General features: G+C 54.6%; 1 protein-coding gene across 27 annotated transcripts; it reads right to left on the bottom strand.

Annotated features, from left to right (window-relative positions):
- Positions 1 to 9866: 9866 nt before the first annotated feature.
- On the bottom strand, positions 9867 to 70033 carry TNK2 (tyrosine kinase non receptor 2). Of its 27 annotated transcripts, none has more exons than XM_030809036.1 (18): positions 69712 to 70033; positions 62090 to 62270; positions 60487 to 60557; positions 58322 to 58540; positions 56573 to 56725; positions 55474 to 55751; positions 53389 to 53515; positions 52824 to 52970; positions 52631 to 52725; positions 47376 to 47570; positions 44122 to 44213; positions 43535 to 43579; positions 41431 to 42830; positions 41239 to 41334; positions 40959 to 41086; positions 27809 to 27882; positions 14345 to 14396; positions 9867 to 10287 (listed from the first exon to the last, which is right to left on the bottom strand). In XM_030809036.1, exons 2-18 carry the CDS (start codon positions 62250 to 62252, stop codon positions 9882 to 9884), a joined length of 3741 nt encoding a protein of 1246 aa, XP_030664896.1. In that variant the 5' UTR covers positions 62253 to 62270; positions 69712 to 70033; the 3' UTR covers positions 9867 to 9881. The 27 variants fall into 27 exon arrangements, with proteins under 27 accessions (XP_030664896.1, XP_030664895.1, XP_030664885.1 ...); XM_030809035.1 differs by lacking the exon at positions 69712 to 70033 and adding an exon at positions 69565 to 69629; XM_030809025.1 differs by lacking the exon at positions 69712 to 70033 and adding an exon at positions 68889 to 69102.
- Positions 70034 to 70041: the final 8 nt, after the last annotated feature.

The raw sequence follows: 70041 nt of genomic DNA, 5'->3' as shown, positions 1-70041 counted from the left end.
GCACAGTAGGTTTGCCTCACCGCCGAGGAACCCCGTGCTTAGGAAACGCCGGTCTCTCATGAGAGGCTGCGAAGCAAAGCTGCCCAACCTTTCCCGGAGTAGATGTTGTCTTTGTTACACTGGACAGCGAGCAAATCTCCCTTCTGCCCCAGAGGGAGACACTGGCCCTGTGCGCCAAGACTTTCACTATATACACGTCCTTGACAAGAGAGTCCAGAACAAAAGGCCGTCGGCGCATCTGCTCCTGAGACTTGCAGAAATGTGGGAAACCAGTGAAAAATTGTCTCCGACATCCGAAACCCAGAGGAAACCCAGGCCAACGGGCGCAGGTTGCTGGCTTTTTCCACTTCTGTAGGTTTCACCTCAGGTGCCATCTACCCCCATTCCCCAGGTCTCCGTGGCCAGCACAGTGCCCGAAATGAAACTGCTCATAAATAATTGAAAAATTCACACCTCAAATTGTACCCTACTATGTCAATCATGTTGGAACAAATTAGCATTTCTGAAACAAGAGTTATAGCAGAAGTGACTGCGATGTTCTGACGTTTATAGGTGTTGGCACGGATACTGTTCGGTCATAACCCCAGGAGGTAGTTACTGGCAGCCATTCTGAGAAGGGAGTGCTGAGGACCCCCGTCAATAAGGGGCTGTGGCCAAGGAAAGGGGCCCTGTGAGACCTCATACAGAGTCCACCGTTCGCATACGGCGCGGCTGAACTCTCCTGGCTTCCCAGAGATTCCAGAAGGAAAGGATGCCTCCCACAGCCCCCACCAGCCAGCTCAGGGGCAGACGGCCTAGTGGGGCCCTTGCCCAGCCACCCACCTGTCTATTAGCTAAAAAAGTGTAAACACAGAAATCACCCTTCCTGTACTACTCTTTTTCTCCTTCCCTCTTTTTAAAATCCTGTTTTTGCTTTTGTTCATTGACAGCAGCCTAAAAAGTGTTCTTCCTCATATATGGGAGTTAATTCTTTTTGTTTTTTTGAAACGGAGTCTCACTCTGTCACCCAGGCTGGAGTGCAGTGGTGCGATCTCAACTCACTGCAACCTCCGCCTCCTGGGTTCAAGCAATTCTCCTGCCTCAGCCTCCTGAGTAGCTGGGATTACAGGCATGTGCCACCATGCCCAGCCAATTTTTGTATTTTCTGTAGAGACGGGGTTTCGCCATGTTGGCCAGGATGGTCTCAATCTCTTGACCTCATGATCCTCCCACCTCGGCCTCCCAAAATGCTGGGATTACAGGCGTGAGCCACCGCACCCAGCCTAATTTTTGTATTTCTGGTAGAGACGGAGTTTCACCGTCTGGTCTGGTCTGGTCTGAAACTTTTGACCTCAAGTGATCCACCAGCGTTGGCCTCCCAAAATGCTGGGATTATAGGCGTGAGCCACCGCACCCGGCCTGACATGGTGAAAGTCTTAAGATTCTACATCTACTCCTTAAAATTTACTTCTAGGAATTCACTCAAAGGAAATAGCCAGCCAAGTATACAAACATGTTTGCACATGGTAGCACTTGGAAACTACCTGCTGGCTTACAACTGGAGTTTGGTTACTATAGTGCATTAGTGCAATGGAATATAAAATATTCTTTAAAATGATCTTGTGGAAGGCCAGGAGTGGCAGCTCACGCCTGTAATCCCAGCATTTTGGGAGGCCAAGGCAGGTGGATGAATTGAGCCCAGGAGTTTGAGACCAGCCAGGCCAACAGGATAAAACCCTGTCTCTACTAAAAATACAAAAATTAGCCGGATGTGGTGGATGTGCCTGTAATCCTAGCTACTCGAGAGGCTGAGGTGGGAGGATCTCTGGAGCCCCAGAGGCAGAGGTTGTAGTGAGTGGGGATGGCACCACTGCACTCCAGCCTGGACGACAGAGCGCGACCCTGTCTCAAAAAATAATAATAATAATAAACAGTAAATAAATAAAATTCAAAGCTGATCTTGTGGAAGAATACAGTTGACTGCTGAACAGTTCAGGGGTTAAAGGGCACCAACCCCCGTGCAGCTGAAAATCCATAGATAACCTTTGACTCCCCAAAAACTGAACTACTAACAGTCTACTGTTGACCAGAAACTTTGCTGATGACATAAACAGTTAATTAACACATAATCGGTCTATGTATTATACCCTATGTTCTTACAGTAAAGTAAGCTAGAGAAGAGGAGCTGTTGTTAGGAAAATCATAAGAAAGAGAGAATATATTTGTTATTCATTACGTGGAAGTGGATCATCACGAAGGTCTTCGTTCTCGTCGACTTCACGCTGAGCCGGCTGAGGAGGAGGAAGGGGGTCAGGGGTTGGTCCTGCCATCTCAGGAATGGCAGAGGTGGAAGAAAATCTGTGTGTAAGTGGCCTGCCCCGTTCAAACCCATGTTGTTCAAAGATCTACTGTACATAGCAATCGGGGGAAGGGTGATAAAACAGTGTGAAGTGACACGTTTATCAAATGGCTTATGCAATATGATCCCAACTTTTTTTAAAAGCTACATAACATGAAGAAAAGCCCAGAATGAAATGTACTAAAGTGCAGCATTGGCATTCTCTGAGTGGTAGGATTAGGGGTAACTTTCATTTTGTTCATTTTGCTTGTCGATCTTTTCAACACTAAGTATTATTTTATAATACAAAAGTCTTGTGAGTTTTTTAAATGAAGCTCTATCTTCCCAACTGAGTTTTTCTCAGGTTAGTATTAACAGAAGCCTGACTTGCTTGAGAAGACGGCCGCTACTGGTAAAGGGACAAGAGGAATACAGGGAGGAAGGAGGCAGGAAGGAGCGGGGCCTGCAGAGAACCCCAGGCTGAAAGGAGCCACCGGGGCCAACCGGCTTGAAGCCTTCCCTGGACTTGTGCCAGGCACCGGGCACTGCAAAAAGCTATGTGTCTGCATGTGTAAAGAACTGCATTACGAATCTTTTTCCTTTTTTGAGACAGTGTCTTGCTCTGTTGGCCAGGCTGGAATGCAGTGGTGCGATCACGGCTCACTCAACCACCGGGCTCAAGTGATCCTCCCACCTCAGCCTCCTAAGTAGCTGGGACCACAGGTATGTGCCATCATGCCTAGCTAATTAAAAAAAAATATTGTGTAGAGACAGAATCTTACTATGTTACCCAGGCTGGTCTTGAGCTCCTGACCTCAAGCAATCCGCCTGCCTTGGCCTCCCAAAGTGCTGGGATTACAGGCATGAGCCACCACGCCCCAGGCGGAAATGTATTTTTATGTGAGTTATAGTTAAAAAAAAAAAGTTGTGCAATAAGACTCTACAGTAGCCCCCGCCAAGCCCTACTGTAGCCCCCACCACGCCTACAGTAGCCCCCGCCAAGCCCTACAGTAGCCCCCGCCAAGCCCTACGTAGCCCCCACCACGACCTACAGTAGCCCCCACAAAGCCCTACAGTAGCCCCCGCCAAGCCCTACAGTAGCCCTCTGCCAAGCCCTACAGTAGCCCCCGCCAAGCCCTACTGTAGCCCCCGCCAAACCCTACCGTAGCCCCTGCCAAGCCCTGCCCAGCCCTGGCTGAGCCCTTCTAGTAATAGGGAACTTGAGAACTCGCCAACTTTATGATGTTTCTTGACAATATAAAGTGTTAGGCATTTTTATTATTATTATATTTAACAAGCGTTGGTTCCTCATCATGCCCAGCCAGCTCCCCTCACCCGCTCTCTGGGGCAGCAGCTCAGATGTTGGGAGGCAGCCACCATGTCACCCCCAAGTCCAGGCTTGCCTCCTCCTCCCATCCCCAGCTCCTTCACCGCCCTCCCCCAGGAAGTTCTGAGCCACTTCCTTTTCTAAGGGCATCCTCCTCACACCCAGGCCACCTGGTCCATTAAAATATGATTCCCACCCTAGGACCGAGGCACCAAGCCAGGCCATTTTGCTCGTTTATTAACCCACAGGTTCATTTGAAGATCATTAAGTAAGCACTGGCCGTGTTCTTGGCATAGTGCTGGGTGCAGGGGAGTCACCCAAAGAACAAAAAAGGCCGAGCCCCCTGCCTCGGGGAGCCCCCCATTGGGTGGGGTGAGGCAAGTTGGCCCAGGTCATCTTTGTCACAATGAAGCTGTGCTCCCCATGAGGGCCGGCTGCGGTCTGACGGGACTGATACTCGTTCTGGTCGTGAGCCGAGAGAAGCCAGCCAGCCTCAACTGCACAGCCACCGCCTGCCACCTGCCCTCCAGCTCCTCTGGGCCGGCTCCCAGTCAGGGCATGTTTCTCCAGCAGGCAGCCTGGGGAGGTGTCGACCTCTGACCCCCGGCTGGCCCCCGTCCAGGCTTCAAGGACTCCTGAGGGCCAGCGGCCAGAATGACCACCCGAGAGAACGGACTTGCTAACTGTCGAACTCTGTCAGCACCTTTCACACCGCACACCTCGTTTGTCATGCCCTTGTGTCATTGTTATTCTTAAAGTCACCATTCATTAAGCATCTCCTGTGTTTGGCCTCTTAATATATTAGCTCTCTCTCTTTTTCAAAATCTACTACAAACTATAGTAATCAAAACAGCATGGTACTGTTATCAAAACAGACACATTTACCAATGGAACAGAATAGAGAATCCAGAAATAAATACACACATTTATGGTCAATTGATTTTCGACAAAGATGCCAAACACACACTGAGGAAAGGGCAGCCTCCTCAATAAACACTGCTGGGAAAAAGATATCCACGTGCAGAAGAATAAATTAGGCCCTCATCTCACACCATATACAAAAGTAAGCTAGAAATGGATTAAAGACTTAAGTGTAAGACCCGAAACTGTAAAACTACTAGAAGAAAACATAGAAAACTGCATGACATTGGTCTGGGCCATTAAATTTTTGGATAAGACTCCAAAAGCACAGGCCACAAAGGCAAAAATAGACAAATGGGATTATATCAACTAAAAAGCTGCTGCACAGCAGAGGAAACGATCAACAGAGTGAAGCGGCAGCTGACAGAATGGGGGGAATTATTTGCAAACCATACTTCTGATAAGAGATTAATTTCCAAAATACATAAGGAATGCAAACAACTCTATAGCAAGAAGACAAGTAATTCAATTTTAAAACGTGTAAGGGACTTGAACGGACATTTTTCAAAAGAAGACATACAAAGGCCAACAGGTGTATGAAAAAATGCCCCATATCACTAATTCTCAGGGAAATGCAAATTAAAACCACAATGAGACATCACCTCACTCCTGTTAGAATGGTTTTCACAAAAAGACGAAAGATAGTAAGTGTTGGGGAGGATGTGGGGAGAAGGGAACCCTTGTACACAGCTGGGAATGTGAATTAGTACAGCCATTATGGCAAAGTTGGAGGTTCCTCAAAAAATTAAAAATAGAACTACCATAGGGTCCAGCAATTCCACTACATGGTGGATGTCCAGAGTATATAAAAGCAGTGGTCGGCTGGGTGCAGTGGCTCACACCCGGAATCCCAGCCCTTTGAGAGGACAAGGCAGGAGGATTGCTTGAGCCCAGGACTTTGAGACCAGCCTAGGCAACATAGCAAGACCCTGTCTCTACGAAAAATTTTAAAAATTAGCCAGGTGTGGTAGTTCATGCCTGTGGTCCCAGCTACTCGGGAGGCTGAGGTGGGAGGATCACTTGAGCCCAGGAGTTTGAGGCGGCAGTGAGCTATGATCACACCATTGCATTTCTGCGTAGGTGACAGACAAGATTCTGTCTCTAAAAATAAAACAGGCCGGGCGTGGTGGCTCACACCTGTAATCCCAGCAGTTTGCGAGGCCGAGGCAGGCAGATCATGAGGTCGGGAGATCAAGACCATCCTGGCTAACACAGTGATACCCCGTCTCTACTAAAAATACAAAAAAATTAGCCAGGCGTGGTGGCGGGCGCCTGTAGTCCCAGTTACTCGGGAGGCTGAGGCAGGAGAATGGCGTGAACCCGGGAGGCGGAGCTTGCAGTGAGCCGAGATTGCACCGCTGCACTCCAGCCTGGGCGACAGAGCGAGACTCCGTCTCAAAACAAACAAACAACAACAACAAAAAAACACATCGATTTGTTCAGCAGCAATAGAAAAATAATAAACTAAAATCAGTATGTCAAAGAGATGTCTGCACTCCAGTGTTCGCTGCAGCAATATTCACAATAGCCGAGATATGGAATCAACCTGTCTATCAACGAATAAATGGATAAAGAGAACATGGTATAGATAGATGATGGAATACTATGTACCTTTTAAAAAGAAGGAAATTCTGTTTTGTGACAACATGGATAACACTGGCCGACATTACGTGAAGTAGAATAAGCACCCACAGAAGATAAATAATGCATGTTCTCAGTTATACGCGGAACGTTAAAAAGTCACACTCGGTAGGAACAGAGTCAAAAGGTGGAAGCTGGAGATGGAGGGATTGGTGAGACGTTGGTCAGAGGACACAAAACTTCCGTTAAACTGGAAGGATCAGTTCTAAAGGTCTACTGCACACCACGGTGACTATGGTGAATGTATCGTGCACTCGAAGATGGCTGATGGGATAGATTCAAAGTGTTCTCACCACACACGATCATACATTTGTAAGGTGACGCATGTGTTCACTAGCCTGATTTAGTCGTTTTACATATATCAAAACACCACGTTGGCCGGCGTGGTGGCTCACGCCTATAATCCCAACACTTTAGGAGGTGGAGGTGGAGGTGGGAGGACTGCTTGAAGCCAAGAGTTCAAGACCAGCCTGGGTAACATGGTGAGGCCTTGTGTCTACCACACACACACAAAAAAAGTTAAAAATTTTTGAGAAAACCCTCCATGTTGTACACAGAAATACAGACCATCTCTGTCAATTAAAAATAATTTTAAAAAAATTACAGCAGGTAAATAGATATACAAATAATCTCTACTCATTGAATATTTATTTATTTATTTATGTTTGTGACAGAGTCTCACTCTGTCACCCAGGCTGGAGTGCAATGGCACAATCTTGGCTCACTGCAACCTTCGCCTCCCAGGTTCAAGCGATTCTCCTACCTCAGCCTCCTGAGTAGCTGGGATTACAGGCATGCGTCACCATGCCCAGCTAATTTTTGTATTTTTAGTAAAGACGGGTTTTCACCATGTTGGTCAGGCTGGTCTTGAACTCCTGACCTCAGGTGATCCACCCGCTTCGGCCTCCCAAAGTGCTGGGATTACAGATATCAGCCACTGTGCCTGGCCTGAATCTTTAAAAAGTAGATGTTAACATCCTGTTTTACAGATGAGAAAATTAAACTGAAAGGTTCATTTTTTGTTGAAACAATGACTATTAAGTGCTTGTCTGTGCCAGGGGTGGAGCTAGAAGCAGAGATAAAGGCTGTGGGGAGGAAGGCTGGTGTCTCTGCTCTCATCAGCCTGGTCTGGAAGCAGATGATAAACAGAAAGGCCGGCAAATGATTATAATCGCAATAAGCGTTATGAAGGCAAAGCAGAGACACGCTAGGGACATACAGCAGGATACCGACTCTGGCTGGCAGTGAGAGGCTGGCAGAGGGATGTCTGACCAGGGGCCAGTGGAGGAGGGTGAGGTTAGCCAGGGAGAGGCTGGCACAACTGCTGTGGGCCGAGGGATGGCATGTGCTAAGGCCCTGAGGTAGAGAGACACTTTGCCCATCCAAGGATCTGAAAGAAGTCCAGGAGGATTAGGGCAGAGGGAGTGGGATGAGTGAGCTGGGCTTACACAGCGAGGCAGGAGGTAGGTTCTTCAGGTTTCCAAGCTCTGTGAGCATCAGAATCTCCTGAGGAAGCTGATTTCAGTGCAGGCTCTGGGGCCGGCTGTGCGTTCCCTGGAGCCTCAGCCTGTGAGTCTGCCCTGGGACCTGTTTCCCCAAGTGGTGCCGAGGCGAGTGACCAGATGCGGACATTTCAAGGTTGTTATTGGCCATCTGAAGGATCTGGGACTTCCCCCTTTTTTTTTTTTTGAGACGGAATCTTGCTCTGTGGCCCAGGCTGGAATGCAGTGGCATGATCTCAGCTCACTGCAGCCTCCACCTCCCGGATTCAAGCAATTCTCTGTCTCAGCCTTCCGAGTAGCTGGGATTACAGGCACATGCCACCACACCCAGCTAATTTTTTGTGTGTTTAGTAGAGACAGGGTTTCGCCATGTTGGCCAGGCTGGTCTTGAACTCCTGACCTCATGATCCACCTGCCTCGACCTCCCAAAGTGCTGGGATTACAGGTGTGAGCCACCATGCCCGGCTGAATCTGGGACTTTTTCTAAGAAAGCAGAAGCCATTGCAACCAAAACCATTCAGCAGACAGGATTTGAACCCAGCTCGGTCTGATTCCAAAACCAGAAGGACGCCATGTCTTCCTTAAAGGAAGAAGGCACATCAGACCGTCTGTCAAGTGGGTCCACCGAGGGTCAGAGGAAGAGCCTCCAGACGAGGGAACGGTGTCAGCAAAGCCAGAGCCCACATGGGACGAGGCGGCCCCAGAGCCGATGGCCTGAGCAGAGCCAGTCATGTGTGTTACGGGTTTACGCCTTAGCAGAGGCCTCACAGCCTCCCTCCCCATGTGCGTCTCCATCTGAATCTCATTTTCACTTTGCAATACCACTGTGAGAAGAAACTGCTGGGAGGTCCTTCCCCTTTCCCAGATGGATACACTGAGGCTTGTGCAGGTGACACTATTTACCCGATCACCTATGTAAAGTCAGAAAACGTGCCGGGGGTGCTGGGGCCCGGGAGGAGGCCGAGCTGGACTCGCCACTGGGCAGCCAAGGAGGCCGGGTGGTCCTGGCACACAGAGAGGTTATGGGGCAGCATGGCCCCTGCTGTCATCGACCACCTGGAGGCTGGAGGACTTGGCCTTTGGATTTGGATAGAGGAGCCCTCTGTCATGGGTGCTGTTCGGTTCGGGGAGGTCACGGAGGTCCCCAAATGGGGACGGTCTCACTGCCGTGCCGCCTTTGCTGGCTCCTCCCCACCCTGCGACTCAGTTTCCTCGTCTGTGAAATGAGGTTGAGCTGGTCGGTCGCTACCCCGTTCAGCTCTGACGCTGTGGGACTCTCAGTCTGCCTGGGTCCCTGATTCTGGAGGATGCTGGCACAATGAGTGTTTTGGGGCTGGGACCGAGGTGATCGGTGCCAAGAGGAACAAGGAAGTAAGGGGATGTTTCAAATACAGTTTCATTCCGGGCTGCTCTGGGAACTGGGTGGGGAACAGGCCCTGACGGCATCCAGGGACAGGGCCGGGACGTGTGGGGGTTGGGGGGGTGCAAGGAGTGTCAGGCCTGTCCCAGCTCTGTCTACCAGCAGAAGAATGGGCAGCTGTGAGCTCAGGTGCGCCAGGCGGGGGAGACGGAATCGGCCGCCATGGATGTCCCGGCAGAAGTGGAGGCCGAGGAGGTCCTCTAGAAAGGGATCTCGCCTTTCTCCACAGGCCCACAAGGAGCCCCTCTCTCCTTTCACACCTGGGACGGGCCAGCAGGACCAGAGCAGTGGCCATTGAAAGTAACATCCAAACAGGAAGACAAGGCCCAGGAGGCTCTGAGTCCAGGTTCCCAGAGCTTTCCTGCCGCCACCCAGAACCCCGGCAGGGCCCTCACTGGCGGCTGGCCCTTCCTCCCCAGGAGCCAGAGCTCAGAACAGAGGCTCTCCCAGGGTTGGCCTCCACCAGGGCTGCAGCAGAGCCTCGGCCATCTCTCAGCCCTCCTGGACAGGGAAACCCCTCTCCTCCGGCTGGTTCTCCTGGGGTCAGCCTGCACGGCAGCCTGCTTCCTCCCACCTCCTGTTCCCCACACCGTCGCCACCACCGCCCTCCTGCACTGGGCCCCTGTCCTGCCTGCCCGTGCCTGATCTCCTGTACCCCGATCCGTCTCTCTTCTCCTCACTTCTCTCCTCCCTCATGCACCTCTGGCCCCTGCCCATTGCTGAGATGGTTGACCCCTTTGGCCCTCAGCAAATTTAACATTCAGGAAAGATCCACATTTCATAAATCCCTGTAATTCTAGAGTTGGGAGATGCTCCATCGAAGGTTACTTTGGCCCATCCCGGCAGCCCAGGATTGAGGTCTCCACCTTGCCCCAGACACAGCCAGCCCCTCAGAAACCAATGCCTGCCAGCCAGACCCACGGGAGGACAACCAATGTGCAAACCAGAAGGCCAGTGTATTAATTTAAAATGGAAAGCAGAACTCCCAAGCTGGCTGAGCGCTTCATTTGCCAGTTGATTTGTTGTCCCCTTTGTGGGCCTGTCCGTCTTCCATGGAGGCTGGTGGAGGCTGTCCCTTTGCAAGGATCGTGTCTGGTGACAGGGCTGCTCCTTCAAGCTTCTGGATATCTGAAGACCCAAATTGGAAAGCTTGATGAGCCTAGAAACAGGATTAGGGGAGAGGAGGGTGTGAGGCTGCGTTTCCCCAAACAGAGCATTCTTGCATGAACAGCTTTCCCAAAAAAGGAAAAAAAAGACTGTGGATGACAAGCTTGCAGAAGGCTGTGCGCTCACCTGCTTCTGGAAATTCACACTGCGCATTGGCCTAGTCAAAGCTCTGAAACAAACACCACTTTACAGGAAGTTTCCCAAATTCGTCTGACCATGAAGCTGTTTTCCCCCACCCTCCCCAATACTGCCCAACGGGCAAGGCCGGGCTACTCCAGGAATGATTTCCCAGGCCTCTCTGAGGTGGGGAGCTGGGTCCCCGTGTCCAAGGCCCCTGCCCTCCCACCAGGCTTTTTCCTGGGAGCAGCCTCCCGGGATGCCCCCTTCTTGTTCTCCTTGACCGGCTTCTCGGGTACATCCTTTCTCGATCCACGTCACTAATGCTGCCTAGGCTCTGAGGGCCTGCTCCACCCTGAGGTCAGCCCAGGAGGCCTTTCTGTGCAACGGAAATACCATACCAGCAACGCAGGGACAAAAGGAACAGGTTACAGGGATTAAACACAAAAACATAAACTGTGGGTGCCCTGAACTAATAAAGGAGCAGCTGTCCCCAAGGGATTTAGATACAGCGGCGTGGACCTGGGCTGAGTTTTGGGGTGAGGTCTGGGGAGACCAGAATTGCTCCAGTTTATAGAGTGGCCAAAATCTGCAGGGTCAGGGGTGATCTGGGAGGGAGGGGTGAGGAGAGCCTTGGGAAGGAAGATGAAGCCAGATCTAGCAAAGTAGAGAATATCCAGTTAAATGTTGCTTTCATATAAACAGTAGATGATTTTTTTTAAGTATTATAATCACATACAAGATTTGGGAACCCTTATACTAAAGAAGATTTGTCATTTATGTGAAATTCAATGTGGCTGAAGGTCCTGTATTTCACCCGGTAATCCATGCAGCAGCAGGAGGGGGAGGCTCTGGTGGGGGGCAGCAGTGTGGGGGGTTGGGGGACAGACTGCCCACCTCTTGGCAACAGGCAGCAGCTGGCCATGCAGCATGGCCAGTGGCCTGGAGATCACAGTCAGAGCTCTCCAGCAGGTGGGTGCCTCGTGGAGATGGGGCATGGAGGCAGAAATCAAAGAGAAACGCCACGTCTCACACCGGGATTGACGCAGAGACAGAGGACGAAGCAGAAATGCCTTGTGGGATGTGGAGCCCAAGAAGCCACAGGCAGGACATGGGAGCCAGAGGCGGCACGAGAGCGTCACCCCCACCGAAGGATTCTCGGGGTCTCGGGAGAACTTTGCACTTGACGAGGGAGGCAAAACAGGCTTGATCCATTCTTATTTCTAGGCTCCATGGAAAGAATGACTCCAGTTGGCATTTGTGTTGTATGTTTGTATACACACACACACACACACACGTACATATGGATCTGTGTGTGATCTGGTCTATTGGTCTATGTTGGTGTTACTAGTCTAACTCTCAGAATCCTGTTGATACCTTATTGTTACCCTTGTTACCATCATAAAAGGGACCTCAGGGTCCAGTGATGTAGTGTGTAGTTATGTATGCTGCTTTAGAAACAGGAAGAAACTCAGGTCTGGGCCAGGCACAGTGGCTCACGCCTGTAATTCCAGCACTTCGGGAGGCTGAGGCAGGTGGATCGCCTGAGGTCAGGAGTTCGAGACCAGCCTGGCCAACATGGTGAAACCCTGTCTCTACTAAAAATACAAAAATTAGCTGGGTGTGATGGCAGGCACCTGTAATCCCAGCTACTCGGGAGGCTGAGGCAAGATAATCACTTGAATCCAGGAGACGGAGGTTGCAGTGAGCTGAGATCACCATTGCCCTCCAGCCTGGGTGACAGAGTAAGACTGTCTCAAAAAATAATAATAAGTAAAAATAAAAATAATAAATAAATAAAAATAAACTGAGGTCTGGAGGCGTGAAACGGCTTGTCTACAGCCACACGGCAGAGCTGAAACAAGAACCTCTGCAGTAACCACAGCTGTTTCTGCCGTTCTAACTTCTCTCTCCACATTCAAACGAGTTAACATCTGTGTGTGTAAAATGGGAACCACAGGACTCTCTCACGGGGTGGCTGCAGGATTAACTCCAACGGTACGTGATTAGAAGTGTGTCCCACAGGGGGGTGTTCAGTAAGGGCTGGTCGTTTTGACTATTATGTTTACACCTGTGTTTTTTCAGTCTGAAAAGCTGAAGGCATGACAGGATTAGAAGTGAATGAAAAGATGTATTGAGCGAACACCCGTGAAAGGAGGTCTGTCAGTCATCTGCTGCTGCCCAACAAATGATTCCAAAACCGAGTGGCTTCAAGCCACAGACCTTGAGTGTTTCACACAGCAGCTCACCGCTCTCCCCCACGCTCCCATCTCACGCAGCAGCACACGCTGCCCCCCCCCCACGCTCCCATCTCACTCAGCAGCACACGCTGCCCCCCACCACGCTCCCATCTCACGCAGCAGCTCACGGCTCCCCCCCACGCTCCCATCTCACTCAGCAGCACACAGCTCCCCCCCACGCTCCCATCTCACTCAGCAGCTCACGGCTCCCCCCCCACGCTCCCATCTCACTCAGCAGCACACAGCTCCCCCCCACGCTCCCATCTCACTCAGCAGCTCACTGCTCCCCACCACGCTCCCATCTCACTCAGCAGCACACGCTGCCCCCCACCACGCTCCCATCTCACTCAGCAGCACACGCTCCCCCCCACGCTCCCATCTCACGCAGCAGCTCACTGCTCCCCCCCCACGCTCCCATCTCACGCAGCAGCTCACGGCTCCCCCCCACGCTCCCATCTCACTCAGCAGCACACAGCTCCCCCCCACGCTCCCATCTCACTCAGCAGCTCACGGCTCCCCCCCCACGCTCCCATCTCACTCAGCAGCACACAGCTCCCCCCCACGCTCCCATCTCACTCAGCAGCACACAGCTCCCCCCACGCTCCCATCTCACTCAGCAGCTCACGGCTCCCCCCCACGCTCCCATCTCACTCAGCAGCTCACGCTCCCCCCCACGCTCCCATCTCACTCAGCAGCACACGCTCCCCCCCCACGCTCCCATCTCACTCAGCAGCACACGCTCCCCCCCACGCTCCCATCTCACGCAGCAGCTCACGGCTCCCCCCCACGCTCCCATCTCACGCAGCAGCACTGCTCCCCCCCACGCTCCCATCTCACGCAGCAGCACACGCTCCGCCCCTACGCTCCCCAAGCGGGCCAAGGAAGCTGTTCTTTATTTCTGTTTCTTGATTTCAACAGATGCAGAAAAGGAAGAGCTGTTCTTTGAAAGACAGCATGGGCAGTGCAGAGGATTTGGGGCCCAGGGAGAAGTGAGACCAAGGAAGTCACAAACAAGTAATTTTCTTTTCCATCAGCTCATGTTTGCTAAGCTGCAGCCTGTCTCATCCTCCCGGTGTCCCCAGCGGGAGCCAGCCTGGGAGGGAGGCAGGTATTGAGGAAGGCGCCACGCAGCAGGTGGCCCCTCCACGGAGTGTTTCAAGACGGCAGAAATTAGCCAGGCCAAGAAAGGAAAGGGGTCTCTGGTAGACGGAGATGAAGCAAACATCCAGTTGTCTCCCTCCTCCCCCTCGCCCTTCAGCGGGAGAGATCTGGGCCTCCAGGTGGCCCCGGCCAGCCCTGGGTGGATTGTTAGCTCATCAGTGCAGCTGGTGGGCTGGTGCTGAAGTTCTAGGCAGGTTTCTGGGCCTGACCCTGGCTCCCTGCCTTGTCGGGTTCCCATCTGGAGGGCACGAGCAGCAGCGACGCTGGCCAATCAGATCCTCAGATGTGAGTGGATACTGAAGGGTGGTAGGACCGGAATAGGTGGAGGAGGGACCCAGTGGTGGACTAAAGGGCCAGGACACACTGTCCCCTCCTCTGCCCTCATCTGCCCTCCCTGTCAGGAGCTGCTTCCTCTGTCTGCTCCCCTCCTCCTGGGGAGGAGCTGGGGCCCAGAGCCCACACACTGTGTGCAGGATTGCAGGACTGAGGCTGAGTGCCGGCGTGAGGCAGGGGTGGGAGTGTCCAAAATACCTGCAGCCGGGAAACACCTGCACGCGCTCTTTCTCCATTCTTCCTGTTCTTACTTTAAAAAAGAAAGCAATATACAAATGTTTTTTAAAATCTGACATTAGAAAATCACATATATTAATTATATTTAATTTATAATTAAATGTATATATATTTAATTTATGATTAAATGTATATATTTATATATTTAATTTATGATTAAATGTATATATATATATACTTACTTTATGATTAAATGTATATATACACATTTACTTTATGATTAAATGTATATATACATTTACTTTATGATTAAATGTATATATACATTTACTTTATGATTAAATGTATATATTTATATACATTTATGATTAAATGTATATATTTTTATATACATTTATTTATGATTAAATGTATATATTTATATATACATTTATTTATGATTAATGTATATATTTTTATATACATTAATTTATAAATAAATGTATATACAAATATATACATTAATCATAAATAAATGTATATATTTATATATACATTTAATTTATAATTAAATTTATATTTAATTTATAACTAAATTACGTATATTAGGGCTAGGTGCAGTGGCTCACGCCCATAATCCCAGCACTTTGGGAGGCTGAGGCGGGTGGATCACTTGAGGTCAGGAGTTCAAGACCAGCCTGGCCAACATGGCGAAACCCCGTCTCTACCAAACAATACAAAAATTAGCTGGCCGTGGTGGCACGTGCCTGTAATCCCAGCTACTCCAGAGGGTGAGGCAGAAGAATGGCTTGAACCTGGGAGACAGAGGTTGCAGTGAACCAAGATCACACCACTGCACTTCAGCCTGGGTGACAGAGCAAGACTCCATCTCAAAAAATAAATAAATAGGCCGGGCACGGTGGCTCACGCCTGTAATCCCAGCACTTTGGGAGGCAAAGGCAGGCGGATCATGAGGTCAGGAGTTCGAGACCAGCCTGGCCAACATGGTGAAACCCCATCTCTACTAAAAATACAAAAATTAGCTGGGCGTGGTGTCAGGCGCCTGTAATCCCAGTTACTCAGGAGGCCGAGGCAGGAGAATCGCTTGAACCTGGGAGGCAGCGGTTGCAGTGAGCCGAGATTGAGCCATTGCACTCCAGCCTGGGGGACAAGAGTGAGACTTCATCTCAAAAAAAAAAAAAAAAAAAAAAGAAAAGAAAAAGAAAAATAAATAAATAATAAAATAAAATCACATATATTAGAAAATCACATATAACCCTCCTTCTCCATAGGTAAACTTAATAATTTTTTACTCCTAATTTTCTCATCTACATATATATTTTAACATAGCTGAAACCACACTGTAGATACAATTTTGTAGTCTGTTTTATTTACTATATTAAGCATGTTTACTATTACTACGTGTCTATAATTTTAAGGGAAGAGCTTCATCAAGTAGTTATACCAGAATTTAACAAACTTTTCCCTTATTATTATTGTTTTTTAGACACAGTTTCACTCTTGTTGCCCAGGCTGGAGTGCAATGGTGCAATCTCGGCTCACTGCAACCTCCGGCTCCTGGGTTCAAGCAATTCTCCTGCCTCAGCCTCCAGAGTAGCTGCGATTACAGGCGCCCACCACCACGCCCAGCTAATTTTGTACTTTTTTGGTAGAGATGGGGTTTCTTCATGTTGGTCAGGCTGGTCTCGAACTCCCAACCTCAGGTGATCCGCCCGCCTCAGCCTCTCAAAGTGCTGGGATTACAGGCATGAGCCACCGCACCCAGCCAACTTTTCCCATGTTGTTGAATATTTAGATACGTTGTTTTTGCTTGGTTTGCTTGTTTCACTACTATAAATAGTTGCCATGGAAACTATGCATACAACTTTTCCCTCTCTTTTAGTATTTCCTTAGGATAGATTCCCAGAAGTAGTATTACTGCATCAATGTGTAGAAATCCTTGGTGGCTCTTAACACACATTACCAAATTACTTTTCAAAAATTTTGCACCTCAATTGGGCACAGTGACTCACACCTGTAATCCTAGCCCTTTGGGAGGCAGAGGTGGGCAGATTGCTTGAGCCCAGGTGTTCGAGACCAGCCTGGGGCAACATGGTGAAACCCCGTCTCTACAAAAACATTAGCCAGACATCATGGCAAGTGCCTGTAGTCCCAGCTACTCAAGAGGCTGAGGCGGGAGGATGGCTTGAGCCCAGGAGGTGGAGGTTGTAGTGAGCCATGATGGCACCACTGCACTCCAGCCTGGGTGACAGAGTGAGACCCTGTCTCGAAAAAAAAAAAAAAAAAAAAGGCACCTAGAAATGTTTGAAAGTGCCACTTTCACCAAATCTTTGCAAGCAGTGGGAAGTATTTTTAAAAATCATTTTATAGTTCAGTAGTTTAAAAACCATTCCGTGGGGCCAGGCACGGTGGCTCATGCCTATAATCTCAGCACTTCAGGAAGACAAGGCGGGCGGATCACTTAAGGTCAGGAGTTCAAGACCAACTTGGCCAACATGGTGAAACCCCATATCTACTAAAAATACAAAAATTAGCCAGGCGTGTGGCGAGCGCCTGTAATCCCAGCTACTCAGGAGGCTGAGGCAAGAGAATTGCTTGAACCCAGGAGGCAGAGGTTGCAGGGAGCCGAGATCAAGCCATCACACTCCAGCCTGGGTGGCAAGAGCAAGACTGTCTAAAAAAAAAATCATTCCATGTATTTTAATGTATTTTTTTTTACCACTTTTGAGAGTTAAATAGCTATTTTTCCTGTGTGTGTGTGTGTGTGTGTGTGTGTGTGTGTGTGTTCTCATAGTGAATTGTCTAAACAAGTCCATCCAGTTAGGATCTTAGTATTTTTCTTATCAATCTAGGTGAGTGTTTTCATTAAATACTGATACTGATAGGGACAATTTTGTCAGATTTGTTGCAAATATTTTCCTTTCCCTATAATTTGTTCCTTTTCTTTTTCTTTCTTTTTTTTTTTTTTTTTTTTGATGGAGTTTCACTCTTGTCGCCCAGGCTGGAGTGCAGTGATGATCGCTGCTCGCTGCAACTTCGCCTCCCGGGTTCAAGCGATTCTCCTGCCTTAGCCTCCCAAGCAGCTGGGACTACAGGCGCCCGCCACCACGCCCAGCTAATTTGTTGTATTTTTAGTAGAGACGGGGTTTCGTCATGTTGGGCAGGCTGGTCTCGAACTCCTGACCTCAGGTGATCCGCCTGCCTCGGCCTCTCAAAGTGCTGGGATTACAGGTGTGAGCCACTGCACTCGGCCTGTTGTTTTTCTTTATCCTCTCCTTTTAAAATGATAAAAAAACAGACTGGGCATGGTGGCTCACACCTGTAATCCCAGCACTTTGGGAGGCCGAGGCGGGCAGATCACGAGGTCAAGAGATCAAGACCATCCTGGCCAACATGGCAAAACCCTGTCTCTACTAAAAATACAAAAAATTAGCTGGGCGTGGTGGTGGGTGCCTGTAGTCCCAGCTACTTGGGAGGCTGAGGCAGGGAGGCAGAGGTTACAGTGAGCTGAGATCGCGCAACTGCACTCCAGCCTGGTGACAGAGTAAGACTCCGTCTCAAACAAACAAACAAACTAGTGGGTTTGGAGGCTGACCTGGGAAGACTGCTTGAGCCCAGGAGTTGAAGGTTACAATGAGCCAAGATCGCGGCACTGTACTCCAGCCTGGGGAACAGAGTCAGATCCTGTCTCAAAAAAAAAAAAAAAAAAAAAAAAAAGCCAAAAAAAACAGCTGGTGGGAAACAGGCAGAAAAACCAAGGGTGCACCTGCGCACAGAGTCTCTGACAAGCCTTTCCACGCACCCGGCGTCACTGGGCTGCACCCAAGCAGGGGGGTCTGCCTGGCTCGGGAGGGGTTCACAATGCCGATCAATAAATAAATTAAAAAATCATTTTATAGTTCAGTAGTTTAAAAATCATTCCATGGGGCCGGGCACGGTGGCTCACGCCTGTAATCCCAGCACTCTGGAAGGCCGAGGGGGGTGGATCACAAGGTCAGGAGCTGCAGAGCAGCTCCTGAAACCCTGTCTCTACTAAAAATAGAAAATTAGCCAGGCGTGGTGGCGCATGCCTGTAATCCCAGCTACTCGGGAGGCTGAGGCAGCAGGATGGCCTAGAACCCAGGAGGCGGAGGTTGGAACGAGCTGATATCATGCCACTGCACTCCAGCCTGGGCAACCGAGCAAGACTCTGTCTCAAAAAAAAAAAGTATTAAAAATAAAGCTAGAATTAATGAAGATCTGAAGGATGCCTTGCTTCATCAATTTCAGAAAGAAATAGAAGACCTGAAAAAGAAGCTCACAGAAGGGGAATAAATATCAGGCTGTGACGTCAGTGGGTCAGATGGAGATGACAATGAAGAGGGTAAGATTGGAGAAGATGAAGAGAAAAGGAAAAAGGGGGAAAAATAAAGTCTCCCCAGAGAAGATGGTTGAAACGCTGGTGACAGCGGTTGCGGAGAGAAAGGCACTTGAGACAAAGCTTGACGTGTAAGAAGAAACAAGGCTGCAGCTAAATTCGAGAAACAGGAAAAAAGATCTTAAAACCCAACAAGAGCATCAGTCTTTGCCAGAAAAATTCTCTGCCCTGGAGAAGAAGGTGATTGGTGGTGGTGTTGATTTGTTGGCCAAAGCCAAGGAACAAGAGAAACTTCTTGAAAAATCTCATATGGAACTGGAAGAAAGCAGGAAAACAGCAGAGCAACTTTGCAGAGAACTTGAGGGAAAGTGGTGAGAATGCTTGGAAACTGAAGGAAAATATACCAGTTTGCAAGAGGAACCACAGGGAAAGACCGAGATCTTAAAGAAAGTTTGGGCCGGATGCGGTGGCTCACGCCTGTAATCCCAGCACTGTGGGAGGCCGAGGCAGGAGGATCTTGAGGTCAAGAGCTCGAGACCAGCCTGGCCAACATGGTGAAACCCCGTCTCTACCAAAAAAGAAGGCTTGGTAGAGCTACTGGTTTATAGTGTGTTCTTTAAGAATTCTTATGTTACATATACCAATAGTTAGGGTGTTAAAATAGAATCGTATTCTCTATTTGTGTTTAGGTTATTGTAAAGTGGAAATGTAATAAGGTGAGGAGGTCGCATCACACACTTGCCCCATGAATGGAATCCATTCCATATGCTATTTCATTCACTTTCTGGAGAAAGAGGAATTTTTTTGCAGCAAAAATTTAAGGTGACTTTGTGGTAGGGGGGTGGTGCTACTTCATCCATAACGTATTTTTAAAACCATGATTATGGTTTGGGTTTTTTTTTTTTTTGCTTTGCTTCTGTTTCTTTTTAGTCTGTTTTTAATATCTTTCCCCTTCACTCTAATCTCAAGGAAAGTCCTCTTTCCTACAGAGCTGTGAATTAAAGAATGGACAGAGTTTACGTGTAAGTAAGCCAGTGTCTGCTCAATTTCCTAATGTACACATTTGTTTTCTTTTCAATTATTCCTTGTTTTTAAAAATACTAGGAGAGGCCTAGGCACAGTGGCTCATGCCTGTAATCCCAGCACTTTGGGGGGCCGAGGTGGGTGGATCACCTGAGGTCAGGAGTTCAAGACCAGCCTGAAAAGCATGGTAAAACCACGTGTCTACTACCATTACAAAATTAGCCAGGCGTGGTGGCGCACGCCTGTAATCCCAGCTACTTGGGAGGCTGAGGCAGGAGAATCGCTTGAACCCGGGAGGCAGAGGTAGTGGTGAGCCAGGATCGTGCCATTACACTCCAGCCTGGGCAACAAGAGCGAAACTCCGTCTCAACAAAAACAAAAACAAAAATCCTAGAAGAATGGAAGAAAACATAGATCTTTCTCTTTCTTTCTTTCTTTCTTTCTTTTTCTTTCTCCTTCCTTCCTCCCTCCCTCCCTTTCTCTCTCTTTCTTTCTCTCTCTTTCTTTTCTTTCTTTCTCCTTCCTTCCTTCCTCCCTCCCTCCCTATTTCTCTCTGTCTCTCTCTTTCTGTCTTTCTTTCTTTCTTGTTCTCACTTTGTCACCGAGGTTGGAGTGCAGTGGTGTGATCCCCGCTCACTGCAACTTCAACCTCCTGAGGTTCAAGCGATCCTCCTGCCTCAGACCCCAAAGTACCTGGGACTACAGGCATGCACCACCACATCGGGCCAATTTTTGTATTTTTTGTAGAGATGGGTTTTTACCATGTTGCCCAGGCTGGGAAAACATAGATTTTCTAGTGCCCTTAAACTTATGCTGTAATCTAACTAATTTAAATAATTAATAACTTCAGCAGTATTACTGCAATCAATTTCAAAAGCCATGCTTTCATTGTACCTCATGTATAAATTGTATTTGTTCAAGTTGTATATATTGATATTGTATGTATATATGTAGCATGGTTAAATAAGAATAACAATTTTTTACCTAAAAAAAAAAGAAAGAAATGGACATAGCAATAATCCTGGACCAGAGGACAGCGCTGGATCTCAGCCTAGAAGGAAGGCCCTCCTGCAGACACCCTGGCCTGTGAGGGAGCAGGGCCCAGGGTAGGGGACTCGGGAGGTCTGGCCATGCAGATCGATTATGGAAGCTGTGGACAGTGGAGAACAGTTTTGCTTTGTTATTTTGTTTTGCTTTGGCAAATGTAACTAAGACAAAAATTGTCTTTCCTTCCCTAGCCAGCTATGGGAAATTCTGTTACTAACCACTCCTCAAGAAACGAGAAAAGTGGTCAGACTCCTCCGAGCAGGTCAGTCTCTGGAGTTGGCCAACCTTTCAGTTTAGCTCTTCAAAACCCACGGCCTTCCTGCAAACCTTGGCAGTGGCCTCCAGTGGAATGTGAAGTGACCAGCAAAGTCCCACACCGGGGGCTGGTGCGTGTTTTTGAAGGAGGAATCGTATCAGAAGCTGAAGGCAGCTCACATCACAACTTGTTTGCAGGGATTTTGTTGCATCTTTCGGTGAAATTAGCAAAAGTGTGACAGCGGTTATAGAGATGTCTGCTGAGCCTGGAAGAATAGCCAGTGGGAGTTGGCCCGTCTCAGCCTCCCAAAGTGCTGGGATTACAGGCGTGAGCCACCGTGCCCGGCCCCATGGAATGATTTTTAAATAGCCAGTGGGTGATGTCCTCCCCAGTGAGGCTGTGGGACGAGACCTACCAGGCTAGGCTGCGACTAAACTGCAGAATCTAATGATGGACAGTGGCACAAAAATCATTACGCAGTTTTCGATCAAAACATCTTCCCACTGGGCAAGTATAATTTTCCCCACCAAGATCACCAAGATCAGACAAAGGGGCCGGGTGCGGTGGCTCATGAGTACTTACTGTGTGCCTGTTACTTGCCAGGCTGTGGCTATGGGAGATAAACCTGGTCTCTGGCCTCACGGAGCTTCCTGTCCAGTGGGAAATCTTTCCCCATCTGTCTGGTATCCACTCCCTCTGCCTGCCGTCTTCCTCCCTCGCCCTCTTCCTCCCCCACCCTGGGCCTCGCTCCTCTCTTGGCACCTATGGGCAGAAAAAGAGGTTGCCCAGGTCATCAGCCACACCCCTTTGGGCTCAGTTTCCATTTCCAATAGTTTGTTTGTTTGTTTGTTTTTATTTTGAGACAGAGTCGCTCTGTCGCCCAGGCTGGAGTGCAGTGGTGTGATCTCGGCTCACTGCAACCTCCGGCTCCCAGGTTCAAGCCATTCACCTGCCTCAGCCTCCCGAGTAGCTGGGACCACAGGCGCCCGCACCACGCCGGGCTAATTTTTGCATTTTTAGTAGAGACAGGGTTTCACCATGTTGGCCAGGCTGGTCTCGAACTCTTGACCTCACGATCCGCACCCGCCCCCGGCCTCTCAAAGTGCTGGGATTACAGGCGTGAGCCTCTGTGCCCAGCCCGAAAGCAAGTTTATTAAGAAAGTAGAGGAATAAAAGAATAGCTGCACCACAGATGGAGCCCTGAGGGCTGCTTTGCCCATTTTTAAGGCTCTCTCTTGATGATATGCTAAAGAAGCGGTGGATTATCCATGCCTCCCCTTGCTAGACCGTATAGGGGAACTTCCTGATGTTGCCATGGCATTTGTAAACTGTCATGGTGCTGGTGGGCATGTAGCAGTGAGGACGCCCAGAGGTCACTCTCACGGCCATCTTGGTTTTGGTGGGATGGAGCCGGTTTCTTTACTGCAATCTGTTTTCTCAGCAAGGTCTTTATGACCTGTATCTTGTGCCAACCTCCTATCTCATCCCGTGACTTAGAATGCCTTAACCATCTGGGAATGCAGCCCAGTAGGTTTCGGCCTCATGTTACCCAGTTCCCATTCGAGATGCAGTTGCTCTGGTTCACACGCCCCTGACACGAATAACAACAGCTATGGATGATCGAGTCTCTACCGCATGCCAGGCACTTAGCATTGTGACCGCTCTTTGTGGCAAAGGCTTTTGATGTCTATGATACAGAGGAGAAAACCGAGGCTCGAGAAGGGTGAGAAAGTTGTTCGCGATCCTATACCCAGGCGGGAGTGGGGTATGCCCAGGCGGTCTTGACGAAAGCCCGCGTTCCTAGCCATGACGCTGGTGAGGTGGCCACGGAGAGGAAGGGACCTCCCGTCACTCCGAGGCCCAGCTGTAGCCCTTGGAAGCCCTGAGCGTGGTGTGCGCTGAGGCTGGGCCTCCCGGGGCAGCCCCAGGCAGCGGCTGGCTGCGGCAGGGGTAGGAAGGCAGGGGTGGGAAGGCAGGGGTGGGAAGGCAGGGGTGGGAAGGGAGGGGTGGGAAGGCAGGGGTGGGAAGGGAGGGGTGGGAAGGGAAGGGTGGGAAGGCAGGGGTGGGAAGGCAGGGGTAGGAAGGGATGGGTGGGAAGGCAGGGGTGGGAAGGCAGGGGTGGGAAGGCAGGGGTGGGAAGGGATGGGTGGGAAGGCAGGGGTGGGAAGGCAGGGGTGGGAAGGGAGGGGTGGGAAGGCAGGGGTGGGAAGGGAGGGGTGGGAAGGCAGGGGTGGGGAGGGGTGGGAAGGCAGGGGTGGGAAGGGAGGGGTGGGAAGGGAAGGGTGGGAAGGCAGGGGTGGGAAGGCAGGGGTGGGAAGGGATGGGTGGGAAGGCAGGGGTGGGAAGGCAGGGGTGGGAAGGGATGGGTGGGAAGGCAGGGGTGGGAAGGGAGGGGCGGGAAGGCAGGGGCGGGAAGGGAGGGGCGGGAAGGCAGGGGCGGGAAGGCAGGGGTGCAAAGGCACACGGCGGGTCTGGGGCGCTCCCCTCCACCCTCCCTCCCTCATTCCTTCACGCAGGTTCACACTTGCAGGGCCGTCTGAAGGCTCTCTCAGCTCCTCTGGCTCCCTCCTTATTTTCTCTCACACAGTCACCTCCTCTAATGGAACCCTGGGGGGTTTAATCCCCATCTCGACGACTGCTTCGCGGAGGAGCCGGACGCACACTTGGCTGTGGATTTGTTCTCCAGCCACGCTCAGCTCCAGCCAGGACCGACGCGCTGAAGCCGCGGGGCCGGGTGCCGCCGGCAGGGGGCGCGCGCGGACAGGGAGGCCCCACCCCGGCCCGCGGAGGACGCGCTCCCCTCCCAGCGCAGCCCCGGCCTCCGAGCCTCGGTCCGCTCCGCCTGCACCTGCCAAGCCCGGCGCGCTGCAATGCCTCGCTCAAGTTCACGTTAATTCCAAGTGAAGCTCAGGGGCTCTCAGTCCTGGGTGCTCATGACAACTCCGTGGAGAGCTTTTTAAAATCTATGGGCCGCCGGGCTCGGTGGCTCACGCCTGTAATCCCAGCAATTTGGGAGGCTGAGGCAGGTGGATCACCTGAGGTCAGGAGTTCAAGACCCGCCTGGCCAACATAGCAAAACCCCCGTCTCTACTAAAAATACAAAAAGTAGCCAGGTGTGGTGGCAGGCACCTGTAATCCCAGCTACTGGGGAGGCTGAGGCAGGAGAATCACTTGAACTTGGGAGGCGCAGGTTGCAGTGGAGCTGAGATCGTGCCATTTCACTCAGCCTGGGCAACAAAGCAAGACTCCGTCTCAAAAAATAGGCCAGCCACGGTGGCTCATACCTATAATCCCAGCACTTTGGGAGGCCGAAGTGGGCAGATCACGAGGTCAGGAGTTCGAGACCAGCCTGGCCAACATAGTGAAACTACTCTATTAAAAAATACAAAAAATTAGCCAGGTGTGGTGGCAGGCGCCTGTAATCCTAGCTACTCAGGAGGCTGAGGCAGGAGAATCGCTTGAACGCGGGAGACAGAGGTTGCAGTGAGCTGAGATTGCACCATTGCACTCCAGCCCGAGCAACAGTGCGAGATTCCATCTCGAAAATAAAAATATAACTATAAATAAATAAATAAACAAACAAACCTGGCCATGACCCAGGGACCATGCAACTCTTGATCACCTACAAACACCTGGAAAGCACATGTGGCAAACATGAGTTTTGGTGACAGGAAGACCTGGGTCCAGATCTTGCTTGCTACCTGCTTACTAGCTGTGTGACCCTGGACAAACTGCTGAACTTCTCTGAACTTGGTTTTCTTAGCTAAAGAGAGAGAATATAAGACTTTTATGCTTGTCAGGAGGATTCATGCCATGTCAAGTTTTAAGCACAGGGTTCCCTCTGGTAGACCAGTCGTTCTCAGCGAGGACAGTGATGACCCCTAGTGGACAGTGTGGGAAGCTCTGGGGATGTTCTCAGTTGTCACCGAGCCAAGGGCTACTGGCGTGAAGGGCAGGGCCTCAGGGCCTCCTGCAGTGTGTGGCGCAGTGATGCGCCATGAGGAAATGTCACAGATTCTACGTGACAAAATAGTTTTTCGAACAATTTTAAGACAAACTGAATTTTCCAGGAATGCAACTACTGTGTAAGTTGAGAAAGTTTCATAACGTGTTTTGTTTGGCACTTTTTACCAACAGCTGTTCACCGACGTGGAAATCTTATCACTGGCGGCACCTGCTGCATGTGGTATCTGAGTGGCCGTGACTCGTGCGTCAGCCCTCGTGTGTCACAGCAGTCACTTACGCACAAGCATCTGACCCTTGTAACATTAGAGGAATGCTTCTCACGCACCAGCGCACACAAATGCCTGCGGAACTTGTCAAAGTGCAGACTCCTGGGACCTGAGAAACTCATGCTGAGGTCCTAGTGTAGTCACGCCTAAGTGTGTGTGCAGAGAACACATTTATTATAAACCACGCTTCTCTTATCTCTCCTTTTTTTTTTGAGTCTTGCTCTGCCACCCAGGCTGGAGTGCAGTGGCGTGATCTCGGTTCACTGCAACCTCTGCCTCCCAGGTTCAAGTGATTCTCCTGCCTCAGCCTCCCAAGTAGCTGGGACTACAGGCACCCGCCATCACACTGGGCTAATTTTTGTATTTTTAGTAGAGACGGGGTTTCATCATGTCAGCCAGGCTGGTCTCAAACTCCTGATCTCAAGTGACGTGCCCGCCTTGGGCTCCCAAAGTGCTGGTATTACAGGCATGAACCACAATGCCCAGCCTCTTGTCTCTCTTTTGTACGACACTTAGGGCATCATCTTGGGTTGAGTTCCCCAGGAAACACTCTGAGAGGGAGATTTGTGTGCCTGCAGTGAATTAGGCTGTGCTCTCGAAAACACCTGTGAGGGGCAGCTGATACGGGATTGGGCAGAGGGAGAAGTGGAGCTGTGATATAGTCATAGCAGAGGATGTAGCTGGTCCCTCAGGGCTCGGGCCTGGGGTGGCCTTCAGAGATGTCCCAAATTGATGCCAGAGTGGAGACTCGACTGGTCACTGGATGTGTGCTTCCCCTCCCACTAGGGACAAAAATGTGGCTCTCTTGGGCCTCAGCTGTGAGCTGTGAGCAGCCCACACTCCTGTAGCTAGAGGAAGGGTCTTGGTCCTGGATGACTGGTGTGGGTGGCACACCCCAAATCTGCGACCGAAAGTACGCTGATGTTTAAACACGGTATGTGGACAGATTATATTACCTTTGGAATTTCATTTCAGTATAGTAAAGGTGTTGCAAAATATTTGTCCTAGAAAGGGAACACTGAGTTTCATGAGTTTAGAGCCTCTGTACGGGGTAAATGGCAGAGGCTCCTATGACCAGAAATGACAGTTCACCAAGCTCAGCAAATACCTATTCAGTGCCTACCATGTGCCAGGCGCTGTTTTAGGCACTTGGAGATACATCGATGAACAAAGCAATGAAGGCCTGTCCTCTCTGGAGCTTACATTCCAGCAGGTGGCAAGGGGTTACGGGCTGTGATCACAGTTTTCAGTTTCAGGCCCACGTCTGCCCTCTGGATGACCCACAAGGTATCCCATAGTTGGCATCAGTCAATGGGCACCTAGTTTACAGCAAACCCACCACGACAGCTGGACAGGCACAGAGAACTCTTCTCTCTGACCAGAGGATTTGTGCTTCCAAAAGTATGGAGGAAATTCCCATTGGCTTTTTTTTCTCGTTTCGTCTTCTCTTTGGCCGCAGAGGCAGCTGCAGTCTCAGGAAGTGTGTGGTGGAGTAGGGAAGCTAAAGCCCAGGCCTTCAAGCCAGAAGGGGCGGGAGAATGAGCATGGGGTGGGGCGGCCCCAAAGCCAGAAATTGTCACAGAGATTGAAGAGAAGGAGGTGGCTCAGGGCAGGAATCCCATGAAGCTGGATCCGAGCTCCTGGGCCCATCCTCGACGGCACAGGCATGCACCGTAAACTGCACACCGAAGGCCCTGAGAACTGAACCGTGAGTAGATTTTCACCCCGGTCCCAGACTGGCCGCCGGTTTGTGCACGTGTGGGACGGATCCCAACCGCAAAATACAAAGATGAAAACTGAACTGACGTTGGAGCTGCCCTCACAGGAGGCAGACTGGAACTTGGGGTCTCAGCCTAAGTCAACTACCTGCTAAAACCAAACTATTGACAAACAAAAATGACATTCTCTGCAGGCGTTTTCAAACAAGACCCAGAATCTCATAACATCATCTTCACAAAGTCTAAGATACAATCCAAAACTACTCAACGTACAAAGAACCACAGAACTCTCACACCTCACAAGGAGAAAGACAAGCAACCGAGGCCAATCCCAACATGAGGCAGGTGTTGGAATATCACAGACGTTAAGCAGCTGTTATAACCATGCTCCAAGAAGTAAGAACAAACACTACTGAAGTGAACAAAAAGATACATCATCGTGGCAGATACATGAAATATTAAAAAGAAATATGAAAATTTTAGAACTGAAAAATACAACAACCCAAATAGAAAATTCGCCTGAGAGGCACAAGATGACAATGGGCCACAGGCCATGGACCTCCACAGGCAGCCCGGAGGCCTCCTCACGTTTGGAGGACGTGGGTGGAGGGCACTGAGACCAGCACCAAACCAAGTGGCTTCGGTCCCAGAACCCTTGATGCTGCTGCCACTGAGGCCACCCATGTCCAAATCTGCCCAGTCCTGCCTGGCTCACAGTCTGGCTGTGCCTGCATCCCCTCACCCCCACCCCTGCCCCACCACCATTATGCATTTCCTCAACTGCCTCCCCTATGAGCCCCTCCCACCCAGATGCAAGCTCCCACCGGGAAGGGACGGTGGTTTCTCTCTTACTGTCATCATGACGCTCTGCATACAACAAGAGGCACAGGAGGTCTGGCAAACGGAGGATGCACCTCCGACTTGGTCTGCAGGGAAGAAGCAAAAGTGAACAGGAAAGAAGGTCTTGCAGCTGGAAGTTCTGATGCATCGAATTCCTCACAATTTCTCAACCCCATTTCAAGATGAGGAAACTGATGCCATTGAGAGATTAAGAGGCTAGAATGGGCCGGGCATGGTGGCTCATGCCTGGAATCCCAGCACTCTGGGAGGCCGAGGCGGGTGGGTCACTTGATGTCAGGAGTTTAAGACCAGCCTGGCCAACATGGAGAAATCCCGTCTTTACTAAAAATACAAAATTAGCCGGGTGTGGTGGCACACACCTGTAATCCCAGCTACTCGGGAGGCTGAGGCAGGAGAATCGCCTGAACCCGGGAGGCAGAGGTTGCTGTGAGCTGAGATCTCACCACTGCACTCCAGCCTGGGCAACAAGAGTGAAACTCCGTCTCAAAAAATAAATAAAATAAAAGGCTAGAATGAAGTTGCACATAAGTAGCAGAGCTGGGGCCCAACCCAGGGCCTTTAGCAAGGGAAGATGGGAGAGAAAAGAAAAGAAGCACAGATAGCAGAGGCAGCTCTGGGAAGGGCCAAAGCATCAGCCTCCGCCATCGGCCTTCTCCTTCCTGGGACATAACGCCAGAGCTGGGGAGGGGCCCGATCCCCTCCTTTACAGTCTGTGAAACTCAGGACCAGGGAAATAGGGGCCTGTCGAAGGTCACACAACCAGTGGCAGAAATACCTGCTTTCCTGAACTTTCTATATTTAAGTAAAACTAAGTACAATAAGGCTTTTAGAAGCTTCATTAGGATTTCATTTTTACCAAAATATGTACAGTGTAAGAAGAAAGTTCTTGAGCCAGGTGCAGTGGTACATGCCTGTAGATCCAGTTACTCAAGAATAGCAACACTCTATCAGAAAGAAGAAAAGGAAGGGAGGAAGGAAGGAAGGAAGGAGAGATAGGGAGAAGGAAGGAAGGAAGGAAAGAAGGAAGGAAGGAAGGAAGGAAGGAGAAGGAAGGAAGGAAGGAAGGAGAGAGATAGGGAGAAGGAAGGAAGGAAAGAAGGAAGGAAGGAAGGAGAAGGAAGGAAGGAAGGGAGGGAGGAAGGAAGGGAAGGAGGAAGGGAGGAGGAAGGGAGGAGGGAGGAAGGGAGGGAGGAAGGAGGGAGGAAGGAAGGGAGGGAAGGAAGGGAGGAAGGAAGGAAGGGAGGGAGGAAGGAAGGAAGGAAGGGAGGGAGGGAGGGACGGAGGGAGGAGTGTAGAGGTGTGCTTAACAAATCTTTTGCTCAAATAGCATAATGGGCCCAGGCACAGTGGTTCACACCTGAAATCCCAGCAGTTTGGGAGGCTGAGACGGGTGGATCACTTGAGGTCAGGAGTTTGAGACCAGCCTGGCCAACATAGTGAAACCCCGTCTCTACTAAAAATACAAAAATTAGCCAGGCGTGGTGGCATGCACCTGTAATCCCAGCTACTCAGGAGGCTGAGGCAGGAGAATCGCTTGGACCTGGGAGGTAGAGGCTGCAGTGAGCCAAGACTGCACCACTGCACTCCAGCCTGGGCAAGAGAGCGAGATTCTGTATCAAAAAAAAAAAAAAAAAATAGCATAATGGCCAACTGTGATTTTTTCAAGGAATGCACCAGAGTAAATGCTAAGCACTGAGAGGGGATGATTCAATAGTAATAGACTTAGCACAATTAGGTTTTTTGGGCAATAAGAATAATAGAAGAAAAATGGGAACTACCTCTATAACCAACCAAACGGGAATGACAGAGTATTTTGGCACATGTACTCAATATTTACAAATCTATAATAAAGTGAGCATATTAAAAAACATACACACAACAGCAGAGAAGCCCCAAACTGTTCAACAGTGATTGGATTCAAGAACCAGGATGAGCTGAAGGTTCTGTCGTTCTCTCTTTTGTGTGACACTTAGGGCATCGTCTTGGGTGGAGTTCCCGGGAAACACTCTGAGAGGGAGGTTATCTGAGAGGGAGATTATCCAGAAGCTCTATAATGAGAATGTTCTTTTGGCAAAGAAGGTAAACATTTTATCTGGGGGGAAGAAGCCATTCTTTTATTTTGGCACGGGGCTGATAGTTGGAACGATAGCTTGCGTGATGTCAGGCCCCTCCATACCTGCTAACTTATTCCTGCTTTGCTCATCACTGCACCTCTGGCTCCCGGTACAGTGCCAGGTACACAATAGAAAGCAGAAAACATGTGTTGATGAATGGATGAATAACATACTTAGACATACGATATTATTTGAAATTTTAAAACTTCTATGAGGGGCAGAATTTTATTTTTCTTTTTTCCTTTTTCGACCTCAGAAGCTTCCAGGAAAAAAAAAAATCATTTTAATTAAAAAAAAAAAAATGCCTGGGTGCGGTTGTTCACGGCTGTTATCCTAGCACTTTGGGAGGCCGACGCAGGTGGATTGCTTGAACCCAGGAGTTCCAGACCAGACTGAGCAACATGGTGAAACCCTGTCTCTACAAAAAATTAGCCGGGCGTGGTGGCGGCCGCCTGTAGTCCCAGCTACTTGGGAGGCTGAGATGGGAGAATCATCTGAGCCTGGGAGGCAAAGGTTGCACTGAGCCCAGATTGTGCCACTGCACTCCAGCCTGGGCAACCGAGCAAGACCCTGTCTCAAAAACAACAACAAAACTTCTAGTAGAGAAAGGAAATAGAATTATTCCAAATGGGAAGTTATGTAACTGAGACAAAGAAAAATAAATGCACATTAGACAGAGGAAGCTGTTAGCTTTCTTGCCTGTGGACTAGGCTGTGGTTAAACAGCATCGTTATCAGGCAAGACAGAGTCCTCGTAACCCCAGGACTTCCGGCAGCCGAACCACTCCCCCAGACACAGTGCTGCCTGGGCCTGTGAAAGAAGCTCAAGCCCGCAGCGCCGCCACCTCCGACCCAGGTTAGGCCTGACACGGCTTTTCCTCTGATCAGTTCTCCTCACTCCCAAGGCCATGATGAGCCCTGAGGTTCCGAGGGAGAGCAGGTGAGCCGGGTGGGCGGCTGGCAGGCCAAGAAGGGAAGGGAGTAGGGAGGCTCCCTGCAGGCTGAGTCCTTCCAGAGCCCACCCCGGCTCAGGGATGCCCACCGCTCCAGTGCCCTCTCTGATACTGGCAGGGGAGGACATGGGTCTGGGGACCCAGTGATTTGCCGTCACAGACAGTATGTCTTCCATTAAAACAATTACTGCATTTTGGCCAGGCGCGGTGGCTCAAGCCTGGAATTCCAGCACTCTGGGAGGCCGCGGCAGGAGGACTGTTTGAGCTCAAGAGTTCAAGACCAACCTGGGCAACATAGTGAGACCTCATCTCTAAAAATAAAATAAATAAAAATGAAATAAAATAATAAAATAAAAATCCTCTGGACGTGGTGGCTCACGCCTGTAATCCCAGCACTTTGGGAGGCCGAGGCGGATGGGTCACCTGAGGTCCGGAATTTGTGAGACCAGCCTGGCCAACAGAGTGAAACCGTCTCTGCTAAAAACACAAAAATCAGCTGGGCGTGGTAGCAGGTGCCTGTAATCCCAGCTACTCGGAGGCTGAGGCAGGAGGATCGCTGGAACCTGGGAAGCAGAGATTCTGGTGGGCCGAGATCGCACCACTGCACTCCAGCCTGAGTGACAGAGTGAGACTCCATCTCTCTATATATATATTTTATTAAACATACATTTAAAAATTTTACAGAAATATTTTAAAATATATGTCCAGAACATAAGTCCTTTCTTTAAAAACATATGGCCAGGCACAGTGGCTCACGCCTGTAATCCCAGCACTCTGGGAGGCTGAGATAGGTGGATCACCTGAGGTCAGGAGTTCAGGACCAGCCTGGTCAACATGGTGAAACCCCATCTCTACTAAAAATACAAAAAAGTCGGCTGAACATGGTGGTGTATGCCTGCAATTCCAGCTACTTGGGAGGTGGAGGCAGGAGAATTGCTTGCACCCGGGAGGTGGAGGTTGCAGTGAGCCGAGATCGGACCACTGCATGCCATCCTGGGTGACAGAGTGAAACTCTGTCTCAAATATATATATACATTTGTATATATATATATTTGTATATATATATTTGTATATATATGTATATATATATTTGTATATATATGTGTATATACATATATACACATTTAGTACATTTTCTTTCATGAAAAAAACTCAAAACATATGTTTTATTTTAATGAGAGCCAAATATTTCTGGAAAACCTTTTAGCACTATTTATTAAAACAATTTGTTACAGCTGGGTGCGGTGGCTCACACCTGTAATCTCAACACTTTGGGGAGGCCAAGGTGGGTGGATCACTTGAGCCCAGGAGTTCGAGACCATCCTGGGCAACATAGACCTCATCTCTACAGAAAAAAGAAAAAAAAGAACAAAATTATCTGGGTAGAGTGGCACGTGCCTGTAGTCCTCACGGCTTGGGAGGCTGAGGCGGGAGGATCCCTTGAGGCTGGAGGGTCAAGGTATGGTGAGCTGAGCCGAGCTGGAGCCACTGCACTCCAGCCTGGGAGACAGAGGGACACCATGTCTCTAAATAAATGAACAGTTACAAGATAAAAAAATTAACAAAATGTGTTAACTGGAGTTTATCCACAGAATAAAAACTAGGCAGTGTTTAAATATTCTTTGAGAAGATGAATTTAAAGATACAGAAAACTGGCCAGGCACAGTGGCTCACGCCTATAATCCCTGCACTTTGGGAGACTGAGGCAGGAGGATCACGTGAGTCCAGAAATTCGAGACCAGCCTGGGCAACATAGTGAGACTTCGTCTCTACTAAAAATAAAAAAATAAAAAACATTAGCCAGGTGTGGTGGGGCACGCCGGTCACCCCAGCTGCTTGGGAGGCTTAACTGGGAAGATCGCTTGAGTCGAGGAATTCCAGGCCACCCCGAACCCTGATCATGCCACGGTACTCATCCTGGGTGACAGAGTGAGACCTTGATTCAAACAAAACAAAACCAGATAAAATAAAGATAAAAATAAACCTTAAGAAAACCCTGCATGCTGCATGACCTTATTTTATAAAACTGTAATACACATATATGTGCACAGAAAAAAAGTGTAAGAAATATATCAAAATTTTAAGCGGCTTTCTGGGTGTTTAATTTTCTCACTGCGCTCTTCTGAATGGCCCAGTTCAACAAAGAGCATGTACGACAATCATAAAAACATTTTTTCGCAGTGGAGCTGAGGCTTCCCAAATGGAGTGGCGTGATGCCAGGACTTCTGCTGGAGAGTGACTGCCCGCTCTCCCAGCCTTCAGCTTCCCTCCAGCCAGCCCAGAGCCGCAGGCATGGCCTTTTTCAGAGCCCCCCACCCGTCTCCTTTCCTGACCTTAGATCCTAGCTGGTCCCCATTTGGCTCCAAATGGTGGGCGACCCGGTTCCTTCCCCTCCAAGCTTCCCTGGGCTGACTCCCTTTAAGCACCCATGGGCTTGAGCCAGCAGAGTTGGACTTAATTGATTTATTGGGCAATGAATACACAATCTCATCCCTCCCACTCCCTGAAATGTAGCCAGAGTGCCTGCAACGCCACATTCTGCCAGCAGGCGGTGCTGCCCAACATGAGAGCACTCCGGCCCCGGGTCCTCAAGATGGACTTCGGGGATCATTAAAATTGCAGTAATTGCTGAGGGGCATCCCGACAGGGCACAGCTCCCCACGGGCACGGGGGACACAGTTACCGTCTAACACCACCACCACCACCACCACGCAACAACCGCCATTGCAATACCAAGAACTCAGGAAGACAAACACACCAAATAAAGACCGTCCTGGAACGGAGTCTGTTTCATTTTAAGAAAACTCAGTCCTGGCCGGGCGCGGTGGCTCACGCCTGTAATCCCAGCACTTTGGGAGGCTGAGGCGGGCGGATCACGAGGTCAGGAGATCGAGGCCATCCTGGCTAACATGGTAAAACCCCGTCTCTACTAAAAAATACAAAAAATTAGCCGGGTGTGGTGGCGGGCCCCTGTAGTCCCAGCCTACGGCTGAGGCAGGAGAATGGCGTGAACCCGGGAGGCTGAGCTTGCAGTGAGCCGAGATCGCGCCACTGCACTCCAGCCTGGGCGACAGCGAGACTCTGGCTCAAAAAAAAAAAAAGAAAAGAAAAGAAAAAAAGAAAACTCAGTCCTGTAGCTCTTACCATTTCACCTCAGGTGGCTGGAAACTTAACTGTAGACCGGCCGCGGCCCTGGACTGGCCTTCAAGAACCCTTGCTCTCGACAAAGATTCCAGCATTTGGAGGTTCCTGCAATCTCCAAATTTCGTTTCTGTACAAATTAACTTGCTTCAAATTAAGGACACCTTTTTGTCCGCAGTGTGCAGCGAGAGACGCGCTAGGTCTTTCCTCCTTTTGTGGCTGCAGTGGAGCCACCAGCCACTTTCGAGCAGACCCACCTGCTTAAACAGCAGACGCAACCCCACTAGGCCTCTGGCTATTCCTGCTGTCTTCCTTTGTCTACAAAGTCAAAAGAACTCAGCATTCCACACGAGCAGCCTCGTGATCCAGGCCTGCCTCACGCGCCAGGATCACAAGAGCCGCCTCTAACCCACCCCCAAAACAACAAAAGGATGCGCCCTGGCCTTGCCAGCTTCAGTGCTTGGGACAAGCCGGCTCGTGTCCGCCTCGGCCACAGAGCCCTCCACCTGCACTGCTTTCGTCCCCTCGCCTACCTGGCATTCACCCTTCTCACCCATCACATCAGCACAACATGACCTCGTGGGGAGTCACCCCTTCTGCTCCCAAGACACCTGGTGCATAACGATTACAGAGCACTCGTCTTGCCGTGATGATGTCACAGCCCCCCAAATACTGTGAACCCCTCTGGGGCATGGACTGTTTCTACTTGGCTTGTGTTTCCTCATCGGGGCTCGACACACAAAAAGCACCCAACACCTCCCCACTGAGTTGATTCTGCCTGTTGTTGATTCTGCCTGTTGTTGATTCTCCCTGTTGTTGATTCTGCCTGTTGTTGATTCTGCCTGTTGTTGATTCTCCCTGTTGTTGATTCTCCCTGTTGTTGATTCTCCCTGTTGTTGATTCTCCTGTTGTTGATTCTCCCTGTTGTTGATTCTGCCTGTTGATTCTGCCTGTTGTTGATTCTCTCTGTTGTTGATTCTCTCTGTTGTTGATTCTCTGTTGTTGATTCTCCCGTTGTTGATTCTCCCTGTTGTTGATTCTCCCTGTTGTTGATTCTGCCTGTTGTTCTCTCCCTGTTGTTGATTCTCCCTGTTGTTGATTCTCCCTGTTGTTGATTCCCTCTGTTGTTGATTCTGCCTGTTGGCAAACACACCTGGGTCAGCGTTTCAACTTCCCAACTTAAGATCTTTTCGGTAAACCCAGGAGATGCTGGAAAAGCTGGCAGGCCGATTAGAAGCAAGAAAAACATAGCAGGAAACCCAGGGTTTAGGGAACTGTGTGTCTGGCAGGAAAAGTACACTGGGTTCCCTGCTCCCCTGAGAATCCTCGAGCTGCTTTGACATCCTCTGCCCCCTGCAAAAATCTTTCTGAATGTGTTGGCTCTGAAACATCAGATTTTTAAAAGCTGGTAAAGCATACACACGTCTGGATCGCTTATGAAAAATTGATGTGTTTTAAAATGAAGTAAAAACACCTATGATCTATAAATAGGATAATTGTTAGCAAAAGAATAAAAAGAGGGAAAATGAGAAAAGTAAAACACAACTCTATGCGCAGAGTGTGGTCAGTGTATAATGTAAGCTATTGATTAATAGAAAGAGGCAGGAACACGGGGAAATAACAATTGTAACTACTGTTTAGTGGGTACTGACTACGGCCCATACACTAAGCAAAATGTTTTACCCTCACAACCTCAGTCAGTCCTCACAACCCTTCTATAAAGCAGGAATTACTCCATCAGTTTACAGACTCAGAAAGGTTAAATAACGTTTCTAAGATGAAACAGAGCTAGGAATGAAATCCAGGTCTAACAGCAACCCATATGTTAAGTGTTCAATGCTCACTGAATATGAACTTGTTCTGGCCGGGGGCCGTGGCTCACGCCTGTAATCCCAGCACTTTGGGAGGCCGAGGCAGGCGGATCATGAGGTCAGGAGTTCAAGACCAGCCTGATCAATATGGTGAAACCCCATCTCTACTAAAAATCCAAAAATTAGCCAGGTGTGGTGGCGTGTGCCTGTGGTCCCAGCTACTCAGGAGGTGGAGGCAGGAGAATTGCATGAACCCGGGAGGCAGAGGTTGCAGTGAGCCGAGATTGCACCACTGCACTCCAGCCTGGGCAACAGAGCAAGACTCCGTCTCAAAAAAAAAAAAAAAAAGAACTCGTTCCCTTTTATGATATATTTGACGAGGTATTTTAAATCACAGTTGAAATAATAGAATTCCTGCCTTTGCAAATAGCATATGCAAAGCTCCCAGGCCTCAGAGCTCCTGAGCCTCAGGGCCTACCCAGGAAGGCCAGCCTGTAGCCACAGACACACGTGGCCCAGACTCATCCTGAATGGCCTCTGTTTTGTTTTCAATAAACCCGAGTCATTAAGCTTACTTTCTTATGATTTACCTCTTTTCCTAAAGTTCACATGTCATACGTGAAGCTCAAAAAGCTAGTTTCCTTGATTGATCTAGTAATTTCCTAGAAAGAGTAAGAAACCGATGAATAATCTAACATTTTGTAATGGGCCAAGGATATTAACAGGCAACTCATTAAAAAGGAAATACAAATGGCTCAACTTATTTTTGAGTTTATTCGTAAGAGAAATGCATGTTAAAACTATAGAAACACTATTTTCTACCAGTCAGTCCAGCAAAGATCAGAAAAATCCTTAAGACATGGAAAGCTCTCTTGCGCAGGTGGTGTGACAACTGAGAACGTCCCTCCACTGAGGGCAGGTTCAGCACCACCCACCGCCATGGCACACACTCTTCAATCTAGGAGTCCCACTACTGGGAGCTCATCTTTCAGATTGACGTGCAAGTGAGAACAGCCACATACACAATGTACTGAGGCAATGGTTGTAACTGCAAAGGACTGGATACAACTAAAATTGCCCTTCATCAAAAGGAACCCAGTTAAGTAGGTTATGGAACACCCATGCATCCACGCAACCCGAAAGAATGGGGAAGCCCAGCTAGGCACGGTGGCTTATGCCTGTAATCCCAACACTTCGGGAGGCTGAGGTGGGTGGATCACCTGAGGTCAGGAGTTTGAGACCAGCCTGGCCAACATGGAGAAACCCCGTCTCTACTAAAAATACAAAAATTAGCCGGGTGTGGTGGCACATACCTGTAATCCCAGCTACTCAGAGGCTGAGGCAGGAGAATCGCTTGAACCCGGGAGGCAGAGGTTGCAGTGAGCAGAGATCGCATCACTGTACTCCAGCCCAGGCGACAAGAGCAAAACTGTCAAAAAAAAAAAAAAAAATGGGTAAGCACGTTCAGTATTGCTACACAATTCTTCAAAATATTAAGTAAAAACAAAAACAAGCACTACACAAGAAACTGGTGATACAGGCGTCTGTGCTGGGGAAGTGGAAGGCTGGAGTGGGTGACACAGGACTCTCTGGGCTGGGGAAGTGGACGGCCGGGGTGGGTGATACAGGTGTCTCTGGGCTGTTCCCCAGTCATTTCACTGTACATTCTTCAGTGCCTTTTCAATTTTGAACCGTGTGAACATATGAGTTATTCAGAAAAACAATTAAAATACCTAACATATTGAAGGGTTCCTTGTTGCTAACGTTTCTGGCTTGGTTCTATTTAACTGAGTTGCTGTACTCTCTCCTGCAGTATATATCCTGCCTTACAGAACTCCACGTGGCAAGTGAAATCCAGGCACTGTGCCTTACAGAAATCCAGGCAGTGCAAGTCACTGACCAGACCGGCGGGGGCTCTGGTCTAAGGGAAGAGGCCTCCTGGCATCCAGGCCTGCACGCCCTCCCGCTGCCTCCAGGTGGTGCTACAAGGCCTGCTGCCCGGAGCAGATGCTGGTGGCCTGGGGAGCCTCGCTTGGGGCCTGGAGCTTGCTGACCAACAGGCAAAGAAACAGGCAGGCACAAGTAAGTAACATAAAATAGAAACTAACTTTATTTCTCTGGAAGAAGCAGGTACCGAATGCCAGAGCAGCAACTTTGCCGACAGGCTGGTGGGAAAACATGGAACCGCGCAGGGGAATTGGGTGGAAGAGGAAGCACTGATGTCCCTCCAGGGCGGCTGCCCTTGGTCTCCTTCCAGCCCTGGGGCCCTGGGCCCTGGTCCCCGCCAGAGAATGGTCTGGCACCCTTTCTCCGCTTCCTGAACCACCTCAGGCTATGTCCAGGCACAAGATCCTGAGGCCAGCCAAATCCCATTCAAGTCCATGGTGAGGCCACAAGTCACATTCTGCCCGACAACCCCAACTGCTGCCGGGGGCCCCCTGGAAGAAGACCTAGTCCTAGGAGGTCCCACTGGGTGCTGGTCCGCCTCTCTCTGTGGCGGACACATCCTGCCTGCCCAGGTCCAGCCTGGTTTCCTCCCAGTCTGTCACCTAGGGCAGGGCCTAGGGGCACTACTCCAGCCACAGGCCTCGCCCAGGACCAGGACCAGAGGCAGGTCATACCCAGAGCCCGCTAGGGCAGCCCCCAGGCCTGTCTTCACCAGGCCCCTTCCACATCTTGGCTGGGGCACCGGAGCTGAACCAAAGTGTGCAGGGACAGCGCTGGTGCAGGAGGGATGGGCAGGGCAGGGCTCCCAGCCTCCTGCAGCCTTGGCCTTGCTCCATCCCTGGGAGCAGCAGGGAGCAGCGGGTCCTCCAGGCCTGGATGGGGGCATCTCCCCACTCCTGGTGGACAGACAGGCTCAGGTGATTCCTTCAGGCAGGCCCTCTGGCTCTCCAGACGCATCTCAGCGCCTACGGAATGGGAAACCACCAGCACAGTTAAACAGTTTACAGAAAGTTCAGCGGGGTGGGTACCGGGGGAGACAGTGGTGCCAGGCAACACCATTGGAAGCTGGCAGTCCCCGGCAAGAACTGTAAAATTTATCATCCTGGATGTCCTTTCTCTGTACTTTAATAAACTATGAGTAAACTAACAGAAGAGCACTCCTGCCTTAGAGAATCCGAAGACGACAGGTGGGACAAAGGCCAAGCCTATGTGGGTGCAAATCAGTAAGAACCACCCGAGACAGTGACAGACAGGTGACACCGGGTGCCTGCGTCCCGGGTGCAAATCAGTAAGAACCACCCGAGACACTGACAGACAGGTGACACCGGGTGCCTGCGTCCCGGGTGCAAATCAGTAAGAACCACCCGAGACAGTGACAGACAGGTGACACCGGGTGCCTGCGTCCCGGGTGCAAAGCAGTAAGAACCACCCGAGACAGTGACAGACAGGTGACACCGGGTGCCTGCGTCCCGGGTGCAAATCAGTAAGAACCACCCGAGACAGTGACAGACAGGTGACACCGGGTGCCTGGTCCCGGCTGCAAATCAGTAAGAACCACCCGAGACAGTGACAGACAGGTGACACTGGGTGCCTGCGTCCCGGGTGCAAATCAGTAAGAACCACCCGAGACAGTGACAGACAGGTGACACCGGGTGCCTGCGTCCCGGTGCAAATCAGTAAGAACCACCCGAGACAGTGACAGACAGGTGACACCGGGTGCCTGCGTCCCGGGTGCAAATCAGTAAGAACCACCCGAGACAGTGACAGACAGGTGACACCGGGTGCCTGCGTCCCGGGTGCAAATCAGTAAGAACCACCCGAGACAGTGACAGACAGGTGACACCGGGTGCCTGCGTCCCGGGTGCAAATCAGTAAGAACCACCCGAGACAGTGACAGACAGGTGACACCGGGTGCCTGCGTCCCGGGTGCAAATCAGTAAGAACCACCCGAGACAGTGACAGACAGGTGACACCGGGTGCCTGCGTCCCGGCTGCAAATCAGTAAGAACCACCCGAGACAGTACGGGACAGACAGGTGACACCGGGTGCCTGCGTCCCGGCTGCAAATCAGTAAGAACCACCCGAGACAGTGACAGACAGATGACACTGGGTGCCTGCGTCCCGGGTGCAAATCAGTAAGAACCACCCGAGACAGTACGGGACAGACAGGTGACACGGAGTGCCTATGTCCTGGCGCCAGGTGTGTGGTGTGCAATATGACAGACATGTCCCCCATCCATTGCACCAGTCCCTTCCACAGGGTAGGGCACTATTATCTACACGTTTTACATGTGGAGAAACTCAGCACCGCGCACAGGGCCACGCTGCTGGGACAAGGGCAGGAGGTCCCAGGTGAGCTGCCGTCTCCAGGGCCTGGGCCGTGTCAGCCCCGCCTCCGGCCAGTTATATTTATATTTTAAATGTCTATGTATTTTGTTACACTATAACATAAACCTTTTACAGGAAAGACAATATATTTTCTTTTTACAGAAATTTTTTTTTTTTTTGGAGACAGAGTCTCCCTCTGTCCCCCAGGCTGGAGTGCAGTGGTGCAATCTCAGCTCACTGCAACCTCCGCCTCCCGGGTTCAAGCGATTCTCCTGCCTCAGCCTCCCGAGTAGCTGGGATTACAGGCGCCCACCACCACACCCGGTTAATTTTTGTATTTTTAGTAGAGACGGGGTTTCACCATGTTGGCCAGGCTGGTCTCGAACTCCTGACCTCAGGTGATCCTCCCTCCTTGGCCTCCCACAGTGCTGGGATGACAGGCGTAAGCCACTGTGCCCGGCCAACATTGAAATTTTAAATGTTACTTTAAACAGAAATATGGAAACACAGAGGTGAGAAAGAGGTATGCAAATCATGGGGTCCTAAAAAGTGCCGTTCCTGGAGCCGCTCAGGGTCGCTGCAGGTGCTAGGGAAGCAAGCCTCCTTCAACTGGACAGGCTCCAATTCCCTCTTGTACTCATTTGAAAACCAAGTGGCTAAATGTCCAAATAAACACTTTTAGGAGAAACGATTTGCTGGGCTCTGTTCGCACCTCCCTCTCGCAGCTGGTGAGCTGTGTCCCCCTGGCTGGGAGTGGCCTGAGAGGTGTTGGGCTTCCTCCCAGTGTGGCAGGCTCCGGGACAGCCCTCCTGGGGCACGGAGTGGGCCAGACTGTGGGGCTCACTCACTTGTGGTGGGCAGGGCCCCAGGAGCCCAGAAGGTGGCAGCCAGCCTGCTCCAGGTTCCAGTCGAACATCTCCAGCACTTTGTGGCACTCCCCTCTGGGCCGCAGACCCAGCCCGAAGAGCTGCTCCACCTGTGGGTAAGGGTGGCACCATGGACACGCGGGCCCAGAGCACCGACTAGGGTGGGGAAGAGGAGAGTCGGAGCCAGGGGGCGGGGGGCTGGGGCCAGCAGAACCAGGCTTCAGGGTCCCTGAAAGCCAGAGTGAGCAGGAGGTGGCGGTACCTTCAGATACTGGGCAGCCCTCTGCACGCTCCAGCCGTGGCTCTGCAGGGCCGCCTGGCACTCCTCTGTGGTCACCCCATGCACCATGGCCTGCAGCTGGGCACACCCACCCCCGTCAGCACCACTAGGGCCCACCGCTCCAGGCCCCTTGGGCCCTGCCCCGCCTCGCCCACAGCCAGGCTGGGTGCTCACCATCTGGATCTTGTCTGCTGGCCGGCCCGGCTCTGGCCCGTCGCCAGGGCAGCCCCTCTGTGGCAGCCGAGCAGTGGCCCTCGGGGCTGGCGGCCGGGCCCCTGGGTTGCTGTTGTTGGTGGAGAAGTTGGCCTTAGGGTCCAAGGCAGCCTGGGGCATCGGCCGCACGGTGGCCATGGGGGCGGCGGGGGCCGGGGTGCTGGGTGGGGGCAGCAGCAGAGGCACAGGCAGGGGGGCCGGCTCCTCGGGGCTCTGGGCCTCACGCAGGAAGCGCTGGTAGCGCTCCAGGTAGGACGGTCGCTCGGGCAGCAAGTAATAGTGGGTGCTGCTGACCTTCTTGCCGTCCCGGACAATGGGCAGGATGCAGGGACCAGCCCGCGGGCCAGGCGCCTGGATCACCTGGGGGGTGGCGTACTTGGGGTCTGAGGCAAAGCTCTGGGTGGTGGGCATGGTCTTCCCAGGTGAGCTGGAGAGCCGGGGTGGCAGTGGGGAGCTGCCAGGTGGTACCAGGGGGCTGGGTGTCCTGGAGCCTTGAGGGGACAGGGGCTCCCGCGGAGGCACCCGGGGAGGGGAGGCAGGTCCAGGCCACCGACCGGCCTCCTCCTCGCCCGAGGGGGCTGGAGACAGCTGGACGTGTGGGCGCATGGGCCGAGGGGGGATGGGTACCCGAGGAGGCACCTGGGGCTTGTCGTCACCCCCCGGGCTGGGAGAGGGGGCCGGGGAGCTGGCCGGAACCTGCAGCTGCCTCATGCACTCCTGCTGCAGCGCCTGGAAGATCTGTGCGGTCTGCGTGGAGCTGGGCGGCTTGGCCCCCACCTGGGGCGGGGGAAACAGGTTGTCCTCCAGGGGAGGGGGCTTGGCCCCACCCTGGGGCGGGGGGAACAGGCTGTCCTCCAGGGGAGGGGGCAGCCGCGCCTGTTCAGGCACAAAGGCGTAGTTGGTCTGGCCCCGGCTGGGCCCCGCAGGGACCCCGGCGCCCACCAGGGTGCTGTTGATGGAGCAGACCTCGAAGTCATCCTCATCCTGGGCCACGTCATCATAGGCGGGCGGGGGAGGCAGCGGGCGTGCGTCCCAGTCCACCACGGGCGTGGGGTGCAGGGGCCGGGGCAGGGCCCGCGTGGGGCTCTCAGGTGGGGTCTCGTCCAGCAGGGAGCAGGCGTCCATGGCCAGCTGCGCCAGGGAGGGCGCGCAGGGCCGTAGGGCCGGGACCACGGGCTCCTCACCGAAGTCGATGAGCGTGACCTCAGCCCCGCCGCCTCGGCCAGCCTTGGTGCCCGGCACCCGCGCTGAGGGCTTTGCCAGCCACAGCCCTCGGGGCAGGCCTGTCTTCCGCAGGCCCAGCCTCTTGAAGTCGCTGGACAGGGGGTCTTGGTCCTCGCTCACAGGGTCATAGGTTGGTTCTGCGATGGAAAGGGAGACCCCGACAGGAAGGCAATCAGGCAGGGTCAGGGGCACGAGGGGAGGTGGCACGTGGGAAAGAAAGCCGAGTGTCCCCCAGCAACCCTCCACTCCCAGTTCCCCCCGAGGTCTGAGGTCAGCCAGCGGCGGCCAGGTTCTCAGCGCACCTCCGACCACTCGATCAGAAGGGCGGAACCTGCTCTGCCTGGCAGCCTCGTGTGGACCGGCGAGCCCCGCCTCCCTCCGTCTAAGCTGGAGCAAGCAACACTGGCTCCTGCCTGACACTGCCTCCATCAGCACCAGACCCCGCAACCCTGCACCTGCGCCCTGGCCGGTTAGTAAGCCCCCGTCACGGCACACCATTAGTGCGGGCACGGAGCCGCCTCCTGCCATCAGGGGCTATAGGAACCATCCTTGGAGAGGACAGCGCTCCTGACCAATGGCCACGAAGCCCAGACAGCGCCTGCAGGTCTGGAAGGCAGTGAGGCCGAGGCGGAAGCCAGGGCCACACTCGTGCTCCAGAAGCCCAGGCTCCGGGGGGCAGGCTCGGGGAGGCAGGCATGCTAGGCCAGGGCAGCCACGGAAGCTCACAGCACACACCCACCTCCCCTCCGGCCCAGCCACCCGGGCTCTGTACCTTCCAGGAGAGGAGTGAGAGAGAGGGGACGGGGGCGGGGGCCAAGGCATCGGAAGCAGCCCCACTTACTCTGAGTGAAGAAGGCAGGCTGAGGTGGGCGAGGTGGAGGCTCCCCTGCAAGAAAGGCCATGCGGACAGGGGGAGAGGGACGGAGCAGGACAAAGGACAAAGGAGGGAGACGGCCGGACGAGAGGGCAGTGTAGAGAGGAAGGGAGGGAAGTGAATGGGGGCGAGTGAATGTACAAGCCCCCAGCAAACGAGAGGCCGCAGGCGGCAGGGTGAGGAACACGGCGGTCCGGTATGACAGGCAGAGGACCGGGAGATGCAGGAGGCTCCAGGCGGAGCTGGAGCCATGGGTGGTTTTGGCTTTTGGGACAGGAGAGCAGGATTAGGGGGAAGTGAGGAAAGCCAGGATCTGAGCTTGGCCGTGGAAGGAGGCAGGAGGGACGCCGGGGCGGACGGGCCTGCTGCAGACCCAGCCCAAGGAGGCTCACCTCGGCGGATACAGCTGCCTGTCTTCCACCCCACGCCCAGCCGGAGCCGGGGACCCCACTGTCCCCAGGGCCAGAACAGCAGGCTCAGGGTGGCCTTGAAGACAGTGCCCCTTCCTGAGCAGCTGATGAGTTAGGGACACCAGGGAGCAGAGGGGCTCTTACTTTTCACCCCTCCTAGATGCTGGGGGCGCCGGGAGGTGCTCAGTTCCACACTCAGCAGGTCGGGGGGGTCCATGGGGTTTCCCAGATACAGTCTGTGGGGGAGAGAGCCGGGTCAAGAGGGCAGGGGAAGCGTGTGGAGGGTGGCAGGATCTCATCAGAGCCCCTTCCTCTTGGGGGAAACCGGGTGTAGTCTTGGGTCTGCAGCACAGGTCTCCCACCTCCCAGTGCACAGATCCTGACCGCACATCTCAGCTAGGGGGTGTCCTGGAGAGAGGGCAGAGAAGGGACACCTGACCCCAGGATGGAAAGCCTAGAACCTCAGGGGCTCCAACTACACCCTACACGGGCAGAGGTGGCCCTCCACAACCCCCCAGCCCACACCAGGCAGCCGCCAGAGGGCAGACACTCCTGTCCCGCAGGCCACGACGGGGGGCCTAAGAACAGGGCATCCTAGCTATGGTGCCCAGCCAGGGTGGGCAGGAGGCGGCACCCTTCTGCCACATGGCCAAGAGGTGCGGGAGAGGCTGGGCCACCTGTCCTGCTCCGGATCCACCCTCCACCCCTGCACCAACTGTCAGTATCTGAGACTTAGTCACTGGGGCTGATTAAAGCCCGGAGGAATGGGGCTGGGCTGGCCACGGCACGCCAGGAGTGGGGCAGAGGGCACCAGCCTCTCCTGGAGGTGTCTGCAATCTTTCACCCCAACTCTCAGGCCCTTGCCGGGTTCCTTTTAGGCAAAACACATGGGCTGAGCCCTGTGAGCTTGGGATTCTGGTGTGTGGGGGCCCACTGTGTGGGGTTCTGGTGTGTGGGGTTCTGCTGTGTGGGGTTCTGGTGTGTGGGGCCCGCTGGTGTGTGGGGGTTCTGCTGTGTGGGGTTCTGCTGTGTGGGGTTCTGCTGTGTGGGGTTCTGGTGTGTGGGGGCCCGCTGTGTGGGGTTCTGCTGTGTGGGGTTCTACTGTGTGGGGTTCTGCTGTGTGGGGCTGTGTGGGGTTCTGCTGTGTGGGGCCCGGTGGGTGAAGGCCCCTGCTTTCCACGCCTTTCAGGGCAGACCAGAGTATCAGAAGTCAGCAGGAGAAGGGCTGCAGAGGCCAGGGGCCTGGAATCCCCCTGTGGCCAGCAGAGAGGCTTGGAGGCCTGGTGCAAGAAGCTTCCGGGGGCAGTGTGGCATCCCGGAAGTGATTCTGTGTGTCCTTCCCAGATGCCCCTCGGTGGCCTTATCCTCTTACACAGGAGCCAGGGCCCCTCCCAGGTATGGAGTGAGCTCCGTAGAGTACTGTGCGGTGGGGAGGCAGAGCTGCCACCTAACGTTCCCTCTGCAGTCCCCAAGGTCCCCAGTCCTGCTCTGGTTCTGGGAAGCAGGCTCACTCCCACCTGGACCTACACACATGCCCAGGGCCTGAGCCAGCAGGTTCACGTCTCCAGGACTCTGGCACCACCAGCAGGAGAAGGAAAACCACTGCTCATGTGCAGGGGTCACAGGGTCACAGGGGGCCACAGGGGGCCACAGGGGGGTCACGGGAGAAGCTCTCCTCAGCAGCTCCCCCCGGGTTCCTCCCAAGTCCATTTTCCTAAGGCCGGAGTACCAAGAGGGGTTACAGCTGTGGCTCCGGGCAACTTTCCACCAAACAGGAGTCCATCCTCAGAAGCTCCTGACCCTACTTGCATCTAGGGTGAGTGGGAAAGCTTCTCTCAGGACCCCTGCATCTGAGCAGCAAGTTCTAATTCAGAGTGCGTTTACAGCCTCCCCTCATTGTGGGGGACCTCATTGTGGGTGGACCTCATTGTGGGGGGACCTCATTGTGGGGTGGACCTCATTGTGGGGGGGACCTCATTGTGGGGGGACCTCATTGTGGGGGGAGCTCATTGTGGGGGGAGCTCATTGTGGGGGGGACCTCATTGTGGGGGGGACCTCATTGTGGGGGGGAGCTCATTGTGGGGGGAGCTCATTGTGGGGGGAGCTCATTGTGAGGGGGACCTCATTGTGGGGGGGACCTCATTGTGGGGGGGACCTCATTGTAGGGGGGACCTCATTCTGGGGAGACCTCATTGTGGGGGGACCTCATTGTGGGGGGACCTCATTGTGGAGTGGACCTCATTGTGGGGGGACCTCATTGTGAGGGGGACCTCATTGTGGGGGGGACCTCATTGTGGGGGGAGCTCATTGTGGGGGGAGCTCATTGTGAGGGGGACCTCATTGTGGGGGGACCTCATTGTGGGGGGGACCTCATTGTAGGGGGGACCTCATTCTGGGGAGGACCTCATTGTGGGGGGACCTCATTGTGGGGGGACCTCATTGTGGGGGGACCTCATTGTGAGGGGGACCTCATTGTGGAGTGGACCTCATTGTGGGGGGACCTCATTCTTGGGAGGACCTCATTGTGAGGGGGACCTCATTGTGGGGGGGACCTCATTGTGGGGGACCTCATTGTGGAGAGGACCTCATTGTGGGGAGGACCTCATTGTGGGGGGGACCTCATTGTGAGGGGGACCTCATTGTGGGGGGACCTCATTGTGGGGGGACCTCATTCTGGGGAGGACCTCATTGTGGGGAGGACCTCATTGTGGGGGGACCTCATTGTGGGGGGACCTCATTGTGAGGGGGACCTCATTGTGGGGAGGACCTCATTGTGGGGGGACCTCATTGTGGAGAGGACCTCATTGTGAGGGGGACCTCATTGTGGGGAGGACCTCATTGTGGGGGGACCTCATTGTGGGGGGACCTCATTGTGGAGAGGACCTCATTGTGGGGGGGACCTCATTGTGGGGGGGACCTCATTGTGGGGGGACCTCATTGTGGAGTGGACCTCATTGTGGGGGGACCTCATTCTGGGGAGGACCTCATTGTGAGGGAGACCTCATTGTGAGGGGGACTTCATTGTGAGGGAGACCTCATTGTGAGGGGGACCTCATTGTGGGGAGGACCTCATTGTAGGGGGGACCTCATTGTGGGGAGGACCTCATTGTGGGGGGACCCGTTTCACAGATGAAGTCAGTCTCAGAGTTAGGAGACCGGCCCCCTGAAGCCTGAAAATGGCAGGGGCAGCATTCCCCTGGAGAACCCTCCCAGGCTGGGCTTCCGAGGGTTCCACAGCTTCCCGAGAATAAGGCCAGGGTGAGGAGGGGAGAGTAGCAGGTCAGGGGCTGAAGCCCGGGAGAAAGGGTGAAGAGCAGGTCCCGCCCACGCGTGCCGTGCTGAGGGCCCTGGAGTCCCGAGCGGGGCCTGGTCCGCGTCCATCCCTGCCCGGTACTCACTCGTCAATCCTGTCCGGGAAGCCCCAGCAGTGGCGGGGGTCACTGTCGCCATGCCCCGTGTGGATGAAGCTGTTCTGCAGGGGCTGGCTGATGTCCTGGGCCGACAGGCCGGCCACGGAGGTCACCACGTTGCGAGGGAAGGGCCCCACACACAGCGTCCGCGTGTTCTGGCCACGCCACCAGTAGTTCTCGGCCCTGCGCGACACAGATGGCACAGTGAACGCCAGGCGTGGCGGGGCAGCCCGGCACGGAGACCCTCCTCACACCCTGGCCACTGTGGCAGAACAGGGATGGAGCTCAGGCCTCAGGACCAGGCTGTCTGCCACGGGCCCTCCTCCCCAACAGCCCCCGTGACCCACCACGCCCCGTACAGGCCTGTTTGCACACGGCCTTACCCGCAACTCCCTAGTGGGTCAGGCAGCTTTCCCTATGGTTTGCAAATAAGGAGGCACGCTGGAGGCGCGCTGCTGCAGCAGGCAACATGACCTGTCTACAGTTACCAGAAAGGTCCCGGCAGACCTGGGACCCAATCCCACCTTTCAGGTCTGGGGGCAGCGCCCCGCCCACACCTCCCCCTTACCCCCCAAGTCCCCTGGCAAGGCCGGGGCCCCAGTCCTCTTCTGGTCACTTGATTTCACTCCTCGGCTGGGTTCCAGGAATTCTGAGAGGTGCGGGGGTGCCAGGGGACACTGAGGGCCCCGCACTAGGCTGGGGGCCAGGCCTCCAACTACAACCTGCCTCCTGCATGCAGACCCGTGAGAGTCTAGGGGCAACTCAGGCCTTCTCTCCACCACTTCACATGCTTCCGGCGCTTTCTACCACTCCTGGAAGGCCTGCGGGAGCCTCCCTGTCTCCTCAGGAGGGGCTCTACTTGTGTCCAAAAGGGAACTCAGCACTCCCACAGTGACCAGACAGCAGGGCTGCCAGTCCCCCTCTGACCTCAGACACGAAACCTCTGCCGACGCGGCCTAAGCCGCAGCCTGGGCAGGCCAGGAAGCACACGGCTCCCCCAGACACTCCTGACTCCCCAAGACTCTCACAGGCTGTGAGGCTCCCACGTCTGCTGCTGGACTCGCTCATACGTGATGTCGTGGGCAGAGTCTGGGCAGGCGGGGGCGGTGACAGTCCCGTGGGCAGAGTCTGGGCAGGCGGGGGCGGTGACAGTCCCGTGGGCAGAGTCTGGGCAGGCGGGGGCGGTGACAGTCCCGTGGGCAGAGTCTGGGCAGGGGGGGCGGTGACAGTCCCGTGGGCAGAGTCTGGGCAGGCGGGGGCGGTGACAGTCCCGTGGGCAGAGTCTGGGCAGGCGGGGGTGGTGACAGTCCCGTGGGCAGAGTCTGGGCAGGGGGGGCGGTGACAGTCCCGTGGGCAGAGTCTGGGCAGGCGGGGGCGGTGACAGTTCCATGGGCAGAGTCTGGGCAGGCGGGGGCGGTGACAGCCCTGAGCTGCTGGGGTGGACACATGTGGCAGCACACTGCACGCCCTCCCCACCAACCCCCGCTTCACCCGTCCCAGGGCCAAAGCGTGAAGAAGGGCTCCTCTGAAACGCAGCCAGGCCGGGGAGAGAGGATAAAGGAGGCGGCGACGCCTGGGCACCCAGACCCACAGCCTTGTGAGGTGACGAGGCCTGGCTGGAGTGGGGTGACTTCGGAACAGCCCAACCCAGAGACCAAAGTCAAACCCAAGAGCACCATGGTCCGCGGGGAGGTGGGGGCTGCGGGGAGGCGGGAGGCGCAGGGAGACGGGGTTGTACTCCCCCTGCTCAGCCTTCTCATACACAGGGCCACTGGCCCGGCCCCAACACACAGCCACCCTGTGATTCCCACCCTGCCTGCAGGGCGGGAAGGAAGGAGAGAGGACAATACCCCAAGAAGGGCCGAGTCCCATCCGAAAACAGCAGAGCCACTCAAAGGAGCAGAGCCACGGCCCCCAGCACGCACACAGCCTCCCGCGGCGGCCCGTAGAGGAGGAACCCCGGCACAGGCTGGGCTGCAGCTCTCCCGCTACACCCACGGCCTCCCTGGTGGCTGCCTCGGGCTGGACGCTGGACTCTGCTCTCCGCACCTCTTCAGAGGAACTAAGTAACCGGGTGAGAATGCAGCTGAGGCGGAGACTTGCTCAGAGCAGCGTGACTCGTGCGCAAGGCAGGTCACTCTGTCTGGCCTTTCCCTTCCGCCAATGCTGCCCAGTTCCTGGCACAGAAGCCTCCTTTGGGACCCACTTCTGAGAGGGAAAGGAGACACCAAGCCCACCTCCCTTAGTGCAGGTATGGCCAAGGCAAGAGCCCCCATGGCTGCTGGGAGTCCTGACACCACTCCAGAGAACGTGCTTGCTCCTGGGGGAAGGAGAGTAAGAGTGCGGAGGACGTGTGCAAGAAACTCCCCATCGGAGGGCGCCCAAGCACACCCCAAGGCAGCTTCATCCCGAGGCTCCAGTGGAACTTCCAAGAGGACCCGTGTCCCTTCTCACGGCCCACACGCACCCGTGTGAGGCTCAGTGTGGCCAAGGCACCAGCAGCCCAGAGGGGACTGAGGCCAGCCCTTCCCACCAGGCGCCTCCCGTCCGCACCGTCTCTCTCCCACCACGAACAGGCCGGAGTCCCCGTGGCCATGGGAGGGCCAGGGCTGCCACCCGGCCGTGACTGAAGCAGGGGTGGATGAGCAGGAAAAGGGCCCAACACCCCCCGCATGAACCTTCACCTCCTGCTGCCCCCCGGCCTCTGGTCAGCGTCTCTGGGGTAGACAAAATGGAAAACAGAGGCCGGCGCTGAGAACTGCCTAAGGCTGCCCCAGCTCTGGAAATCTCAGCACCGCGTTCCCATCCGGGCCGAAGGTAGTCCAGAAATGTCTCAACCAATGCCGGACATTCTGTTCAAAACGCCCGCCCACTCTTCTCCCTGGGGGTCCCAGGTGCCCAGGCCCGGAGGGATAACCCAGATGCCTGGCTCCCACCCACCACAGGAAGCCGAGGCTCCAGGGCCAGACCAGGCCAAGGACCCGCAATGGATTCCAACACCCGCTCTGTATGTGGAACAAAAGTGCTGCCGGCCACCCCTTCCTCCAAACGAGCCCCCGGGAAAGACCAGTCATCATTTGTATCTCCAAATCTAGACAGAGCACGAAACATCTAGGTGTCTCCCCTGTGCCCACAGCCTGGTACCCTGAGAAGGACTGAGCTTAGACTGAATCAGAGCTACGGCAGGCGGCCTCCCAGACTCCGCACCAGGAAACAGATACTGGACACAGCTTCGAAAGCAGGAAGCCACGGCGAAGAGAAGGCCAGGCTAGGAGGGAGCTCCAAAAACAGACCCACAGATGCACACCCAGGCCCAAAGACACACACAGAGCCATCGCCTGGAGACATGGAGACAGAGGCAGCCAAACAAACACGGAGATATTCAGGGACTGAGAAAACAAGGGGCAGAGTCAAGCTCTGCCACCACCGACACCCAGGCCCGCTCCCAAGCCTCACCGGCTGTCATGGCCTCCTGCCCCTCACTTCCCACCTCCTGAGCAGCTCCAGGCATGGCGGGCAGGTGCTGTGGTCCAAGCCAGGGCTGGTGGCCCGGGGGAAGGGGCCCCCAGAGCCCCACCAGCAGCAGCCACAGGGAACCAGTGGCTGGGGCCAACGGGAGCCTTCGACGGAAGGGCGGGGCAGGGCGCACCCACAACCCTCCCAGGAGCAGCCGCTCCCGGCCCCTCCTGCTGCCCATGTTGCCCCAGCGGTGACCTAAAGCACCAGCTCCAGAGACACACGCCCCAAACATAGGCCACTCTGAGTCACCCCTGGGGACACTGGCAGGCACACAGGCTCCTGCTGAGAGCAAGGGAAGCGGGTGGTAAAGATCTGGGGCTCCAGCAGCAGCACAAGAGGGGCCAGACCCACGGCCCTCCAGCTCCTGGAGGTGGACACGGTCGTGTGGCTGGACTTCGGGCTGGAGGCCCTGCCAGGTACCTCCAGGGGACCCCCACCCTTAATCTTCCTATTTCCACAACGCTCCCCGGAGCACCACGCTTGCAATCCCATCCCTGGCCCCGCAGCTCCAAACCTGCAGACTGTGTGCCTCCTGTCCCCAGGCCTCTCTTTCTAGAACCTTCTGCTTTCTTCCCCAGCATAACACCGCTAACCACAGGCCCTGCAGTCTCAATATGTCATTCCTATTCCCAGACCCTGGGCCCAAGGGTGAGAGAGCCGGGCCTGGGAAGACCCGGGGTGTCGGGGCCACAGCGGCGCAGGTCACACTCCACACAGCCCCGCCAGGTCTCCTCCACCCACCCCCAAGAGGCACAGGATTGCACTGAAGGCCGCAGACCCCAAAGGCTGCAGTGCAGGTGGAAGAGGCTCCCGGGGAAGCAGCCCCAGCCCCATCCTTGCCTGGCCTGAGTCACAGGAGCTGGGAGCACAAGGAATTTGCTCCACTTCTCTTCTTCCTGGTCCTCAATACTCCTGCCTGCCCCAAAGGTACCTGAAACCTGCCCTGCCCCAACCAGTTCCTCAGACAGCCTGGGGATCAGCTAGCAGATGGCAGGGCCAGCAGTGGGTGGGGCCTCAGGGCAGGTGCTAGAACTGCGGGGGCTCAGGTGGAAGACAGGGACTCCAGAGAGGCTGTGGGAGGAGAGTTAGGTATAGAGAGGGTCCCCCCAAGGGGAGACTGGAAGAGAGGACCAGAGGCTGGAGGCAGGCCTGGGAGAGGGGTGGTGGGCTCAGCAGGAAGGATGGAAAGCTGGCAAGAGGGCAGGCTGGGCTGCTTCAGCTACTGAAAGGCACCCAGGCAGATGGTTGAGTCCCTGTGCCAGGAAGAAGCAGGGAGAGAGCAGGGAGGAGCAGAGGAGGAAGCAGGGAGAGAAGCGGGGAGGAGCAGAGGAGGAAGCAGGGAGAGAAGCGGGGAGGAGCAGAGGAGGAAGCAGGGAGAGAAGCGGGGAGGAGCAGAGGAGGAAGGAAACACGGGAATCCAGAACTCTGCTGCCACCGAGGCCAGGCCAGGCCACTCCCTACCCCTCCAGGAAGACAGCCCGGCCCAACTACACAGCCAGGGCTGCAGCACAGTGGGAAAGGGTGGTGGAGGGAAGCTGGGCAGGGAAAGTCACTAGGGAGACGGAGGCAGGCCTGTCCTCCCCTCACACTGCAGGGTTCAGGCCCGACTGCCAGCCTGTGTGTGGCCAAGGGAATCTTGGAGGCCAAAGAGATCTGTCCACAGGCCCCTCCGACCTGTGCCCTTCAAGGGATCCCAGGGCGGGGCCCAGCCCTGCACTCCCTACCTTCCCTCGATGACGGTGATGACATCATTCATCTGGATGTGCAGCTTGTCCGGTTCCTCAAAGTCCTGAAGAGCCCGCATGTCCGTGGGCTGGGCCTGGGGGAAGAAAAAGGTCATTGCCAACTCTGGGACTGACGCCTGGGTAGCCCCTCAGCTTGGACACCCCAGCTCTCCTGGGCTGACCTGTCCCTCACCTCCAGCAGGAAGTCCCGCAGGGCCACAAACGTGGGTCTGTCCTCTGGCTTGTGAGCCCAGCACTGGACCATGACGTTGTAGATGTCCTGGGGACAGTCCTCAGGCCGGGGCAGCCGCTCCCCCTCCTTGTCGATCTTATGCAGGATCTGAAGGTGAGGAGGTGCAGAGTTTGAGGACAAACAGAGCACCCAGCCTTTCACTTCCCACCTTCCCTCCAGCCCATCCACAGCTGCAGCGGCTGCTGCCGTGCCTGGCCTCCAAAGAAGGGATCTGCCTGCCTGGGAGGGGCCACCTCCAGAGCCCCAGACCCTTCTTCCCAGGCCTGGGGCCTTGGAACAACTGGATGTGGTAAGGGCTAGAGAAGGAGGGCAGGCCCCAGCTTTTCCCTCCCCGTCTCTTTGCTGGGCTCTCCCTGAGGCCATACAGATATGGGGCGTGAGAGGGGATACGGGACGTGGGAGGAGGGAGTCCATGGGTGAGAGGCAGTTCCAGTGGGGCCAGGCTGCAGGCTGGGAATGGAATTCACCCCACCAGCCCTGTGGGGGCCCGCCTCCCAGCCCTCACCTGACTGCCGTTGAGGCCGATCCAGGGCTCCTGGCCGTAGGTGAACATTTCCCACAGTGTCACCCCGAACATCCAGGTGTCGCTGGCATGGGAGAAGGTGCGTGTCTTCAGGCTCTCGGGGGCACACCTGGCAGAGGCAGGGGTCAAAGAGAAGCCCTCTCAAACACCCTACCCGTGTCCGCCCTGGGGACTTAAAACACTCATTCTGCAAACGCTTGTTGTGACCCCCTGTGCCAGGTTCAACAGTGGGTCTCGGGGGCGCCGTGTGAAGCGGGCAGGACTCCTTGCCGACACGGTGCACGGACTTGGGGAAATCATCTAAGCCTCTTATTCACAGGCAGCCTGGCGGGGGAAGAGGAGGGGAAGTTTCCCAGCCAGAGAAGCACGGACAGGAAGGAGGTCAGAGGCTCTGGGACGGGGCAGGGAGAGAAGATCACAGGCTGTTTTCTGACTGTGGTGGGAGGATGACAGTTCCCAGATTTGGGGCGGGATCCTGGGATTTGGGTCCTTCAGCAGGAAGGAGTGGGTGGGAAATTCGGATAGGGCCTGGGGAAGAACCAAAATGGGTAGAAACAGTCATACTGGCTTCACCCAAATACACCCATTCGTTCTGGGCACCCCCAGGTGAGGGGGAAGTGCCACTGCGGTGAGGTCAGAAAGGACATCCTGGCGTGGACTGAGGTGCAGAGAGGAGGGTGGCACCCAGACAGGGAACCAGAGCGAGCCCTGCCCCTCAAAGGGGATGGGGCCAGGAAAGTCACTCGAGATCTTTAAGGCTCATTATCCTCATCGGTGAAATGAGAACAATAACCCACCAACTTAATCGTGTTGTTTAAAGGCAACTGTACTAATACCTTACCATGCAAACCAGGATGCCTGAATACAAAAGAGGCTGCTATAAGTCACTCCAGGACAACAGGCATAATCTAAGACCCATGCTCGCCCTGGGTGTAAAGCCAGCTGCTCCTTAAGATGACCATGCGTCCTGGATCATAAGGTTGCCCACAGCCACCGCTCAGGAAAGCAGAACTGGAACCCTTCCTGCCTTAAAGCAGGCAGATCACACACCTTTGGGTGCCTCTGGCACCAGAGGACCACAGTGGTGTGAGCTGAGGATAAGCCCACAGGGGCCAGGGCAGGGCCAAATACCACCCCCAGTGCACAGGTAAGCAGCCCTGGCCCATCTACAAGGCCTGCTATGACCTGGGCCTGTCTACCACCAGCTCTACCTAGAACATGCTTACCAATGAGTCTTTCCCTGGCGAACTTCCCTGACATTTCAGGAAACCCTTGAATACCCCCCCCACAGCAATGCCCCTTGGGGAGGATACAGCATCTATCCCTGAAACACCCCCCTCCCCAGCAATGTCCCTTGGAGAGGACACAGCATCTATCCCTGAAACACCCCCCCCCCCCAAGCAATGTCCCCTGGAGAGGACACAGCATCTATCCCTGAAACACCACCCCCCCCAGCAATGTCCCTTGGAGAGGACACAGCATCTATCCCTGAAACACCCCCCCCCCAGCAATGTCCCTTGGAGAGGACACAGCATCTATCCGTGAAACACCCCCCCCCCCAGCAATGCCCCTTGGAAAGGACACAGAATCTATCCCTGTATCACCCCCCCAGCAATGCCCCTTGGAGAGGACACAGTATCTATCCCTGAAACACCCCCTCCCCCCCAGCAATGCCCCTTGGAGAGGACACAGCATCTATCCCTGAAGCACCGCCCCCAGCAATGCCCCTTGGAGAGGACACAGCATCTATCCCTGAAGCACCCCCCCCAGCAATGCCCCTGGGAGAGGACACAGCATCTATCCCTGTAACACCCCCCCAGCAATGCCCCTTGGAGAGGACACAGCATCTATCCCTGTGATTTCCAGCACCCAGACCCTGGCACGTGGGCCCTCAGGAATTCCTAGATGGATGGTGAGTAAATGGGTGCAAAGGAGGGCACCCCAGGCTTAGAACAGACAAGGGCAGGCCCAAACAAAACCAGGGGCTGTGGTGGGTCAAGAAAGCCCCAGAAGCTTTGAGGCCTGGGTCTGCAGGGACTCTGTGAGCTGGCAGCACCTGCCCCTCACCAGGCAAAGGGCACCTTGCGATGTTCCTGCATGACGTAATGGTCGTCATTCTGAGGTAGTGCTCGCATCAGCCCAAAGTCCCCGATCTTGACCAGGTCGCGGGTAGCCAACAGCAGATTGCGGGCAGCCAGGTCACGGTGAATAAAGCGCTTGGACTCCAGGTAGCCCATGCCCTCAGCCACCTGCACAGCGTAGCGGCTCAGAGTCCCCAGGAGGAAGTGGCCCTGGTGCTTACGTAGCCGGTCCAACAACGATCCCAGAGGTGCCAGCTCTGTCACCTGAGGCCACAGAGGAGGCAGGAGGAATGAGCTGGAGGACCCTGCCCCTTCTCAGCAGCCCACGCTGGGCCCCCAGCCCCCTTCCTGAAGGCTTTCCAGAGCCAGGCTGCATGCTCCTTCCTGGCCTGCTGCCTGGGGACCTCTAGGAGTCCTGCAGTTTCTCAGGCCTCTCCCTCGAGGCAATTTGGGAAACTGATGCCTAGAGAGAAGGAGCCCAAAGAGGCAGTGGCTAGAAATTCCAAAACTCAGCTGGGTGCGGTGGCTCACACCTGTAATCCCAGCACTTTGGGAGGCCGAGGCAGGTGGATCATTTGAGGTCAGGAGTCTGAGACCAGCCTGGCCAACATGGTGAAACCCCCATCTCTACTAACAATACAAAAATTAGCCAGGCGTGGTAGCGCACGGCTGTAATCCCAGCTACTTGGAAGCCTGAGGCAGGAAAATCGCGTGAACCCAGGAGGCTGAGGTTGCAGTGAGCCGAGATTGCGCCACTGCACTCCAGTCTGGGCGACAAAGTGAGACTCTGTCTCAAAATAAATAAATAAATAAATTCCCCAAATTAAACTCAGTGGCCAGCCCCTCCCATGGGAGTAACTCTCTGACACTGAGCACCAGCAAAATCCAGAGACGGACCCAGACCGGACCGCAGCAGACACAGCCCGTACCAGGCTGGGCCCCTGTGGACCCCTTTACTCCATCAGGTTGGGGGACCAAAGTAGGACCTAGGGCACCTCTGACCTTAGGATGGAGAGAGTAACCGAACCACACGTCTGGGACCGGAGCCCTCTCCCTGCCCGCCCCCTCCTGCCCGCAGCACTCGCCATTTTCATGGGCGGCGTGAGCACCACCCCGTAGAGGCGGATGAGGTTTCGGTGGTCAAGCGAGTGCATGGCATTAACCTCCCGGATGAAGTCATCCATGGCTTCTGGCTGGCTCAGGACATCAGGCTTCAGGCACTTCACAGCCACACTCACCTGCCCACAGCGGGATTTGCAAGGACTCAGGACTTGCCAGGTCCCGGACACGCGGAGCCAACCTGCTCCACCCTCCAGCTGGGCTCAACGATCCCTGCCTCTGAGCTCCTCATCTGGTTGGGGAAGCATGTCCCCAGGGCCTGGGCTTACGTGCTCTGCCTGAGGCCTGGCTGGAGAAGAGCAGACGGCTGGCCCTCAGGAGCCATCGTCGGCCACGCCTCCCCTTCCTGGGGGAATGCGGGCTTAAATACCAACCAAAAAGTAAGAGATAGCCAGTATGATGACAGAATATTCAAATGGTCTAAAATGGAATTTTTTTTTTTTTTTGAGACAGAGTCTCGCTCTTGTCACCCAGGCTGGAGTGCAGTGACGTGATCTCAGCTCACTGCAACCTCTGCCTCCCGGGTTCAAGTGATTCTCCTGCCTCAGCCTCCTGAGTAGCTGGGATTACAGGCAGGCGCCACCACGCCCGGCTAATTTTGTATTTTTAGTAGAGATGGGGTTTCTCCATATTGCGCAGGCTGGTCATAAAATGGAATATTAAAAGGTGTTTAGCTGTAAAAGAAAAATGCTTTAAATGTAATGCCAAAAACAAATGTGTGGAGCTAGAAGTCCGCACAGCGGCTTCCCCGGGAGAAGGACGCGCCGAGTGACAGCGGCTTCCCCGGGAGAAGGACGCGCTGAGTGACAGCGGCTTCCCTGGGAGGAGGACGCGCTGAGTGACAGCGGCTTCCCTGGGAGAAGGACGCACTGAGTGGACGGAGCATGAGGAGCCCTCTGAGGTGCTGGGAATGCACCGCACGTGATCTGGGCAGTAAGGACATGGCTCCTGCATAGGAAACAGTCACACCAGAACTGTATGCTGTGGTGCACACGTTATCCCTGAGGGGAAAATGTTAAATGCAGTGCCGAGAAGAAAGAACAAGATTTTAAAAGCTGTATCCAGAATTTGTATCTTAACTAAATCCAAAAAAATACCTAAAATGGGAGCAAGAGGCAGAAATGCCAACTCAGCTTCCTCTGAGTGGTGGGATTACAGGCAATTTCTTTTTTCTTGTTTTTCAAATACTTTCCAAACGTTTATAATAAGTAAATTATTTTTATAGTTGAAATAATAAATGTGCTTAGTTAAACCTGAGCATGGGCTGGGCGTGGTGGCTCACACCTGTAATCCTAGCACTTTGGGAGGCTGAGGTAGGCAGATCACCTGAGGTCAGGAGTTCGAGACCAGCCTGGCCAACATGGTGAAACTCCATCTCTACTAAAAAGACAAAAACCAGCCAAGCGTGGTGGCGCACACCTGTAATCCCAGCTACTCAGGAGGCTGAGGCAGGAGGATCACTTGAACCCGGAAAGTGGAGGCTGCAGGGAGCCAAGATCATGCCTATTGCACTCCAGCCTGGGCGACGGACAGAGCGAGACTCCGTCTCAAAAAAATAAATAAATAAAACCCCAACATTCCTGAGCATGGACTCTGGGATGAGCCACACTGTGACGCGTCCCCAGTCCCATCCACATCCTGGTTGGGGGCAGAACAGCCACTACCAGCCCCGGGTCCCATGCCTCTGCTGAGCTGGCAGGACACAGAGCGCTCACCGTCTTCCCTGAGGGCGCGTCCCACTCGCCCCTGCGCACCACGCCGAAGGAGCCATCGCCCAGCTTCTCCAGGAGGTGCAGGTCCTTCTCCCCAATGAGGCAGGTGAGGCTCTGCAGGGCCCCCTCCCCTGCTGGGCCAGGGGCTGGCGAGGTCTTCCGGAAGGTGCTCTGAGAGTGATGAGGGGGGAACTCAGCCTCCAGTCGCTTTCCACTGAACACCTGTTTGAAGGCAGCCGGGGGCCAGATGGAATCCAACACCCCAGGGTGTCCCTCAGTCCCACCCTGCTGGGTCCACCTGGTGATCCCTGGCTTCGGCTTCCAGACAGGTCCTGGCTTTGCCAAACTGCCAGTGGGGCAGCGGCTGGAGGCCCACACTCCGTCCAGGGCACACCCCCAAATACGAACCCAAAGCCTGACGCTGGCCTCAAGGAGGGTACCAGAAAAAGACCGACAGGCATGCAGCCTGTGGCTGAGCGGCCCCACACCCAGCTGTGCGGACAGGGAGGGCACCGCCCAGCCAAGGTCCGAGTCTCCTCCCAGTCCTGCCCCGCCCTCCCTTCCTGCACCCGCCGTTCGGCAGACTCCAGCCCTAACCCGCGTCCATGGCACGGGAGCCGCAGGGGCCCTCCACAAACACCTCCTTGTCCATTTTTAGCCCTGGCCCCTTCTCTGGCCTGACCATTTGGTGCTGTCTGTCTCCACCCTCACCAGGGAGTCGGCTGCCCTTCATCCTGCCCAGGGGAGAGGATAATTTTAGTCTGAGGTTGAACCGTGAGTGTGTGTGTGGTTCAGATGAAGCTAGTCCTTGCTGGGGAGGGGCCTGGGAAGATAGCTGGGTCTCTGGAGGGGCGCCTAGAGCTGAGGGCTGAGACAGAAGGAAGAGTGGAGACTTGGAGGCCAGGGTAGACAGGGAGGGGGCCGAAGGTCAAGGGACAGAAGAAAGGAGACCATGAGGGTCAACGCTGGCCGCATCAGTCTGACTTGGTGGCCTTCACTGAGGCACCCACAGCCTTGGTTCCAGCTGCAGATTCTTGCCAGTTTGGGTCTCACGCCCCCAAAGCTGGTGGATCCTGATCCGTCCAGGCCAGGGTGCCTCTAATCTGAGGGCTTCTTCTGGCCCTTGCCCTGTGCTTCCTTCCAGTAACTAGAATTCCTTATGTTTGCAAGCAATGTTCGGGTTACAAGACCCTCCACAGCCATTATCTCCGGTGCCTCCTACAGCCCTGGGAGGTGAGCTGGGCAGTGGGGCCCGGCATCATTTCACTGAAGACACAACAAAAATCTGGAGGCCACTGACTGCCCAGGGACCTATCAAGAGCCAGTGGCAGATCCAAGACCCCTAAATCTCAGCACCCCTAAATCTCGGCAAACCACACTGCTCTCTTCTCCTGCCTCCACCATCCCGACACTACTCATCCTTCCCTAAAACCCGGGCAAAGGACCAGGACAGTGTTCCCAGAAAAAGCCACAGGATCCCAAGAGACAGCCCCTTTGCCGGATTGCAGCCAGGAAAATCTCTGCTGCCCAATCCCACTCCAGCTGTTCGGCCCTGCCCACCCCCCAACCCAGCCCTGAGGCCAGAAGCGGGGAGGAAAGGCCAGGGCTGGCTCACTTCCTCTCTCATTGTCTTCCAGACAATGGGCAAGGTTCCACTGAGTCAGACCAGGGACTCACTACACCACAGACCCAAATTAGGACAAGGTGTGGGGAGAGGTGGGGACAGGCTGTGGGGAAGGAAGCTGTCAGCAGGGACAGACGACCAGAGAAACCCAGAGATTAGAGAGGGCCAGGGAGGAGGGAAGACAAGCAAAGATGTTCTGGGTCCAGACGGGTCCCTCACCCCACGCTGGACACTGGCCTCAACGCTCAGACACAGCAGGGCTCAGTGAAGGCACACTTGTCAATGAGCTCCTGTTCCAGGCGTGCCGAGGGGCTGTGAAGGCCTCACCCACACAGGCTGCTAGCGTGTCCATATCTGGCGGAGACAGACACTTAGCCTGGCAGCTCTACAAGTGCGCTGCCCGATAAGACCCTGGATGCGGGGGTCCTGTACAAAGTGCCGGCGGAACGGCGAGATTTGACCTGCCGGGGAGTTGGGGAAGGTTCCCAGGACCGGAAGCAGAGGGGGGCGTTCGAGCCTGCCACCCTCCCACCTCCTCACCCACCTTACTCATCCAGGACTTGCGTTTGCACAAGGCCTTCCTCCTCTTCACAGCCTCCCACAGCCGCCGCTGGCCTGCAGGGAGGGTGGGGAACCCCATGCTGTGAAGGCCGCCGTAGCCCCTGAGAGAGGCTGCTGCCTGTGGTCCCCTCGGGGGTGTGTCTGCCACTAGACACCACCCAGCACAGTGATACCAGGGAAGTCAACCCCAGCTAACCTGGAGCCTCAACTGACCAGAGGTCTCTGCACTCCACTTCCTGGCACTGGCTCTCCAACTGGGTGAAGGTGTTTAACCAAAAACTTGAAGCCATGGGCTTCTCCCAGGTCTCAGGAAAAATCAAGGCAATGAACAGAATTTTCTCAGTGTTGAGGTTTTTTTCCCTCCGTAAAATCTTCTTATGTTACTAGCATCGGACATCAACTATCTAGGCCTAAAGTAGCACAAGTCAACATCTAACTTATCACATTATTACCTAGTTAGCTATTTTAACTTGAAAGCCCTAATACGTTTCTAATGTTTTATGAAGAACATCATGAGTTTTAGATGCTACAACCCCCACTTTTAGGAAAAATATGAAGATAAGCGTTGAACTCAAATCAGAGCAAACCTGTGTGTGTGCGTGCATGTGTGCACATGCGTGTGCGCACGTGTGTCTGTGCATGTGCGTGCGTGCATATGCGTGTGTGCGTGCATGTATGCCTGTGTGTGCGCATGTGTGCACATGTGCGTGCATGTGTGCGTGTCTGTGTGCGCAGGCGTGTGTGTGCATGTGTCCGTGTGCATGTGCACCTGCGTGTATACATGTGTGTGTGTGCGTGTATGCCTGTGCGTGTGCATGTGCACCTGCGTGTATACATGTGCGTGTGCATGTGCGCCTGCGTGTATGCCTGTGCGTGGTGTGCATGTGCGCCTGCGTGTATGCGTGGGTGGGTGGGGGGGGGGGGGGGGGGGGGGGGGGGGGGGGGGGGGGGGGGGGGGGGGGGGGGGGGGGGGGGGGGTGTGCGTGTGGCGGGGTGGTGGTGTGCGTGTGCGCCTGCGTGTATGCCTGCGCCTGCGTGTATGCCTGTGCGTGTGCATGTGTGTGCGTGTGCGCCTGCGTGTATGCGTGTGTGTGCGTGTATACCTGTGCATGTGCATGCGTGTGCGCATGTGAGACAGCGAGAAAGAGAGCGCGAGCGCAAATCAGCAAACCATCTGAGAGTGAGCATTCTCCCTACAGATCTCTGGACATGGACCCCCCAGTATTCAGAATGACGAGAACAGGCTCAATTTGATGCTTATGAAGGAGAGGCAATGCAGTACACTCTACGTGAGAACAGAATGGGGCATGGAGTGACTCCTGTGTAGCCGGCTTTAGGGAAGGCCTCACTCTCCTCAAACTCCAATTCACCTTTACAACTGCCAACTGTTCTCATCACACATCAGCACCTACTGATGTCCCTCCTGCTCCCTCAGGGCTCTGGGACAGACAGAGTTCTCAGCCTGCTCCACCTCAGGGCTCTGGGACACAGAGAGTTCTCAGCTGCCCCCCGTGCACTGAGTGGTCCTGAGGACAGAGGATGGAAAGGCTCAGGGGCGAGACAAGCCAAGCCAACATCCCACCTACCAGGCCGGCCCATGCCGATCTTCTCCAGGTCCTCATTCTTGACGTACTCAAAGTGGGACAGGCGGGTGACATTGAGGTCGTCTCGGAGCCGCAGGAAGTACTGTTGCAGCTGCACCTCGGACAGCAGCTCCAGCAGCCAGCCTGTGCCCTCCTCTGGCTGCATGCTGCCGCCTCCCAGCCTCTGTGGGGAGGGAGGAGTGGCTCAGGGACAAGGGTTGTGGGGCGACAACAGGGGCCTGCCCGAGTGACCTGGGCTCACCTTCATCCCACTACACGGCCACCTGGAAGGGCTCACACCACCTTCTGACTCCTGAGAGAAGCTACCGAGAACCGCCTGGACCCACGTCCCCTATTCCTGCCAGCCACAGGGCACAATTAGGGCGACGGAGATACAGCCCTGGCCCTGGAGTCAGGAGTCAGGGTCTTGCTCCCGAAATGTGATCTGTGGCCGAGTGACCCAAGACCAACCCCTCTGTGCTCATGTTCCTCACCTGCTCGAAGTTCCTAGGGGCCGAAAGCCCTTGAAAATCTTTTTAAAAAAAACAGCGGTCTCTCCGGGAACATCGACGTGTGCTTACTCCTAATGTTTGATAAAAATCTCTGCAGGGTGCAGTGTGCCCTGAGACCCATCTATGGGCTCCTCAGATGTGATGGAGAAAACTCTCAGGGTCAGATGAGCTCTAAGCTAAGTTCCTCCCAGTGCCTGACCACCCCAGCCTCTCCTAACAATCCAAAGACCCCTCCATGGGCCACCACTCAAGTGCCTGCAGGGCCACAGCAAGCAGAACACGAGAGGGAGGGGTGAGGCCTGGGGTGGGCCTGCAGACACCCGTGAACAGGGAGCCCAGATCCCATCAATGGTTGTCACAAGAGACCGTAGCCCAGTGTTGTCAAAGCTTTCCATTTTTTCAAGAAATAAATCTCCATTTAAATCACCATTAAAGTTTGTTTGGAAAGGTAATATATGCACATGGTAAAATATTCAGAAGGCACACTGAGCCACGAATCTCACTCCCTCCCCAACTGCTCAGCCACCCAGCTCCCCAGGAGCTGCCAGTGACGCCTTCTGCGGACCCTTCAGACTCTGTTGTCCCACACAAATATTCACGCATTAACCATGCCATTCTGTTCCTTGATTTCACTTAATATTCGTCTTTCTCCTGACTTTTTAACAATGCTGAATAGTTCAGATCTGAAACACACACACAAGCACACACAGCAGGCCGCGATCAGCCAATGGTGCCAGAGAGTGACCTCTGACCCACACTCTCCTGGGCCCAGATAAAGAAGCTGGTGGCACCTTCAAAGCTAAGCAAGCAGATCCACCGCACAGCAAACCCATCCCTGTCTGCGTAAGGTATGTCAGAGCTGAGGGCGTGGCCAGGCTAGCCCCCCACCCATGCTCAATCCCCAAAGAGGAAAACAGGCAAGAGAAAAAAGGCCAGCTGCCCGGCTGGGGACCAAGCCATCCCTCTCCCCCACTCAGTGGTGGCCTCCTCCCCAGCTCCCATCAGTGGGCAGCACTCAGAGAAGAAGGCACACACAGCCCGGGCCCAGCGTGAGCCTCCTGCCCCCACAGTTCCCAGTGGCCCTGCCAACACAGTGACAGTTCCGACTTTTTCAGGCAGCTCAGGGAAGCACAAAGAGCAACAAAGGGGAATGAGAAACCCTCAGTTCAAATCCTGGCTCTTCCACCTCGGCGACCGGGCCAGGCAGCTGGCCAGCCGGGTGGTTTCCAAACTGAAAGATGTAACCCTTTACTGGAGCGGTTCTCATGAGGCTGCACAGCCCCCTGTGGGACAGTTTTGGTTGACACAACATTTGGGGGGGCCTTAGTGACATTCAGTGGGTGGTTTGGGGACAAGAGCGTGAGCTAGCCTGCAATGCATAGGACATTCTCGCCCTGTCCCAAATCCCACACTACTCAATTCATGAAGGTGTTTATGATGGTGCAAACCTAGAATATGATCCCACTTTACATATAAACAAGAAAGTACTTTTACAGTTTTTTTTGTTTTTGTTTTTGTTTTTTGAGACAGAGTTTCACTCCGTCACCCAGGCTGGAGTATAATGGTACGATCTTGGCTCATTGCAAACTCAGCCTCCCCGGTTCAGACAATTCTCCCACCTCAGCCTCCCAAGAAGCTGGGATCACAGGCACCCGCCACCACGTCCGGCTAATTTGTTGGCCAGGCTGGTCTCGAATTCCTGAGCTCAAGTGATCCACCTGCCCTGGCCTCCCAAAGTGCTGGGATTACAGGCGTGAGCCACTGCTCCTGGCCTTATGGTTTTAATATAAAATAAATTTTCCTGGAATGAAACTACTGTGTAAACTTAAGGGAAAATGGACTTTGCTTTATTCAGAACATAGCAGAAGTCCACTATTTGCAAAAACATCAGTGAAGGCAACCCCCTCTCATTATTTCAGAACTCCCCCAGTCCGCACTTGCAGATGCTGCCTTCACAGTGTTTCCACCTGAGGTCTCAGGATCTGACTCCTCACTACGCTGTCTAGGTTACTAACGTATTAGGATACATAAAATATTATTACCTTCCTCTTATGTCTCTTTATATTGGAGTTCCCACTGTGTTGCCTGTTTCACTGTACACGTTAATATAACAGGTTATATATTTCTATTAACTCTATTAAAGACGAGTAACAATAAAAATAACATCTAGGCTGGGTGCGGTGGCTCAGGCCTGTCATCCCAGCACTTAGGCTGAGGTGGGCGGATCACCTGAGTTCTAGACCAGCCTAACCAACATGGAGAAACCCCGTCTCTACTAAAATTAGAAAATTAGCCGGGCGTGGTGGCACGTGCCTGTAATCCCAGCTACTCAGGAGGCTGAGGCAGGAGAATCACTTGAACCCGGGAGGCAGAGGCTGTGGTGAACCAAGATCGTGCCATTGCACTCCAGCCTGGGCAACAAGAGCAAAATTCCATCTCAAAATAAAATAAAATCCGACACTTCAACTGCACTTACTGTATGCAAGGAACAGTTCTAAGTATTAAGCTGTATTCATTTATCCTCAACAAAATCATCTGTTTACAAAACAAGAGGCGTGGGGTTTAAGAGGACCGGGCGCCGCGGCTTGCCAGAAGCAAGCCCAGAGGCGCACTGGGAGTCACGGGCCTAGGCAGCGTCTCCCCTCGGCCCGGCCACAGCCACGGCCTGGCCACTGCTGCCCTGTCCCTGAAGCAAAGTGATCCCACCCCCTCCAGGGCTCAGCCTCAGGATGGGGGCTCCTAGTCTCCCACAGGGCGAGCAGTCTCCAGGCCCCCTCTTCTTCCTCCCACCACCAACTCCCAAAGATCCAGGCCCCCTCCTCTAGGCTCCTGAAAACAGCTCAAAGCCATGCCCCGTGTGGTCAGGGCTGGGGGAGACCCAGAGGCCCCTCCCCTGAAGCTCTTCAGAAAGCACAGCCCGGCCTGTTCCCTCTCCCTGAAACACCAGCTAATGCACCTCTGCTCAGCTGTGCACTCCCCTCCACGCTCCCTGACCCAGCAACAGCGCGGCTCTGCACAGGGATGCGCGTGGGAGGACGGGCAGGAACTCCGGGATCCCGGTGAGGGAAGCAGTCAGGGTCTCAGTCCAGGGTGACTCCGCAGGGGTCCACCTCCCCTCTAAGTCCCCCACCAGCCCAAGCTTCTTTGTGCAGCACAGGGCATGGCTACAGCTCCTCCCGAGTTCAAACACTCTCCAATTCTGCATGGGCCTGGCCCCCAGCACCTCGTGAAGTCTGCACACCTGTGTCCGTCACTACTCTGTGGCCATGCAAACACACAGGCCAACAAGAATGAATGCGGCAGCCGCAGGAGAGGCCGCTCGGCCCGGAACCCCCGTCAAGGCCTCACTGGCGGGGTCCCTCAGCCGCTCCCAGTCTTGCTCTCTGCCTCTCAGTCAAGTGCTGGTGCTGAGGAGCCCAGCCAGTCCCCAGCAGTCCAGCCCCTGCCCCCCACTCACTGTGTACAGGCGTCGCCGCAGTCTGGCCAGGAGAGGGAAGGAGAGCTCCAGGTCAGGGAACCGACGAGCTGCCGGCATCTCCACGCAGCGGGACCCCCCTGAGCAGTCACTGGGGATCCGGCGGCCTCGGCTCCGGAGCTTCGCACTCTGCCCAGGAGCCCCCCAAATCCCACACCAGGGGTGGGGAAATGAGGAAGAATGGGGTGCGCTCCTCCGCTCTGCTGCAGGCTCAGCTGGGTTTGCACAGCTGGCCAGTCTGGCAGGGAGCAGAGGAGCTTTCCTCACGCTGGCTGCAGCCGGGATCCTCTGTCCTGTTTCTGTCTTCTCTCCAGGGCAGTGGTCACAGTCCAGCCCTACTCCCCGGCTTCCCCACCCGACTGCCCGCCTGCCCTCCCTCTTGCCTGCCTCTCTCTCTCTCTCCCTCCCTCCCTCCCCAGCTGAGCAGCTCTGACACTGGCTGAAAAAGGACCTTTCTGAATCACTGCCAAGAGGGCAGCAGGGATGGGGGGGACTCTTCCTCCCAGCCACCCGCACTGGCCCCCCTGCCTCCCCATACACAAGGCTCCTGTCTCTGGCTTCTACCCCAGCCCTCACAGTTGCAGACAACTCTTGGGACTTCAGGGTGGGGGCTATGTGACTCAAACAGCACGTACAAAGCAGGGCTGTGGACTCCCACATGGGCTTGTGTGGGGACATGGGGACTAACACACAGCCTGAGTGGGAGGCTTGGGCCCCAGAGGCCCTGCTGGGCCCTGCAGATGACTCCTCAGAGACCCTCCCCCACCCCCCAGTCCCAGCCTTGGCTGGGCGTCTCCTGGCTCAGACCCTAATGTGGCCCTGTTACCCTGGTGCCCGACGGAAATAGGAGGCCGGCAGCCTGCCAGAGTGGGGCAGTCCAGCCAAGAGCAAGGGTAGGGTGGGGTAAGGATCCCCACCCCCTCCCCGGGGTGGCCTTGTCTGCTGCCCAAACACCCAGGGTGCCTCCTACCCAGACCAGGTGGCCAAGTTCCCAAACCCCCTCAAAACAAACAAATATGCCCTGAGACTCCTGCTGGGACGCCCCCACCCCAAAGCTGTAGGATGTCTCCTGTATAATGCCCCCGACACAGACCACAGCCTCAGATTAAGGGGCCTAGAGACACTCCATCAAGCCCCCGTGGGGCCCCCATGTTTCTAGAACTGACAAATGATCTCTCTGGCCCTCTTCAAAGGGTGCCAGCTGCTCTCACACCCCTCGCTACGGCCCCCAGACACACCTGACAGCTGCAGGAAGCCCTCTCCAGCTCCCCAGGCGCCCCCTCCCCGCTGAGCCATGCCTAGGGAGCCCGTTTCTTGCACACTGCTCTCTTGTCCCTGTCCAGCTGGCCACCAGCTCAGGGAGCCTCAGCTGGCTGGAGGGGTGGGCAGCTGGGGAGCAGGGCTCAGCATCCCAGGCTCCCTTCCCAGGGCCTCTCCCAGCGCTTGACCTCCCTGATGATGCCGAAAGGGACAGCCATTTTCCTGGTCTAACTCCAGGAGGTGGGGAGGACACCCCAACTTCAGTCCCTCTTCCTCATCCCCCTGCCATCCACCCCACAAAGCTCCTGGAGATAGCAGGTGTGGACTGAGTGGGGGCTGAGGTCAGGTGGACAAGGTCAGGCCTACGTGACACTGGAGCTGACTTTTCCCCAAACCTTGGCTGACTGTGCCCTTGCATCAGAGAAGTCTACAGCCTACCCTGGCACCAAGCAGGCCTGGAAGGAGACCCAGGGACCGGGGCCGGGGAACAATTTAAGCAGGGTTATTCCCTCTACTTCAAAATGGGTCTGCTGGATCAGAATGGCCAGAGTAAAAACTCTAACGTCCCCAGAAATATGTGTCTCAAAGTCATCAGAACCCCATGCCTGACCCTCCCTTCCTTGGATGTCCAGTAAGAACAAGACCTGTAACTGGCCCAGTAATCCAGCTGCGGGAAGAAGCAAAGTATGTGCGGGTCAGAGCCAGGCCAGCTCCTGAAATCCCCCTCCTTTTTTTTTTTTTTTGAGAGTCTTGCTCTATCGCCCAGGCTTGAGTGCAGTGGCGTGATCCTGGGTTCAAGTGATTCTCCTGCCTCAGCCTCCCGAGTAGCTGGGATTACAGGCACCTGCTACCATGCCCAGCTAATTTTTTTTTTTTCCGCCATGTTGGCCAGGCTGGTCCCAAACTCCTGACCTCAGCGTCCTGGTCTCAGGTGATCTGCCCGCCTTGGCCCCCAAAGTGCTGAGATGACAGGCGTGAGCCACCGCGCCCGGCCCAGCCCGGCCCGGCCCAGCCCCCTTTCTCCTCCCCAGGAAAACAGCCAGACCTTAAGCCCCAACGCTCCCGCCGAGTCCCCCCTTTCTCCTGTCGGCTACTGCCCTCTGTCGGTCGGGAGAGGAAGTCTTTCTCTCCAAAGGGAAGGGAAGCTGCCCCATCCATCAACAGTGACCATATTTTCAAAAGCAAACAAGGACATCTGGCTTGATATTCATATTCAAAAGGCCAGTAAATGGGAATGTCCAGGACATACAGACACAGTTCTCCTAAAAGACTGAACCCCAATCCTAGCAGTGCTTCCTGGACTCCCTTGGGGCATGGAAGACAGCCCGGCGGGCAGCTTTTTGGGGTCCCAGGGGATCCATGCACAGAGGCAGATGCCAGCATCACTAAGTCACCACCGCCACACCCACATAAACACACCGCTCTCTGTCCCCCGGCCCAGGAGCAGACACCCTCACTCCTGAGGCTGCCGCAGAGGGCAGGGCTGGGCCCGGCTCACAGCAGACGAAGGGGTCTGGTGCCCAGGTATCTGGCTATCCCCAGCCTTCCCCATTACCTGCGGTAGCTCCTCGCCCCCAGCCAGGCGCTGGTAAGCAGATCTCTCCCCCATGGAGCCCAAAATCCCAGTGGCTGCGGTCAGGGAGAGAAGCAGCGCCCGCAGCCCCCGCCCCGCAGCGGCACCGGCAGCGTCACTGCCCTGCGTCCTGGGGGGCCGGGCCTCGAGCATCCTCCAGAAGGAGCGCAGGGCCGCTACTGCGTCTCAGCCCCGGGGGAGGAGGCCCCAGTCTGTGACCCCCCCGCCCCCCACAGCCTCATCCGCCCTCGGCCGGCAGCCGGGTGGTCGCGCCCCTCCTCCTCCTGCGGGCTGCGGCCATTCCCTCCTGCAGCCCGTCCGAGCTCCGTTCCTCCTCTCCGCGGCGCTGCTCCCACCCTCTCCCAGTGAGACAGCTGTGCCAGCCCTGGGCTGACCCCCACCGAGAGCCGGGGCTCTGCCTTCGCCGGCCGCGGAACCGGGCTCCACTCAGCCCTCGGCCCGCCTCCAGGGCCCCAGAGCCACCAACTGGGGCCTCGGGGATTCACGAGCCCCCCGTATTCACGGTAAGGGGCCAGCCGGGAGGGCTCCGTCCGACTCCATCTGAGACCCCTCCTCCTAGGCGTCCCGGGGCCTGCAGCCCACCCCGCCCGCAGCCTGCCCCGGCGGCCGCTCTGCTCCCAGAACGCCGGGCGCCCACCTGCCCCGCAGCTCGGCCCTGAGCTCAGCCGGCTCCGCGCCGCCTCCCAGCGCCCGCCCCCGCGCCCCGCCCCCGCCAGGCCCCCCGCCCCGAGGCCCCCGCGGCCGATTCCCCGCGCGCCACTCCCGCAACGCCGCACGCACTGACCTCCCTGACTTCAGAGCGGTGACACGAGGGCCCGGACTCCTGCTGAAAAGCCGCCCCAACACAGGCCCACGCGGGGGTGCCGCGCCCAGCACTGGCGCGAGGCCATCGCCGGCACAGGAAGTCCCAGGGCAGAGGCTCTTCCTCTCCCCCGGGGCCTCAAGGCACCACTTCTCATTCTGGTGGCATCTGAAGCAGCCACTGACTCTTTAGTACCGGGTATTTAGGGCTGAGCTCAGGGCACCCTCCCTGGGTTGGGGCAGAGAGACAGATGCTGCGACCTCTCCTCCCCACGCAGCGTCAAGGCTGAGCCAGACCCTGCTAGGGCACTAG

Source organism: Nomascus leucogenys, unplaced genomic scaffold (genome assembly GCF_006542625.1).
Source record: "Nomascus leucogenys isolate Asia unplaced genomic scaffold, Asia_NLE_v1 000299F_2300414_qpdss1sc, whole genome shotgun sequence".
Lineage (NCBI taxonomy): Eukaryota > Metazoa > Chordata > Mammalia > Primates > Hylobatidae > Nomascus > Nomascus leucogenys.
The sequence above is the reverse complement of the archived record's forward strand: the minus strand, read 5'-3'. Positions and strand labels throughout refer to the sequence as shown.

Excerpts from the sequence above, each read along its gene's own strand:
- TNK2 (XM_030809025.1), bottom strand. The coding sequence starts at position 69,059 with ATGCTCGAGGCCCGGCCCCCCAGGACGCAGGGCAGTGACGCTGCCGGT. Across the intron at positions 62,271-68,888 it reads GGGGCGAGGAGCTACCGCAG|AGGCTGGGAGGCGGCAGCAT; the intron begins GTAATGGGGAAG and ends CCCTCCCCACAG. Across the intron at positions 41,335-41,430 it reads CAGCAGACAAGATCCAGATG|CTGCAGGCCATGGTGCATGG; the intron begins GTGAGCACCCAG and ends GGGTGTGCCCAG.